Source organism: Sodiomyces alcalophilus (genome assembly GCF_042370955.1).
Source record: "Sodiomyces alcalophilus JCM 7366 unplaced genomic scaffold ACRALscaffold_9, whole genome shotgun sequence".
NCBI classification, from domain to species: domain Eukaryota; kingdom Fungi; phylum Ascomycota; class Sordariomycetes; order Glomerellales; family Plectosphaerellaceae; genus Sodiomyces; species Sodiomyces alcalophilus.
This window is the reverse complement of record NW_027263540.1, coordinates 1,833,092-1,893,483: the sequence shown is the minus strand read 5'-3', so window position 1 is coordinate 1,893,483 and position 60,392 is coordinate 1,833,092. Positions and strand designations below refer to the sequence as shown.

Genomic DNA, 60,392 nt, shown 5'->3' with positions numbered 1-60,392 from the left:
TAAACGTTTCTATTACTTAACGAGTAGCGATTAGGTGCTTTACCCGTTATTTAGCGGATACCGCCCTAATATCTAATAACTTAGGTAACTAGACGTTATTAGGACTATAAGGGTTATAGCCTATTAACGCTATAGAGGGCGTCTGCTTAATTACCGAGTGCTATACGGTGTTATAGGTAAACTATATAAGGGATAGCTTATCCACCTAGTCGGTCTGCTCCCGCGAGTAATAGCTACGAAGGTAATGCTTAATACTCTGATTCTAACGTTTAGTCTAGCCGTCGGTTTAAGGATAGAATATAGTGGATATCCGGTGGTGGACACCTAAGAGACTATATAGGGTCCTTTAAAACTTACTTATAAATAAAGAACCCCGATCCGAAATAATACTATCCGGTAACCTATAAACACTAAAAACTCTTAACTATAGGATATCGGCTAAACCTTTAGCGGTTAGTGCACTACTATAAGGGATATAAAAGGAATACTTTATATAACGGCAAACCACTATAAGGATCGTATCCTTCTTCTTTCCGCCCTAATTAATAGGAGGGAGACCCGTAATAAAATTAATTAAGATCTCCTAGAACGGATAAGACGGAACTAAAAGGCTAGCTAATAGGCTATAAGGCTTATACTGCCTCCCCTTAGTCCTCTAATAAACCCTATATATAAGCACGAACTTCTTTATATCCCGGGATATATACTCCTAATAGAATAAGTCCGAAATCCTTTTAATCGTTTTACCGGAACTATAATATCTAGCGGTGGGTTTATTATAGAAGGCCTATAGGATCTTCTTCCTTAACCCCTATATATCTAGGATAAAGAGGCGACCTCTAAAAAGGATTAGGCCCTCTTTATCCCTTAACCACGGGTCGGATAACCGGTCCTTCCTAGACAAAGAGATATAAAAGGGATTATCCCTCTAGGTATCGGCCACCTCTTCCTTTAAACTTAGTAATAAGTCCTCGGAGATACTAGGTACTCTGCCCGCCTTTTTTACTACTCTTAATATAAACTTACGGGTAAACCTCTTAATAGGCTTCTAACGCTCCGCGTCTAGGTCCGCCTAATCGGAAATATACTACGGCTTCCACGATAAACTATTAGCCGGGTTCTAAGCTCCCGGTTAATACTTAATCTTGAAGTTAAATACCGATAGCTCCTCTAGCTATCGCGTATACTACGGCTTAATCTTTAGCTTATCTATTAGGTACCGATAATTAAGGTGGTCCGTTAGAACTTCTACTAGGGTCTAGCTATAGGCTAGGTAGTCCCTTTAATACCGGAATACCTTAACGATAGCTATTAACTCTATATCCGGAGTTGAATAGTTTAATTCCGTACCCTTAAGCTTCCTCGAAAAGAACGTGATAGGATACTATACCCGATCTATATACTAACTAATTACTGCCCCTAAAATAAACCCCGATACGTCCGGCTTTAGTCGAATAAGTAACTTAGGATCGAAATACCGTAGAACCGGAGCCTCCTAAAACCTCTAGCGTAACTTATTAAAAGCCTCCTTCTCCTTTATAAATAATATAAATACCCCCTTTACTCTACTCTTCTTTATTAAGTCCGAGAGCGGCGCCGTAATCTTTAAATAATTCTTAATAAAACGCCGGTAGGACCTAGTAAAACCCAGAAAGATTTAGATAGTCTTTACCGAGTTCGGCTCTTACTAATCGCGGATAGCCTTGACCCTAGACTAATCTATACGCACCCTATCCACTCTAATAATAAACCCTAGGAACTCCACCTTTTAAGTCTTAAACACATACTTCTCTGGATTCGCGTATAACGACTACTCCCTTAACCTCCCTAAAACCTTTTTAATATATACTCGATAAACCTTAAGGTCCTTACTATAAATTAAGATATCGTCTAGATAGACTATATAAATCGTGTTAACTAACCCACTTAATACCTAGTTAATATACCGTTAAAAGCTAGCTAGGGTATTAGTAAGTCTAAAAGGTATAACTAAGTACTCGAAATAACTATAGCGAGTCCTAAAAGCTATCTTCTACTTATCGCTAGGTTATATATAAAGTCGATAATAGGCGTCCTTAAGGTTTAGCTTAGTAAAGACCTTCGATAATAAAAGCCGGTCTATAATCTTATATATTAACAGGAGCGGCGTACGGTCTTTATGAGTAACCTTATTTAACCCCCGGTAATCTATATATAGTCTTAACTTCCTACCCTTTTTTAGTATAAAAAGAATAGGAGCACTTATAGGGCTAGTAGAGTAACGGATCTAACCTTTAGCGAGGGCGCCCTAAAGGTACTCCCGTAACGCTACTAACTCCTCCTCCGCTAATAAATAAATCGGCCTAAATAAGGGCGTCTTCCTTTCCTCTAACTCGATCCCGTGGTCCTACTAATAATAACCAGGTAGCTTACCGGCCTCCTCTACGTTAAATATATCTAAGAACTTATAATACTGCTCCGGCACGGCTACTAATAACTCTTCTCGGCCCGCGGGTAAAGGGTCCTCCGGGGGTTCGGGTAGTGGTTTAGGTAAGGGAGTAGGCGTAATCGTGTCTTCTAAGATATAAGCTTAAACACGGCTAATCCGCGCTACCTAAGACCTAATAAGCCTAATAGTCACCTTCGCCCTATTTATAGCCCTCTTTAACTCCTTCCGTGAACCTATAAACTTTAACTCCTCCTTTTAAATCTAAAAAGTCTAACTCTTCTCTACCTAGTTAACTATTAGATTATACTTAGTTAACTAGGGGATCCCGAGGATAACCTCTAATCTATCTTCGCCTAAATCCATAATATATAACTCTATATACTATATCCGTATACGATTCTAACTATCTATAATCCGAATTATAAATAAGATCGATCTAAGTATCTAGGTTATATATTCCTTACTTAACCACCTAACTTCTTTAAGAGGTCCGGTAATTATTTTACTAGGGGGCACTATGCGTTTATTAATAATATTAAAGTCGGTAACGCTATCCAGAATCATAACTCGACGGTCCTATCTATCGTTTAGTCGTATATTAAGCTTTACCCTTACTAGACTAAGGGGAGGGTCTAACTCTAACAGCGCGTTATCCTAGGCCTAACCCTATAAGGCTTAGGGTAGGGCTTATACCTAACCTAAAGTAGGTCGACTAAAGGCTATAGCCTCCTAATTAGGGTTAGTAGCCGAGGTAGAACTTTAGCCGGCCCGCCTATTCCGTAGGCGAGGGTAAAAAGGTCGAATATAGCCCTTATCTCCGTATTCATAATATTTCTAAGGGCCCGAGAGTTCCGAGGTTCCGCTAGGGTTATCCCGCGGTTAGGCAGGAGTAGTAGTAATAGCGGCGGCTATAATAGTAGGGGGTATAGGCGAGCTTTCGTAAGAACCGCTAGCTTAGGGTAATAAGGATTCACTACTAGTTCCGCGCTTCCTTTTATAGCCCTAATCGCGGGGTGTATAATAGCCGCGATCCCGATTAGACGGTTCACCCTTATAAGATAACGTAACCTTAGCCTAATAAGCCGCGACGTTTAACTCCTAAAAGGTCTTAGGTAAAATCCTAGTAATAATTTAATCGCGTAAAGGTCTATTTAGTTTAGATATAATAAACTATATACGCCACTTATCGGGAAGGGGGATAAATACCTTATTAAATAAGGAATCTAATTTATTAAGAAATTAATTATAGGTCTAACCGGGTTACTAAGAGGTCCGTTCCGAAAAGATCTATTCCGTAACTAATAACTCGCGGGTCTCGCTATAAACTAATTACTCGGTTAAGAAGGTCTTTAGCTTAGCCTATATCGCCTTTATCGAAGAACTATAAGTCCTCCTCTAATAGGCTTATTAATAGGACTTTATATTCCTCTTAAAATAACTAATAGCAAAGTAAACCTTCTTCGCCTCCGTTATAAAACTAGCTAGATTAAGGTAAAAGCGTTCCTTAATCTCCTTTATAAAGGTTCTAAACTAATTATATAACTTACTATCCTATTTCGGGGTAGGAAGGTTTACCTTAAATAGATCGCCGTGACTACCTTAAGGATAGTAGTGGTTCGATAAGTAAGGCGGTAGGGTAGTATCTAGGTCCTCGCTATAATAAATAGCTTCTAGACACTCTAACTTATGCTCTCGCTGCTTACGTTTCTTATAATAGTTTAGGAGGAAGTCTAGTTCCTCGGGAAGTAGTTAATCCGGAGGATAGTTCTTTAGTTCCTTAATATTAAAACGTATATCCGATTAAGGGTAAGACGGTGGCTTTATAATATTAGACGATTAAACCACGGGTATCTCGCGCTAAGGGACTATAGGAGGCTTACGCTAAGGTGCTAGAGACGGTTCTGGCTACGGCTCTAAAGGGCCCTACGGGATAATAGTCTCCTATTCGCTAAGTAAAGGCGCGGTAGTGTTACTTTTAGGACTAGGAGATAGCGTATGCTTATAAACCGATTTATAATCTCCGTCCTCGGGAGGAGCAGTACTAAAGCGCGTATAAGGAGGTATAGTTATTTATTAGCTAACTAGCAGAGGTGAATTATACTTATAACTCTTAACGGTCGTTATACCCGTTAGAACGGTTAAGCGAATAATATATTAGGGTCTTTTGTGTAAAGAGTAAAGAGACGTTATAAGATAATTAAAAAGATAATATAAACTAATAGGTCGAATTAAGAGTTAAATTATTCGCTAAACCTCTAAGTCAGGAGTTTAGCTTTACCTACCCCTTTTATAGATAACCAGAAACTCTCCCCCAGAACCTTATAGAATCCCCTTAAAGCTATTCCCCGAACCACGATCTATCCGCCGGTAGTCCTCCCTATCACACTATACCAGACCGGCCCGGATAATACTAGTCCCGGAGCCGACTCGACCGCCTATCCCGAACACCACACCCTATCTAAACCCTATTAAGATATATTATTTCCTCCTATTCGGGCTATCCCTGGCTTCGATGAATTATGTCCGTGATAGTAGTCGCTAGATTGCTTTTATAGGGTTTATTTAATAGAATAAACTAAGGTTTTTCCGATATAATAAAAGGATTCCTAGACCCTTCTAATATTAATAAGTCTAATAGTAATCTTATTTTATAGGGTAGTCGAGATTTCGAGATTATAAATAATAGGCCCGGTAAGGCCAGGTAAGGTCCGGGCGCCGCCTTCCTGAATTCTAAGAGAAAAGCAGGAGGTCAGCTTAGCTTTATTATTCTAATTACGGTTATAGGGCTTAAGATTAGATCCGGGGAGGAGATAGTAACTCTTTTCCTAGGGGTTTTTAAAGGGAAGCCTTTGCTTATAAAAGGGCTATAGACAGCTAGTATTACTGTTACGGGAGGCCGGAGGGCTTAGGGGGTCCTAGAGGAATCGGGGGCCGGCGTGGCGGCCCCCTAGGCGGTAGCCGGGGCTACACTATAGAGCGGAAATTATATTTATTAGTGTTTTTACTATAAAATAGTAGAATACACTAATAGTCCTGGAAATAGGAAAATAAATAAGGAAAAGAGTTATAATAAAAGTGGATATAGGATACAATAAATAAAGAAGAGATAAAGAAATTATAACTTAGAATAGTATTTACGAGTAATAGAACTTACTAGTATATTACTATTACCCGGCCTTATAACGATAATATAAAGCTATAATTAACCGAACTAAGGTATAAGGATATATAAATTACCTTAATTCCTAGCTATAGGCTTACTAACGGCTAAGCTATATATATGCTATGCCTTAGCTACATATAACTAATCGGAATCCCTTTTCTAATAGCCTATTTTAAATATAAGCTATACCTGCTTTAGTGGCTAATAGTCTAGGATCTTATAGTCCTAAGACCACGCTATATAGCTATACTAATATAGCCGTATTTATTTATATAACCCATTTAGTTATATAATATATATACGCTGGTTATATATAAGTTTAGCCCTCTTATATAGCATAATATCGTAGCTACTATTTACACTACTTTTCTTACTCCCTCTTATTACTCACTCAGCAGGTTCAGGAATGACCCTCGTCCAACGTCATTTGTTAAATCCTTTTGATTTAGCCAAACCTACCAGATAGCTAGGTGGGACCATGCGAATCCCGACAACGCCTGCCCTGACCGACCCAAAACTGGTAAACAAAACAAAATAAATCTAACACAAAGGACTGGGCAACGAGAAAAGCTTGAACCTCGTGGGAATGTCGTGACATGCGCACATACATATCAACACAGTCCACCACTTCATCTCGCGCTCCACGCCGCGATTGCTCTGGTCATTTTCCATAGCGGGTGTACTCGGCGGCAACAAGACAGTGGTCTCGTTCAAAAGGCTCTGCAGGGGAAGTGATGTCAATTACCATATTGCCGTCGACAAGACTGGGGTCATAATAGTGGGAATGAAGTGGAAGGGAGTACCTAGAGTAAGCTGTTCTTTGGGAGAGATACGTTCTGCGCGCATCTTCTCGACTTCACTCGCAAAAACCTTGGCAGCAGGGGCCGTGCTGTCGATACAGTTGGCCTTGATCGAGATAAGGATGCCGCCACCAACTTTAAGGAAATAATGCGCATTCATGGCAACAATGCGAGCTTGATCAGGCTGAGCAACGTCGGCGAAGATGGCGTCTACCATAGGCATAATCATCCGGTACTTGAGCGGCTGCCTGGCATCTTCGACAATGGGTACGACGTTGGTGCGCTTGGAAGCCATAGCGATCAAGTCGCGGCCGGACCGCGGGGAGAACTCGACGGCGTACACAAAGCCGGTCGGGCCGACAATATCAGCTACATGGGAGACAGAAGTGCCCGATGCGCTGCCTAGATAGAGCACCTTGGAGCCCGGTCCAAAGTAGAGCTTGTCTAGGCCACCAATCACGGCAGCTGCGAGCTTCGAACGGAAAGGGTTCCATACTCGATACTCAATCTTGGTGTTGGTTGTGGTTCCGTCGTCATTCTGTGTGACATTGTCAACGGATACGCGCTTCTCTCCGTAGACAGACTCGCCAGGCGTAAGGTTGCGCGTTGCGATGGCGTCCTCCTTGCCCCGAACGACGAAGATGCCCTCGTGACGGTGGGGTTCCTAGAAGTTAATTAGCGATGTATTACGACAGTGGGCTGAGTGCGGCCTGTATAGGGTCCCGGACTTACCACGACAACCCTCTGGCCACCCTTTTGTCCAGCGCTACCTCCGCGTCCTCCTCTAGGTTTGCTCACGCCGCCGCGGCCCCGACCACCACGGTCACCAAAGCCTCCACGGCCACCTTGGGTGTTGAACCCGTGTCAGCCCAACGGCGAAAGCAGATGAAGGAGTCCAAAGTCCAGGATGTCTCACCTCGAGCGCCACCTCTACCTCCCCCACGGCCACCTCGATCGCCGAAGCCTCCACGGCTGCCGCCGCGACCACCACGATCGCCGAAGCCACCTCTGCCTCCGCGGGCAGCACCGCGACCAACACCGCCTCTAAAAGGAGTCATGTCGCCGCGAAATGGATGGAAAGGGGGATAGACTGCTGTAGATGTGTCTGACACCACGTATCGCTTTGGCTTAATTGGTGGTTGAGGGAGGATAAGTTTGATGCTCTGATACCACAATCAGGTACCAACGAAAGCGAGTGGTTAAGTGAAATTTTTCGGCTAACTTTTACGCCAGAGCTGATTGAGATGGTGGAAAAGCTTGGACCAAGCTCCATATACCGGGTGGAGCATCATAACCCCGTGTACACAACCGTAAGAACTCACTTAACTAAGAAAAAGCTAGTAGACCTGGCGCCCCACCCATCAAAACTTAGCTAATAAATAGGGGACCTGTTGCAAGGTAGCTTCAGACTTAATATTATACTCTTTCGTACGCGTTGTAATTTATACTAAATGCTGGGTATATATTGCTTATATAACTAGGTGGAAACTACTGAACTAATAGCTGTGTATAGAATATTGGCTGATATTGAGTTTAGGCTAATATAGATACGCTATAACTAAACTATTTTAAGGAGAGCTTTTTCTTAGTTAACGCCCCGTTCGATAATTCCGCCTAGAGAATATTATTTTAACTAGATATTTATAAAAGATATATCGCTAAGAAGCGACTAGCTTAATACTAGTTTTTAGTTATAATATATTCTCTTTCTCACTAATCATCTATAATGCCAGCGTATACCTTCGAGATACAAAATCATAACTCCTATACTGCTTCTTTACGAGTATAGAGTATAGTAATAGCGACTACGTATATTACTATACTAACTACGAAGGGTATAATATATAGGATCTATATAGATACTATAAGTATAGGAACTGTATATAATTATAATTATTATAAATACCATAAGTAGGTAGTTATAATATAAAGTCTATCTATCATACTTTATATAAAGTATATACGTTATTATATATTAATTAAAATCCCACTAAGTTAGTAATAAAACTTTAAGTAACTAAGAAATCGTATATAAAAGCAGCTTTTCTATATAAAATACGGCTAATATAGTGCCTTATCCAGTATAGTACCTCTATAACAGAAGTATAATAGGGGTGTATAAGGCGAATATATAATTATATAATTTATACTAAAAAGAAAATATAGCTAAGTATATTTATACATTTTTCCTTTCCCGTAGTGTTAGCGCATGCTTCTATATCCTCGGGCTTATCGCGCCCGAGGCGCTTAGTGCATCTAAGAGTTCTATTTAGAGTCAGAAACGGCCGCCTATCGGTATTACTTCGTCACCCTAAGGGCGCCCCTAGGAATACCTATAGCAGGACTCGCACGGCACCGGCCTTATAGTAACGCGCATTACTCTTCTTCTTAGGTTATTCTTTCTTAGGAGGCATTTTAGAAGCAGTTAGCACCGAACCCGAAACCGACACGCGCCCCCTATAGCACCCCTTCACTTATAGTAACGGTCTTAGACTAAGTAATCTAGCTATTACTATATAAGTAAGTATAGTCTATCTTATTAGCCCGCCCTAAGACCACCGGCTTCCTGCCGGCGCTACCACTTATAAATAGACGATATTAAATAGAATAGAAGACCCTATCTATTTATAAGGCGCCGTACGCGTATTATTAGTAACTACGGTATAGGGCCGGGGACGGAGACCGGAATAGAGGGGCGGGAAGCTTAGAGGAAAACCTATAATATTATAAAGAGAGTGTTAAAGGAGGAAAAACAAAAAGAAGGGCAGAGGCCCTTAAATTTTTTTAATTAACCTAATTATAGTTATAAAAGGCTGCCGACTATAGTAGGTATATATAATAAGGGTAGGAGCCCCTACTAAACCCCTCGCCTAAAAGGAGGTATAAATAAAGCCGGCTACGCCGATATAGGGAGGATTCCCGGAAAGCAGAACCGCTACGGACCTCTTTCGGCCCCCTATATAGTATACCGCACACTAGGCTAACCCGAAATCCCTAGCCTGCTACTTTCCCGTTAGCTACTAGACTAGAGGTGTGATCTAGATAGGTATTAAGTTATTACCGGGACCGTTAAGGGCCCGACACGGCACTAATCCTAATAAGGAGAGTATATGGGTTTTTCTACCCGCATAGATTTTTCCCCCTATAACTAGCTAAGAAGGACCGTATAGCCTAAGCCGGGCTCCTAGATTAGCTAGGACAGCGGAGTAAGAGAATAATAATAATAATAATGTATTTTTCTCCTATCTTAGCAGGATTTACTGCCTAGGCGGAATTATCGAACTGGGTCTCGGGGAGTCCTTATATGTTACTGGCTAACCCGACCCCTTTGGATATACAGTTTTGGTATAAGGCGGGAACCGCTAATTAGCGCGCGGGTCCTATACTTAGACGAGTACTAGTATTTATACGCCTCCTCTTCGGTATATGCTGTCTACTTAACCCTAAATAAGAAGATTCTTAATAAATTAGGCCACAAGTAGTAGGCTATTCGAGCATAAGAGAGGAAAATAAAGCAAAAAGCTATTAAATTCGTAGATCCGTAGGATTACTGCTTGTTACGCGAGTGTGTGTGTAAAGAGCTGACTTGTAGGATTTCTTGCTAGACCCGGGGCTAGTAAAAGACCCTAGAAGATAAGTACCAGCATTTACAGCCGCCCTGTCTAGTCTTTACGAGTACCGGTATCCCGGCGTGTTAGTACTGCACCCAGAAAATAAATGTATCTATATACAGTATATTACGATATACGAAAACCTCCTATAAGCCAGGGACTTCCTAAGTCCTCCAGGGTTCTCCCGAGTCCCCCGGGACCCTAGGTAGACCCACGGACCTTTAGGACCTCTAGGGGAACCCACGGACCTCTTAAGCTCTCTAGGAGCCCACGGACCCTCGCCTATACTTCTGGAGTCCGGATACTAAAGTAGCAGCTTAAATAAATCGTAGAATATCCGAAGGAAAGGGTTGTATATACTAGGCTGCCCGCCTCCCTCTCTGTTTCCTTTCTCTCTCTCTGTATCTTACTTCTACAGTCTTCACAGTCTTCTATAATTCAAACTGCCTCTTTTCCTCTAGATCTTCCTCTTCCATTCCATCTCTTCATGACCGTTATAAAGGTTATAAGCCCGGAAAAGTAAAGGAATATCTAGATCCCCCCTTTTCTTCCACCCTCGAAGTCCTTTTTAGGCAAACTCTATACCTCTAAAGCCCTCTCCAGGCCGCCTCTAACCAGTTCCACCTCTAAAGCCCTCTTTAGGCCACCTCCTTTTCCCCTTTTCAAACTCCCCTCCCTAGTTACTTTCCTACTTTTAGGACTATTAGTGCCTACCGCCTTCTATACTATAGTCATTAACAGGCCGTAATTTCCCGTCTATGGCCCAGGGTAACGCGACGGGGGCTATTACGCCGGCCCCTCTCGCGTCCCCCGAGGCTCCCCCCGACACCCTAACCCGAGTTGGCTCTCGGCTTCCCGCTCCCGGGATAATAGCCGCCTTAAGCCCGATCACTGTAATAGCCGTAATAGAAGGCTTATCCTCCAAATCTCCTAGAATGAGGCTATTTATATTATCGTCGCCCCTAAACGTAGAGGGCACTCCTATAGTCACGACTGCAATTAAAAAGCGACTACCGCGTCCTAGCTACGCATACCCCAAGGAAAACTCTAACGGACTAATTAACACGACTACTAGCTATGCTAAGCCCTCCCTAATATTAGGCTAACTCACCGTTATTTCCGCCCTAGTTAACCCTTTATATAATATTATAAATCGACTTATACCGATATTCGCTAAATAAGAGCGCCGAATCTATATAGGAAAGGCTATAATAGACACTCTTTAAGGCCTTACTAAAGAGTACCTGGAAAAGACTAAATACCGCCCTTTTCGTAGACTACCTCTTTAACTCCCTGCAAGGACACTAAGATACCCGATAAGGGCCACGATTCTAGCAAGGACCGTAGTCCTATACTAGTGCCGTAGTAAGCGCCGGAGCGGAGAAAAGACCTATACTACCGTTATAGTAACTATAAACGTACCTCTAAAACCGGCGCTAACTCCTACGCTAGTTACGGCGAAACTATAGGATATACGAATAAAGCCTAAGAAACCTTAATAGGGCGCTCTCTAGGACCAGCGGATCTTTATCTGGATACCATGGGATAGCGAACACGCCCTTGGCTTAACCGATTTATATAAGTGGTTAAGACTATCGTGGGGGTTATAGCTATGAAGGTAAAGGACGTTGAGTTCTTTAAGGGAAAGAAAACGGATAGGTAGACCAAGGTTATGCCGTTTACGTTATCTCCTATTATTACTAAAAGCGTTAACGGTCACGAGGATATTCGTAATAACGTTAATCTTAACGTCTAAACCCGGTAGCTAGGGGCAGGGCTTATCTATCCTGACTTAATTAATATAAACGGTTTTACCATTATTCTAACCTTTGTTTAATTCTTACCGCCTTTTTTATAACTCTTCTTCCTTTTATAACGTTTACGGGGTTTATTATTAGTTTTAATCGGGCTGTACTTCTTTTCGTAGCGATCTAAGGCACTTAGTTCCTATAAGGACTCCATTAGTTTCTAAGATATTTAGGCGTATCCTTCCCACTTTACCAATACTTCTTTTACCGTATCTCTATCCACCTTTCTATTCCTAGCGTATAGGATTTCTTTTACTGTCTATTCGTCTTCTTGTAGACTATCACGAATCGGGCTAGGTTAAGGGTTATATAAAACTTAACTAGGGCGCGGGTCCTTACTCGCGTATCGTAGAAGCTTTATATAGAACCTCAGGTATATATTCGACGGTGCGTTTAGTTTTATGATATACCGGTTAATAACCTTAGTCACCCTATACTTTTAATGTAGCTAGCTTAATTTACGTGATAGTCGCGGGGTAGAGTAGTTTGTAAATAAGAGCTATATAAGGTCACCTTCTCGGAACTATTTAGGAGGGATATAACGCTTATTCGCTAACTCTTTTCATTATAGTTATATAGTTGCTATTAAGGCTTAGGCGAACTCTATAGCCTCTTAGAGGCGGCGGAGCAGGTTATAGGCTACGAACTCCTAAATATCGCTACTTAGTTCTCTATAAATCTAGATCGGGTCGATATAGTATCCGTGTTCTAGTAAGAACGGGCTTATCTTTATAATAAAGCTCTCCCGGTTACTTAATTCTAGTTAGGCTATAGGCAGTAACTTATCCTAATCGTCTTAAGCATAGTAAATAAAGGCTCGGAGGTACGCCTATAGCTTTTAATTCGCTTACTTAATAGCGCTATCGGTATATAGGTAGTGAGCTATACTTAATTATTATTCGATTCTAGCTAATTTATAAAAGTATCGCTAAAAACGACCTATTTAGTTGGAACCTTTATCGCTCACGATTGAACCAGGTATACTATAAAACCAAAAGTAATAGTATAAGAACCGTTTAGCGTAACCTTCCGCTTGTATAGAGTTGTCGCTTTAAGGGTAATAGCCTTTATAAGTCGATCGGTTATAACCTATAGGTACCTATACTTTTTCTCTTTAGTAGGAGGCAGATCCGTTATAAAGTCTATTAACAGGTCGCTCCTTATTCGTTTAGGAATCGGCAGCGGTTTTAGAAGCCCTTATCGAGTATTTCTCTATATATAGCTCTAGTTATAGATATCGTAGTTATATATAAACCTGTGTATATTCTTTATTTATCCCCGGCTAGAAGAAGCGTCTTACTATAAGAGTCATTATATTATCTCGCCCTAGATAGCCTTTAATTGTAGAGTCGTATATAGATTAGATTACTCGTGTTCGTAACATACTCCTTTCTTAAGCTCCCGGCACCTATAGGCAATCTCGGAACGTTAATAGCCCTTATAAGGTAGTCCCGTATTCGGTAATCTAGGCTCGGAGACCTAATATAAGAGGAAACTATTAATCGCCCTTAGATACGGCTTATATAGCTTAGCGATACTAGTTATCTTCTTTTACCGTGGCGTCCTATAGCCGTTATAATTCGTTATCGGCTTTAAATACCTATAGGTTCTCGCGAAGGAGGCGGATCTTTAAGGGGATTAAGGTCTTTAGGATTAACTATATATATTATACCTAATCCTGTTTATTAAAGAAATCCTTTAGTTCGTTTTATTCTTTTCGCGAGAGAGTATCAGTATAGTTATCGGCACTCTTACGGTATTCTAGTATAAAGTCGAACTAAGCTAGCTTATAATATGCACTAACCGTACATATCTCTAGCCAGCCAGTATTATAGGACCTATAAGAGGATTTGAGTTAGGTAACCTTAGGGTGCAGTAAATAATATATAAATAGGATGTATTACTTAAAGGAGAGGGTGAGGTTCCCGCTCTATATAGCCACGGGGAAACCTCGGTCTATCTAGGACTTAGCTAGTGCTAGCACCGGTTAAGCGCTATACGAGCTTTAGTGCCAGTATAGTGCTAGTAGTAACCCAGCGCTATATAGGCTTTAGTGCCGGTATAAGGCTAGCACTAATCTAGCGCTATACGGGCTTTAGTGCCGGTATAGTGCTAGCACTAATCTAGCGCTATACAGGCTTTAGTACCGGTATAGTACTAGCAATAATCCAGCGCTATACGGGCTTTAGTGCCGGTATAGTGCTAGCACTAATCCAGCGCTATACGGGCTTTCGTGCTAGTATAGTATAGGATAGTAGTGCGTAGCATATACCTTAGGAAGAATAAAGCACTGTGTCCCGCGGACTTCTGACTATATTTAAGTCTACGCAGTCCAGCTTAGACTCGGCTAGGCCGATCATTATACTAGTAATGTGTTATAGACGTGGGCACTCTCTCTTTTTACTGGTAAAAAGAACTTACCGTATAACATAGCGCCTCCTAGCGTAATTTCCTAACTCTATAGGTTCCGTGTATAACACTAGTAAGTGTGTCTGGCCACCCGTCCTGCCACCTTAGAATTACTAACCTGGGACTCGTAAAAAGGAAAATAAAGAAAGCTAACGATAAGAATAGTTAAGAATAATAAAGGGTATAGTAGAGTGTATATCGGATTATCCCGTTATATAATGCGCGACGTCCTTTTCGTTTACTAGTATAGCCGGATAATTATAGCATAGTGATAGTGGGTTCCTCGGGCTTATCTATTAGGATCCCCTATACCTCTGGTTCGAGGCCTATAATAGCCGTCACGTCTTCTATAGTGATCTCGTTACGTCTAGCCTTAAACTCCGCCGGTGTTATATCGTATAACGCTAGGATAGCTCTATAGGCCCGGTTATTATATTATTCCTAAATTATTACAGCGTAGGAGACTAATATAATACCTAAGTCGGGATCGTCGACGAAGCGCTACGCTATTATATCCCTTTTACCCTCCTCTAGTAAGCCGTTATTCTCTAGACGGGTAATATAAACCTAGGATTCTATACGCCAAAGCGTTACTAGTAGTAGGAAGTCGGCGGTATTCTAGACGGTGTTATTTATTATATACTAGGAGATAAATTACTCTACGAACTTCCCGGCTAGTAAGGGAAATACTATACTATAGGCGCGCTAGTGGATAATATAAAGGGTCTAGCCGCCTATTATAAATTCCTCTATATAAGGCTATACCTAGGCGTGATATAAGCGGGATATAGAACTTTTAGCTACTTAAACCTAGTATCACGGGTATAATTTATCGAAGTCAGGAATAGCCTAAATAGGAGGAAATAATATGCCTTAATAGTCACGAAGAGGATTAGATAGGGCGCGGTATTCGGAGATAGACGGTCGAGTCGGCTCCGGGACTAGTACTATCCGGGCCGACCTGGTATAGTATAATAGGGAGGACCACTAGCGGATAGATCGTGGTCCTAAGGATACTTTTAAGGGAATTCTATAAGGTTTCCGGGGAAGGGGCTCTAGTTATCTATAAAAGAGGTAGCTAAAGCTAAACTCCTAACTTAGAGGTTTAGCGAATAATTTAACTCTTAATTTAACCTATTAGTTTATATTACCTTTTTAATTATCTTATAACGTCTTTTTACTTTTTATATAAAAACCCCCTAATATATTAGTCGCTTAACCATCCTAATAGGTATAATAACCGTTAAGAGTTATAAGTATAATTCACCTCTACTAGTTAGCTAATAAATAACTATACCTCGTCGTATATACTTTAGTACTATCCCCCCTAAGAACGGAGATTATAAATCGGTTCGTAAGCACACGCTATCTCCTAGTCCTAAAAGCGACACTACCGCGTCTCTGCCTAATAAACAGGAGACTATTATCCTGTAGGGCCCTTTAGAGCTATAGCCTGAACCGTCTCTAGCACCTTAGCGTAAGCCTCCTATGGTCCCTTAGCGCAAGACACCCATAGTTTAATCGTCTAATACTATAAAGCTATAATCTAATCTTTAGCCGAGTATACGTTATAATATTAAGGAACTAAAGAATTATCCCACGGATTAGCTGCTTCCCGAGCACTTCCTTCTAAGCTACTATAAGGAACGCAGGGAGTAAGAGCGTAAATTAAAACGCCTAGAAGCTATTTATCGTGACGAAGACCTAGACGCTACCCTACCCCCTTCTAAACACTTAGCGAACCACTATTATCCCCGAGGTAGCCGCGGCGATTTATTTAAGGTAAACCTTCCTACCCTGTAATAGGATAGTAAGTCGTACGGCTAGTTTAGAACCTTTATAGAAGAGATTAAGGAACGCTTTTACCTCGATCTAGGTAGCTTTACGATAAAGGCGAAGAAGGTCTACTTTACCACTAGGTACCTTAAAAGAAATATAAAGTCCTATTAACGAGCTTATTTAAGGAGGACCTATAATTCTTTAATAAAAGCGATATCGGCTAAGCTAAAGGCTTTGTTAATTAAGTAATTAGTTAATAGTAAGACCTATAAGTTATTAGTTATAGAATAGATTTTTTCTTAATGGACCTTTTAGTAACCCGGTAGACCTATAATTAATTTCTTAATAAGTTAGATTCCTTATTTAATAAGGTGTCTATCCCCCTTCCCGATAAGTAGCGTATATAGTTTATTATATCTAAATTAAATAGACCTCTACGCGATTAAATTATTCCTAGAATTTTACCGAAGACCTTCTAGGAGCTAAACGTTACGGCTTATTAAGCTAAGGTCACGCTATTATATAAGGGTAAACCGTCTAATTAGGACCGCGGCTATTATATACCCTATAATCAGGGTTATATAAGAAAGCGCGGAACTAGTAGTAAACCCTTATTATTCTAAGCTAGTAGTTCTTATAAAGACTCGCCTACGCCCCCTGCTACTATAACCGCGGCTATAGCTACTACCCCTACCTAATAGCGGGATAACCCTAATAGAACCTTAGAATTCTCGGGCCCTCGGAAATATTATAAATACGGAGAGAAGGGCTATATTCGGCCTTTTTGCCCTTATCTACGGAATAGGCGGGCCGGCTAAAGTTTTACCTCGGCTACTAACCCTAATCGGGAGGCCATAGCCCGTAGTGGACCCACTTTAGGTTAGGTATAGGCCTTACCCTAAGCCCTATAGGGTTAGGCCTAGGATAACGCGCTATTAGAGTTATCCCCTCCCCTTAGTCTAGTAAGGGTAAAACTTAATATACGAATAAACGGCGGCTAGGACTATTAAGTTATAATTCTATATAGCGCTACCGACTTCGATATTATTAATAAACGTATAATACCCCCTAGTAAAATAATTACCGGACCTCCTAAAGAAGTTAGGTAGTTAAATAAGGAATATATAACCTATATATTCGGATCGATCTTATCTATAGTTCGGATTATAGATAGTTAGAATCGTATACGGATATAGTAAATAGAGTTATATATTATAGATCTAAGTAAAGATAGGTTAAAGGTTATCCTCGGGATCCCCTAGTTAGCTAAGTATAATATAATAGTTAACTAGGCAGAGAAGAGTTAGACGTTTCGGATTTAGAAGGAGGAGTTAAAGTTTATAGGTTTACGGAAGGAGTTAAAGAGGGCTACGAATAGGGCGAAGGTGACTGTTAGGCTTATTAGGAACTAGGTAGCGTGGGTTAGCCGTATTTAAGCTTACGTCTTAGAGGATACGATTACGCCTACTCCCCTACCTAAACTACTACCTAAACCCCCGGAGGACCATTTACCCGCGGGTTAAAATGAGTTATTAATAGCTATACCGGAGCAGTATTATAAGTTCTTAGATATATTTAATATAAAGGAGGCCGGTAAGCTGCCTAGCTATTATTAGTAGGACCACGGAATTAAATTAAAGGAAAGGAAAACGCCCCTATTTAGGCCAATTTATCTATTAGCGGAAGAGGAGTTAGCGGCGTTACGGGAGTACCTCTAGGGCGCCCTTACTAAAGGTTAGATCCGTTACTCTACTAGCCCTACGGGTACTCCTATTCTTTTTATACCGAAGAAGGGTAGGAAGTTAAGACTATATAGAGACTATTAGGGGTTAAATAAGGTTACTCGTAAAGATTATATACCACTCCTATTAATATATAAGATTATAAACCGGCTTTTATCGTTAAGAGTCTTTATTAAGCTAGATCTTAAGGATACCTATTATCGACTTTATATACGACCCGGCGATAAATAAAAGATAGCTTTTAGTACTCGTTATAATTATTTCGAGTATTTAGTTATACCTTTTAGGCTTATTAATACCCTAGCTAGTTTTTAACGGTATATTAACTAGGTCTTAAATAGGTTAGTCGATATGATTTATATAGTTTATCTAGACGATATCTTAATTTATAGTAAGAACCTCGAGGTTTATCGAGTACACGTTAAGGATGTTTTAAAGAGGTTAAGGGAGTGGTTATTATACGCGAATCCTAAAAAGTGTATATTTAAGACTTAAAAGGTAGAGTTTCTAGGGTTTATTAATAGAGTAGATAAAGTTTATATAGATTAGTCTAGGGTTAAGGCTATCCGTGACTAAGAAGAGCCGAACTCGGTAAAGACTTTCTAAATCTTCCTAGGATTTACTAGGTTTTATCGGCGTTTTATTAAGAACTATTTAAAGATTATAGCGCCGCTTATGGACTTAACGAAGAAGAGTAGGGTAAAGGGGGTGTTTATATTATCTATAAGGGAGAAAGAGGCTTTCGATAAGTTACGCTAGAGGTTTTAAAAGGCTTGGGTTTTATAGTATTTCGATCCTAAGTTACCTATTCGACTAAAGCCGGATATATCGGGGTTTACCTTAGGGGCGGTAATTAGTTAGTATATAGATCGGGTATAATACCCTATCGCGTTCTTTTTAAGGAAGCTTAGGGGTATAAAGTTAAATTACTTAACTCTAGACACGGAGTTAATAGCTATTATTAAGGCGTATCGGTATTAAAGGTATTACCTAGCCTATAGCTAGACCCTAATAGAAGTTTTAACGGACTACCTTAATTCTTAGTACCTAATAGATAAGCTAAAGGATTAAGCCGTAGTATACGCGATAGCTAAAGGAGCTATTAGTATTCGAGTTTAAGATTAAGTACCGGCTAGGAGCTTAGAATCCGCCTAATAGTCTATCGCGGAAGCCATAATATACTTCTAGTTAGGCGGACCTAGACGCGGAGCGTTAGAAGCCTATTAAGAGGTTAACCCGTAAGTTTATTTTAAGGGTCGTAGAGAAAGCGGGCGAAGTACCAAGGGTTTCCGAGGTCTTATTACTAAGTTTAAAAGAAAAGGTGGCCGATACCTAAAGGGATAACCCCTTTTATATTCCTTTATCTAGGAAGCACTAGTTATCCGACCCGTGGTTAAGGGATAAGGACAGCCTAATCCTTTTTAAAGGTCGCCTCTTTATCCCAGATATATAGGGGTTAAGGAAGAAGATCCTATAGGCCTTTTATAATAAACCCACCGCTAGATATTATAGTTCTAGTAGGATAATTAAAAAGATTTTAGACTTATTTTATTAGGAGTATATATCCCGGGATATAAAGAAGTTCGTGTCTATATATAGGGTTTATTAAAGGACTAAGGGGAGATAGTATAAGCCTTATAGCCTATTCGCTAGTCTTTTAGTTCTATCTTATTTATTCTAGGAGATTTTAATCGACTTTATTATAGGTCTCCCTCTTATTAATTAGGGCGGAAAGAAGAAGGGTATAATTCTTATAGTGGTTTACCGTTACATAAAGTATTCCCTTTATATCCCTTATAATAGTGCACTAACCGCTAAAGGTTTAGCCGATATCCTATAGTTAAGGGTCTTTAGTGTTTATAGGTTACCGGATAGTATTATTTTAGATCGGGGTTCTTTATTTACGAGTAAGTTTTAAAGAACCCTATATAGTCTTTTAGGTATTTACTATAGGATATCTATTATAGTCTATCCCTAAACTAATAGCCAGACTAAGCGTTAGAATTAAAGTATTAAGCACTACCTTTATAGTTATTACTCGTATAAGCAGACCGACTAGGTGGATAAGCTATGCTTTATATAGTTTATTTATAATACCGCGTAGTACTCGGTAATTAAATAGACGCCATTTATAGTATTAATAGGCTATAACCCTTATAGTCCTAATAATATCCGGTTACCTAAGTCGTTAGATATTAGGGCGGTATCCGCTAAATAACGGGTAAAGCACCTAATCGCTAATTATTAAATAATAGAAAACTTTATTCGGAAGGCTTAAGAGTCTTATAAGAGGTTCTATAATACCGGGCGGACTTAATAGCGGTTTAAGGTAAGGGACTATATCTTAGTCTCCTTAAAAAGTATTAAGTAAAAGCGGCCTAGTAAGAAGCTCTTAGATAAATACCTCGGGCCGTACCGTATTACCTTAGTTATCGGTTACTATAGTCTCGCCTATAAGCTAGACCTCCCGTAATTAATAAAGATTTATAATATTTTCCTGACTTCTTTATTAGAGCCCTGGCGGTCTCGTGATAGTTAGGCCCCCGAGCCTATAAAGGTGGATATAGAGCTTTAGGAGTCGGAGGGGTATAAGGTGGAAGAGATTTTAGTTTATCGGTTTAATAGGAAGAGGAGGTAGTATTTAGTTAAGTAGGCGGATTATAGGTATAAGGATAATACCTAGGAACTAAGGCGTTATATCCCGGAGAAACCTTTTTAAGAGTATTATAATCGGTAAAAGGAGAGGGCGCGGAAAGTATAGAAACTATTATAACCCTATAGGGTCCTTTATTAGCATTATTAATTTATCTTAGCACGACCCCGGAGGGTCTTATCGTTATATTTATTAAATTATTATATTATATCCTAAACACTAAAAATCAAAAAATAAAATAGTGGTAGTCGTATTATATATATATAGTGACCCTTTAGGTTAGATTAACGGATCTATTTCTTATTATATGCCTATAGACTCTCGGAATATTTATCGTTATTATTATTATCGCTATTATCCTACGCACTTTCGCCGACCTTTAATAGGTCCCGGATTTAATAAAGAGCTTTTATCTATTTACGAGTCTCTTATACTTAGATATTATACTAGCGGATCTAAGCCTTTATAACTATATTAGCCCCATAATACTCGTACCGAGCCGTATTAAGTTCTTAGTTATTATAGTGCTGATTATTAGCGAGAGTATGGCATAGCTCCCCCTAAAGCTTATAGGCGAGACGCTATGATAAAGGCATTAGTATAAGGATACGGGGCAAATAAGAGGGAGATAACTTATAAGTTTCTTATTAGTAAAGCCACCGTATCTTATAGAATCTATAAGCGTATCTTATATATTAATAGCAGTATAGGTAGCGTGGAGGTTTATCTATAAATAAGTTAGTATACCGGGGCGGTCTATATTAGATAGGGAGTATAACTATACCTTCTTATATTTCTTATTATTCTATTTATACTAGTAATAATAGCACTTAGAAGACTGCCGGCTAGAGTCGCGACACGAATAAAAGATAATAGAACCTTAGCTATCTAAGATAATATTAAGAAATCCTAAGTAGCACCGTTAATAGGGGGGATCACGGAGGTCGCCCCTTATAATCACCCCCTAAACTGGGTAAAGGCCTAATAGAGTGTTATTATTAGAAGGCGTAGCGTCGCCATCGGCCCCGTTAGCCCCCGGACCCTTATCGGTAATATTATTATTACCGAAGATATTATTACCTAGGAAGCTCTTACCTTTACTAAGGACGAAGTTATTATCTTTACTTTTATTACTACTAATAAAGAGGATACTATCGGCGCTACCCGATATAGTTATATCCCCTTTATAGTCCACGATACTATTATCGATATCGTCGTTATCGCTATTATAGTCTATTAAAGCTAGAGTCGGAGTCCTTTAGTTACCGGCGGACTAGCTACCGGGCGAACTATCGTCCGACCTAATTACTAGAAAGAAATAGGTAAGGACCTTACTAACCTAGGGGTTAGGAACCGTAAATGTCTCCTTATTAAGGAGGGCTAGGCCCCTCGCTTTAATAGGAGTTATAAGCGACCTTAGACTAGGTACAGCTAACCTCTTTATTATAACGGGTATCTTAGACACCACGCTAGGCACGGCGGACCCTTTATTATTTAGGCGCGCTTTAGTAGGAGTTATAAGTGACTCCGTACTAGGCGCGGCCGGCCCCTTTACTTTAGTAGGCGCCTTAGACGCCGTACCGGGTATAGTTAACCCGTTATTAGTACCACCTTTCTTAGTAGTCTTTTTAACGACGCTATCCTTAGCGACGGGGGACTTATTAATAGCGGTATTAAGGCCACCGCCGGCCTTCTTACCGTTTTTTATAGAAGTAACGGACTTTTTAGTAGGGGAGTTATCGGCAGACTTCAGCTAATAAGCTAACTTATTAGCCGCACGTAACCAACGCTTCTAAGGGGCTATGCTAGAACGCAGGGGTTAGTTAAGCTTAGGAAGTATAGACGATAATCACTTATATTATTATTTTATAAGGAATTAAGGTATATTATTATAGATAATCGTTATTAGTTAAGTGATAGATACTTATGATAAGCTACTCCTAGATATTAGAACCACTAGGGCCAAGGGACCGCCGGGAACCTCGCGTAACACGGTAAGAAGACCCTTAAAGAACTCGAGATAAACCACTAAGATAAGACCTTATAAGTTACTATAATATAACGATAATAAAAGACTAATAGATAAAGCTTTAGGGAGAAGCTATTATTATAATTACTTAAATAGGTAAGGAGGAGAAGAGAAGAAAATAATAATAAGCTAGGAGGACTAGCTAGGATATATTCTACGATAGTCACCGGACCCCGAGTAGAGCCTATATAATTACTTCTGCCTACTCTACGATCTAGGTGTGCCTGCCGTATTAGGAGCGTACCTATAGTTTATTATTTAGATAATAATCAAGCGTTGCGTATACTCCTTTAAGTCTATAGGCTTTATATTTAGCTAGGCGATACGATTATTTGTAGATTATTCCCGAGGCCTTTAACGATAGCTTAAAGGCGAAGCGTTAAAGGACCTATAAAGCTTTATTTAGGCTTAATTATAATGGTTTAGAGGTTTAGGGGAGATTAATCTTTATATTTATATTTAGCTCTGGCTTTAGTAAGTTATTTATAAAAGGCCGTATAATAGGATAGCTATAACCTGGATATAAATAATGAGACTGGATATTCCGACTATACCACTTGGATATTCCGACTATAGTTCTGACATAGACCCACCTTTTTCCTCTTTCGGAATACCACACATACCTACGAATACCAAGTACGATCATTAATCGTTCAATCGCCCGAACAGTCTTTTGAGTTAGATTAATTTGATCCCTCGGGTCAATTAAAGGCAGTGGCTATAATAATTCGGATAATATTAATTAAGACCGATGGTTCTATTTTATAGCTGTTTGCCACCAATTAAGGCCTCTTTATAGAATCCAGTTCCTTATACTTTCCGATTTATGTATCTAACCTAATGCTGCTGCTGCTGCTGCTGCTGCTATTGTTGTTGTTGTTGTTGTTATTGTTGTTACGAGCCTTATGCCACCTCCTCCTGCCGAGCCACCACCCGTTAGAAGCTCTTTAAGCTCCTAATCGGTGGGCTTATAGGCGCGAGTCCTTCCTTTATGTGATCGTGAAGCGCTATCGCGTTATTAATTAACGTTGTTAATTGACGTTATTGATTGACGTTGTTGATTGACGTTGTTGATTGACGTTGTTGATTGATGTTATTGATTGACGATATCTTGATGGGTTGAATTAATAGGTTAAATTAATGTGGTAGATTACTTTGTGCGTGGTCCAGAAACTAAATTTGATTGGTTCGAAAGGTGGGTCCACAGGAACTATAGTCGGAATATCCAAGTGGTATAGTCGGAATATCCAGTCTCTAAATAATAGCTTATAAGCCAGAAGCCTAGTATAGGCTAATTTAGGGCTATTCGTGGTCGGGTACTATCCCGGGCCGAGTCGTCTTTTCCGGAGCTATATCCAGAGGATATAGGTTAGATAGGAAAGGGTCCTTATAAGGGTACCCGGTTAACTATATTACTCCTAGGGATATAAGCACCGGAGGAGGGGGCGTGATATCACGGGTATAATTTATTAAAGTTAGGGATAGCCTAAATAGGAGGAAATAATATATCTTAATAGTCACGAAGGGGATTAGATAGGGCGCGGTATTCGGGGATAGATAGTCGAGTCGGCCCCGGGACTAGTATTATCCGGGCCGACCTAGTATAGTATAATAAGGAAGACCACCGGCGGATAGATCGTGGTCCTAAGAATGCTTTTAAGGGGATTCTATAAGATTCCCGGGGAAGGGGCTCTGGTTATCTATAAAAGGGGTGGATAAAGGTAAACTCCTAACTTAGAGGTTTAGCGAATAATTTAAGTCTTAATTTAACCTATTAGTTTATATTACCCTTTTAATTATCTTATTATCTTATAACGTCTCTTTACTCTTTACACGGAAACCCCCTGATACCTAGACCTTATTTTCGCCTATACGTTACGAGAATAAACGCTTAGTAATAGGCAGGTTAGAGTTATCCGCTATAGGCCGTTTAATCCCGGTTATATATAATAGTGTAAGCTAGTTAGCGCTTATAGTGGCGGCCGCCGGCGAGTTTTAACTCATCGACGTGTTAGTAAGTGCGTCTATTACCGACCGGATTAGTGGTATATTTTATATAGCTATGCTTTTTAGCTAAGCTTTAATTACTTTAGCTTAGGTCTAGAGCGCATCGTAGAATATCATTATAGCCAACAGGAAGCTCGCCTAATCTATCGTGCTATCCTTAAAATACCGGATAATAGCAATTATTTCTAAACCAAGCTTATTTACCTAAGTAATTATCTTAACTAAATTCTCATTTTTGATGAAATAGGCTACGAGTAGTAGGCTGTACGCGCGGAAGAGAGGAAAATCAAGCAAATAGCTGTTGAATTCGTAGATCCGTAGGATTACTGCTTGTTGCGCGAGCTTGAAGCTGCGTATAATAATATTGATATTATGTGTAAAGAACTGATTTCTGGGATTTCTTCCTGGATCCGGGGCTGGCAAAAGACCCTGAAAGATTGCGTGGCGACTGTTACGTTAACAGCCTACGCGACGGTTATCACAGCACGTTATTACCTTAAGGAATAACTAAGATATCGTATTTACGATACCCAGTGTATTTATATAATATATATCATAAGCCAAGTATATATACACGTATAATACATATAGTATTATAGTATAGGTTAAGCTGGTTATAAAGTAGACGTCTAGTCATATAGCTATAACCATATACTGTTTATTTTGACTTAGATATTATACTTATTATTATTATGATTATTACTTATTATAAGTATAATACTAATACTTATCGAAACTAGTAACGCGCGGGTTAGTGGTTTACTAGCAGGGGTTTATAATAGCAGAGGGCCTTAGCATAGGCGAACCTGTGGCGGTCGCGGTGCTAGGCGTTGCCCTGGAGGCGTTGCCCTAGAGAAACTACCTGTTAAGGCCTTATAGGGCATTATACCTGGCTATTATAAGATATTACTCGAAGCTCTATTCGGCTTAGGTCTATTACGAGATAATACGGCTATAATCTAATAGGAATTAGGGCTACGGATAATTAAGCACTATATCTTTAGCTTCTTCCTCGTCCACTATACGGTTAGCGATATTATTTAGAGTAAAGATCGTTTAGTTAGTCCCTCTATCTTTAGAGTAATCGTAACCCTTTTACGTGGCTTCTCGCCTATATTGGGTAATAGTACCGCTATTATTATTCTTCTAGTCGGCGAAGGCTAGACCGATAGCTTATAGTTAGGTCTTAATCCTATTCTTATCCCTAAAAAGGGAGATAGCTCTAAGGTAGCCGGCGAAGGGGAATCCTTAGCCGTCCTTGCCGTTCCTAAAATAAGAGTTAAATAAGTCTTATAGGACCTAGTCCTTCGACTAGTAAATATTAGATAGGTAAGCTGCTACGCACTATTATCCGGCACTATACTAGGACCTAAAACCATATAGCTCCAGATTAGTGCCAGTACTATACGGGCACTAAACCCGTATAGCGCTGGATTAGTGCTAGCCCTATACTAGCACTAAACCAGTATGGCGCTAGACCGGTGCCAGCACCGTCCTAGCACTATACCTAGTATAGCGCCTAGCGTTAGATAGCCCGACGTTCCCCCGTAGATATATATAGCCGGAACCTCGCCCTCTCCTTAGATAAGGCATCCTATTTATATATTATTTACTATACCCTAAGGTTACCTAACTTACATCCTCTTATAGGTCCTATAATACTGGCTAGCTAGAGATATATACGGTTAGTGCATATTAAATAGTAGTAACTAGAATAAGATTATTCGATCTTAGCGAGGTTCGCGTACCGCTCCTATTAAACGACCGTATAGACTATTCTAGTTACACGATCCTAGCTTACGTAACTATCCGTCGTTAATAAAGTGCCTCCCCTTAAATAGGACTAAGCGACGAGTAGCGACTATTAAGTTATAGCCTAATAGCGCCGATAAGGAACTATTTACCTATACACCCCTTACTACGCTTACTAGCCCTCTAGCATAATATATAAAGGTCTATATACTAAAACCCTATTTAGTTAAATAGCTATATATGGCGCCCTAAGCGGATATATAGCTAAAACGGTACCGGTTACCCGTAGTCCACTAAGTAAATCGCCTCCCCTTTATTAGGACTAGGCGAGTAAGCGATAAGTCTAAGAGTCTACGAGTACTACTTATTCGACGGGCCCGTATTAAAAACGTCCTATTAAACACCTAATAGTATTATCGTGGAACCCGCTTAATAATAACCGACCCTCCTTACCCCGTTCTCTTAGACTCTCCCCCTACGCTAAGGGATCTAAAAGGCGTATATCCCCTCGCCGTAATCGCAAACGCCTATCTAGATATAGCTAAAAAGGTTCTTTTACCCGAATATCGGCTACTCCTCTTTATAGCTAAGCGAGCAGGGAACCTCCCTAGCACTAGCAGAGCTAGCTATACCACGACCTCTAGAGGAAGAGTCTCGAAAGCTGCCCTGCCTCTTTAGCTAACCTATCCTACTAAGTGGGTTACCTATTATAACTCTTTTATAAAGGTATTCTATAATTAGCTAAAGAAGGAGCCTGAGTATATCGACCTTTATAAGTCTATAGTTATACCCCGTAGCAGCGTAATAAAGGGAAAGGAGCTAGCCCCCTTTACCGCTAGCTATGATTCTCCGCTAATAGAACTAAAGATTAAGGCTAAAGGATCGGAATCGCTTTTAATCCGCCCCGCTATAAGTATAGTTAAATAGCCGGTTAGAAGTTTCCCCGAAGATATAGCGGAAAGCCGTTTACTAAAGTATACTAAACCTTTTAAAGGAACGCCCGACTATACCCTAACGCCTAATAACTATACACTATTCTCTAACCCGGAAAGTCTTTAAGCCGATACTATAAGCCACCGCGATAAGCGTATAAGCCCCACGCCCTTTAATATTATATATTACCCTTGTTACGGGTTAACCCTGTAGAGATAATCCGGTAGACCACCGGATCTTCTACCTAATTATAGTATATTCCTAGTAGGTCGCCACGATATTATATTAAGGTCGTAAGCACTTATAGAGTTTTCCCCTTTTCCTTCTTATCTCCTTAGCTTTAGATAGTTTAATTATTCGGCCTTACTCTATAAATAACTTATAACTAGCCGCTTATATATCTAAAGCTTAGCGAAACCCATACGCTACGCTAATAAAGATAGACTATCACTTTAATCCATCTCCCGGCGCTCCGTCACGCCTAGTAGGCGAGTCGCCTAAAGCTACGGAGTAGAGGAGAGAGATTATTAACCCTTTATAGACTTAGGTCGTAACCTTAACCACCTAGATCTAAGAATAACAGAATACTATTAATTAGCTACTATAAGCGATATAAAACTAATAACGTATAGCTACGTCTTATCTCGCTATACCGTCGGAAAAGATTATATAGGGCTCCTAGCCGCCCGTCCCGACGCCTATACCTAATATAACGCCCGTTTCAAACCTTAGGACTAAAGCATTTCTATTATTATAGAAGTTTAACGGTAAACGCTTAGAGTACGCGAGCTGGTTATCTAAGATTCGCGAAAAGCTCCTACTCGATTAATATCTCTTCTAGAGCCCTCGCAAGAAGTGGTATTTTATTAACGCCTATTTATATAAAGCTCCCCGCCGCGTTATCGCCTCCTTCTAGGCTATAGGCGGAACCGACGGTTAATACGACCCCGAAGACTTCCTTAATTACCTTAACCGTATATATAAAGACGTTAATAAATAACCTCGCGCGGCTAACGCCCTAAGAACGTTATGCTAGTGCGAAGACTAAACGTTCGGAAGCTTTATACCCGGTTTCGAATAATAGCTTATTATCGCTAATAGAGGTTAATAGGATAATACTACGAAGATTATATTCCTAGAGGGAGCTCTTAGTAGTCGCCTCTATACCGCCCTTATTATCACGAAACTACCGAATAACTACTACGCCTAGGTAACCGAAATATAAAGTATCGCTTAGAGACTCGAAGCCCTCGCTATAAGGCATAGTTCGGCTAAGCGCCGCGTAATTATAATAATAATAATAGTTACGCTTATAATTATAATAGTAATATAAAGATAGGAGGAGTTAACCAAGTATAGACCGAGAAGAAAGAGATAAGAGAGTGCTATAACTATAGAAAGAAGGGATACCTTAATAAGACATATCGCTTAAAGAAAAAGGACGCTAGGGATTATAAGGAGAACCGTATAGCAAAGGTCTTAGCGGCCTCGGATAATAAGACGATCTATATAGGAGTCACGGATAATAATAAAGACTCGGAAAAAGAATAGCTTTAGTACGAAAACGGGTACTAGAGCCTACTATAAAGGAATAAAGGGATTAAAAGGAGTTTATATTATAGTCGCGTAGTAGTTATTTAGCTCTTATATAAGCGTGGATTAATAAGAGGTTAATTATTACTCTTATAGATACTAGATACGACTATTACGTAGCTATAAGTAAACATCTTATAAAGTCCCTCCGCCTCCTATTAGTCGATAAGACTAGAAGACCCTTCTCGGGGTTCTCCGACACTATAGGGTGTACTAGGAGTTCCGGTATCGCCGTATATAATCTTAAGATCGGTGGATATATATAACGATTATTCTTTTATATAATACCAGGATTAGATCACGATGTGTTCCTAGGGAAACTATAGATAGAATATAACGATATTACCTATTACGCGAAGAGACGTTACCTTTACCACGGAGTGGCTCGGATAGATATCCGACTCTAGGGTAAAAAAGAACCCGATAATATTAGAGCTATCTATGGAGCTTAAGTAATAACTAGGTCGGTATTCGCTGGTATTATACGCCGATTATAAAGGAAATAACGGTTTAATAAAGAGGAACTTACGCTTTACGTAGTTAGTATTAAAGATATCGATAAGGCCCTTCGAGGTAAGTCTTTAGTTAACCCCCGGAAGTATATCACTAAGGAGATATTACGATAATTCCCGGACCTATTCTCCGACTTATAAGCGAGCCGCTTTCCCCCTTACTAACCTAGAGTTAACTATAAAGTAAACCTTATATAAGGGCCTAACGGTAAGGAACTAGAATTACCCTAGGGCCCTTTTTATAATATATCCAGAGAAGAACTATTAGTCTTACGGAAAACCCTTACTAACCTAATCGATAAGGGGTTTATATAAGCTAGTAGCTCCGCCGCTAAAGCTCCGGTTTTATTTATAAAGAAGCTAGGAGGAGGGCTACGATTTTATTATAACTACCGTGCCCTAAATACAATTACCTAGAAAGACCGCTATCCTCTCCTATTAAGTATAAAGATACTCCGAAACCTAAAGCGGGCTAAGTAGTTTACGAAACTCGATATAGTTATTATATTCTATAAGATCCGAATAGCCGCTAGCTATAAAGCGAAGATAGCGTTTTAAACCCGATTTAGCTTATTTAAATAGTTAGTATACCCCTTCCGACTTAGCGGCGCCCCTATATCCTTTTAATAATATATTAATAAGACGCTATAGCGTAAGCTTAACGACTTTGTTACTATATATATCGACGATATCCTGATTTACTTAAGCGGATCCCTGCGCGATTATAAGAAGAAGGTTAACCTGGTATTATAATCGCTAAGCGATATAGGATTAACGCTTAACCTAGCGAAGTACGAGTTTAGCGTGAAGACTATAAAGTACCTAGGGTTTATAGTCACCGCCGGTTAGGGTGTTTTATATAACCCCGATAAACTAAAGGCGATCCGAGAGTAGGAAGCCCCGACCTTAGTAAAAGGAGTCTAAAGCTTCCTAGGCTTTATAAACTATTACCGTATATTTATAAAGAACTTCGCTTATATCACGGCTATATTAACGAGACTAATAAAGAAGGACTAAGCGTTCTCCTAGGGTCCTAACGAATAAGCGGCCTTCGAGGAGGTTAAGAAGAGGTTCTAAGAAGAACCGATCCTATAGTAATAGGTCTTAAGTAATAAGACCTTCGTAGAAACCGATTACTCGGGATTCGCGTTAGGCGGCGTATTAGTTTAAGAAAACGAATAGGGACGTTATTATATAATCGCCTATTATTCGCGGCGACTTACCGGAGCTAAGTATAACTACCCTATTTAGAATAAAGAGATATTAGCGATTATAAGTTACGTAACGTACTAAAGAGCTAAGCTCCTAAGTTATAGTCGCTTTACGATCCTATCCGACTATAAGGCCTTAGAGTATTTTATAATAAAGAAGATGCCGATAGGCCGGTAAGCTCGCCTAGTTTAACTTTATACTAGAATACCGTAAGGGCGCCGATAACTATACCGCCGATATTCTCTCGCGAAAAGAATAAGACGAACTAAAGGACTTCTCTGATAAACAGGAATAAGCACGATATATATAGCTAATCCCGGAGACCTTAATCCCCCTAAGAATCCGCCTCCTTCGCGAACACCTATAAGTCTTCGAAGCCGATAACGAATTATAATAGCTATAGGACGCTATAGTAGAAGAAGATAATTAGTATCGCTAAGCTATATAAGCCGTATCTAAAGGCGATCGATAGTTCCCCCCTTTATTAGGTTTTCGAGCCTAGATTACCGAATACGGAACCACCTTATAAGGATTATTTATATTCCGAGATCGCTTATAGGTGCCAGGAGCTTAAAAAGGGAGTATATTAGGAACACGAGTATCTAATCTATACACAACTCTACGATTAAGGGCTATCCGGGGCGGATAATATAATTACTCTTATAACGAGACGCTTCTTTTAGCCGGGAATAAACCGAGATATACGTAGGTTTATACGTAACTATACCGTTTATAACTAGAGCTATAGGTGGAGGAATACTTAATAAGAACTCTTAAAACCACTCCCGATTCCTAAACGAATAAGGAGCGACTTATTAATAGACTTTATAACGGATCTGCCTCCCGCTAAGGAGAAGAAGTATAGATACCTATAGGTTATAACCGATCGACTTATAAAGGCTATTACCCTTAAAGCGATAGACTTTATAAAGGCGGAAGCTTATACTAAACGGTTCCTATACTATTATTTTCGGTTCTACGGTATACCTTATTTAATCGTAAATAATAACGGTTCTAACTAGATAAATCGCTTTTAGCGATACTTCTATAAATTAGCTAGGATCGAATAGCGATTAAGTATAGCTTACTACCCCTAGACCGATAAAGCCACTAAGTAAGCGAACTAAGAAGTATAGGCGTACCTCTAAGCCTTCGTTTACTACGCCCAGGACGATTAGGATAAGTTACTACCCGCTACCTAACTAGCGTTAAATAACCAGGAGAGCTTTACTACTAAGCTAAGTCTATTCTTCCTTAAACACGGATACTATATCGACCCGATCTAGATCTATAAGGAACTAAGCAGCGATACTCGGGAGTTCGTAGCCTATAACCTTCTCCGCCGCCTCTAAGAAGCTATAGAGTTCGCCTAAGCCTTAATAACGGCTATATAGCTATAATAGGAAGAGTGAGCGAATAAACGTTATATCTCCGCTAAACGCCTTCGTAAAGGCGACCTTATATAGCTCTTACTTACAGACTACTCTACCCTATAACCGTCGCGTAAGTTAAGCTAGCTATACTAGAAGTATAGGGTTACTAAGGTTATTAACCCGCACGTTATAGAGCTAGACGTGCCTTTAAACGTATACCCGAGGTTTTATATAGACCTCCTACGATATACGAGCAAAGACCCGCTTCCTAGTTAAATCCTATACGACCTCTAACCCGGACTAATTCGGTATAGTCTCGAAGAAGACGAATAAATAGTAGAGGAAATCTTATATGCTAGGAATAGGAAGGTAGGTAGAGGCGTAAGGAGGGAGGCGTTAATAAAGTAGGAAGGATACGCCTAGATATCTTAGGAACCGATAGAGTCCCTATAAGAATTAAGCGCCCTAGACCGCTACGAAGAGAAGTATAGCCCGCTTAAAGTTAATACCGGACTACGCGAACGTTATAAAAAGAAAAAGAGTTATAAGAAAGGCAGTAAGGATTAAATAAAGGTTAGAATGACGGTAAAGCCTGTTGATATTATACTCGTAATAAGTAATAATCATAATAATCATAAGTATAATATCTAAGTCAAAGTAAACAGTATATAGTTATAGCTATATAACTAGACGTCTACTTTATAACCAGCTTAACCTATACTATAATACTATACGTATTATACGTGTATATATACTTGGCTTATAATATATAGTATATATATATATTAGGTATCGTAAATACGATATCTCGGTTATTACTTAAGCTAATAACGTGGCGTGATAACCGTCGCGTAGGCTATTAACGTAACAGTCGCCACCTAATCTTCCAGGGTCTTTTGCTAGCCCCGTATCCAGGAAGAAATCCCAGAAGTCAGCTCTTTATATATAACCTACGCGTTCACGTAATAAGCAGTAATCCTACGGATCTACGAATTTAATAGCTATTTGCTTAATTCCTCTCTTCCGCGTATACAGCCTACTACTCGTAGCCTAATTCATTAAAAGATTATAAGCCCGGGTTAGTAAAAAAGGAAATCCACTCTTTTCTACCCTTTTATTCTACTCGAAATACTAAAAAGACTCCCGCCTTTTTAGGCCACGTAAAAATACTAAAAAGACTCCTACCTGCCTTTTTAGGCTATCCCTTTATCCTCCCCTGGTCGTAGATCCTTGTCTCCGACTATACGAAATCCCTTTATCTCCCGAAGACAGCTAATCGGTTCGAACCGTTTATTCCGATACCACGGTTTATAGCTTTTTGTTCTTTCTAATACGGTTACTAAGAGCTGCGCCAAGCTCTTTGTTCCTGTTCCGGAAGAACTATACGATCGGAATAAGACTCTTTGTTATGATCGGATATACTGTTCCTTTGTTTTATAAAAGGCTTTTTGAAAAAGAAGAAAAATAACGAATATATGAATTGAACGTAGCTGCTTTTATGGTTATTATAGCTCCACGAATAATAGCTATATTAATTAAGCCACTTAACCTACCGCGCTGCCTGTAATAATAGAATACCGTAACGTGGTATATAAGCTTTTAGTAAAAAGTCCGCCCATAGAAATCCTGTTATTCGCTTTATACGAGTATCACTTTTCTTTATACCGCGAGATCTATAAATAGCTTTACCGTTTAGACCCACTTTTAGACCTACTTTTCGAAGCTAGGCTAATCAGAATCAGACTTTTAGCTTAGTATTCTTTGTTTCTATTCTTTATCGATAACGTAATAAAGAAAAAGGAAAAAGTAATAAAGAAAATAATAAAAATAAATTATTAAATAACTTAGTTAATTCTAACTTAAATAAATAATAAAAAATATCGTTCTGTTACTTAAAAATGGCTGAACAAAAGACTGTTTAAGACGTCTCTGTCCGGAAGTAATAGGGCAGTTCTGGAATTAATAATAAAGATAATAATAATAATACTAACCTTAATATTAACTAGTTAGTAGAAAAGATCTATAAAATATAAGCAGAAAATAGTATTAAGCTTAATCTGAATTTCTGTGTTAATAGCGGGGCTACGGCGCATATAATAATAAATAAAAGACTCTTTTCTACTTATAATATAAAAGAAAGAACCGTTTATTAGGGTTAGGTAAAAGAAATAAAAATAGAAGGTGAAGGAGACTGCGTAATAAAATTCCGGGACACTAGGAAGCTTCTGCTTTTAAAAGAGTGTCTTTATATACCGGAAATAGGCACGAATATTATTAGTCTCTCTTATTTTAATAGTGAAGCTCGCGGTCTTACTAGAAATAAAAAGCTCTTATTATTTAATAATAAAAAGCCTCTCTTTCTTTATATAACGGCTCTGCTTTATAACGGGCCATACTAGGGTATAGCATAGGCACTATTATACGGGGGGGCTGAGTCTCTGAAAATAAATATAATAAATATAAGGAAAATACTAAAAAAATAGCCAGGAGACTTAACTAGAATAAAGAGGTTTTAGAGGTTTAAAGAATAAGTTTTGAAGAAACGAAATAAAGAAAGAAATACAAGAAAGGGGTTAGTTAAACCTTAATAAAGAAATAATATAATAAAGAAACCTTAACCTCTTTAACCTCTTTAACCTTAAGAAGAGCTTTATAAATAAAGAGACCGTACTAACCGTCGAAGGACTACCTTTATAACTGAAAACATAACGCTATGGCATAACAGGATAGGTTATATTAACCCTATTACCTTAAAAAGTCTTTATATTAATACTCTTAAAAAAGATTATAATATAACTAATAAAGAGTTAACTGAAATATAGAGCTATAATGCCTGTAAGAAGAGTAAGTCTATTATACTTACGAATAAAGATTTAGTTAATAAATACAAAGACTTTTTATATTTAGAAAAGGTTTATATGGATCTTTGTGGACTGATCGAACCTCTTTCTTATAATAAAAAGCGTTGGATTTTATTTATACTAGACCGTTCTACCCGGTTTCTGTGGGTATAATTGCTCTTAGATAAGTCTAAAACGACGGTAGTAATAGCTATAAAAGAGTAGAAAGCTTAGGTAGAAAATAAGAATAATAATAATAATAATAATAAATATCACTTCTTTATTAAAGAAGTAGATATTAACGGTGGAAAAGAATTTAATAACGCCTCTTTTTAACGCCTTTTTGCAGGTGTAAAGTATAATATAAAGCCACCGTACACTCATGAAGCTTAAGGCTCTGTTGAACGAGTTATAAGAACTATAATAGAAAAGGTTTGAGCTTTTCTTTTCTACTTAGGGCTACCTCGATATCTTTAGGGTGAAGCTATGCTCTTAGCTATTTATATATATAACAGATCACCTAATTCAGCTCTTGAATATAAGAGTCCCTTTAAGCTTTTATAAGGTCAGAAACCTAATATTAATAATATACGGGTTTAGGGTTCTATTATTTGTTATTTTTAAGGGCACTTCGAGGTGCTTTAATAGGTTTTAATGACTATAACTATAAGGTTTATAACCTAGTAACTAGAAAGACTAGTTGGTTTCGAGACGTTTATGTCTTAGAGAATCAGTTTCTTTACTCTTCTGTAGATAACTATAATAATAACTATACGCCTGAAAATAATAATAACCTCCCTCCTTATATTAATACTCAGGCATATAATCAGGTTTCTAACCGCGGGCCTTATTAACCCGTTAAGTATAATAAAGGAATCACTTTTAGTGAAAATACCGGTTAATTTTTATAAAATATTCCTTCGCGCGTTTCGAAACGTTTTGTTAAGTCTATTTAACCTGAAGAAGGGAATAATAATAATAGACGTAAGAGTCTTTGTCTGCAGGTAGCGGGCTGTGAAGTTCTAGCTGTTAATAATAATAATAGTAGCTAAAGTACTAGGCTAGAAGTCTCAATACCTTTAAAACCTTTAAAACCGGACTATAAGGATTTAATATCTACTGATAATAGTGTATTATACCTTATAAAAGATACTATACTTAGAAACCTATAGTTTTAAGAAAATTTCCTATTTCTTTTAACTGTAAATTCGATTAACGAACCAGCTACCTATAAATAGACTATGAACTGCCTAGATAAAGATAAATAGATAGACGCGATGGTAGCAGAAATATTAGAACTCGAAAAGAGAAAGACCTGGGACTTAATAAATATAAGAAATACGCCTAATAATTATAATAAAATAAAAGAAGATTACTATGTACTGGGGGGTCGTTGGGTCTTTAGAATTAAATATAATAGCTCTGGCGAAGCTATTTAATGTAAGGCTCGGTGGGTTATTTAGGGGTTTAATCAGGTTCTTGGTCTTGATTATCTAGAAACCTTTTCAACTACCTGCCGGCTAGAAAGCTATAAACTAGCTTTAATACTAGGCTTATTACGCGGCTAGAAATTCAGACAGTTCGACGTTAAAAACGCGTTCGTTCATGCTGATATAGATACCCTGATATACGCTATATAACCTATAGGCTTCGAGAAAGAAGACAGCTCAGAAAATACTAATGTAACACTTTGTAAGCTTAATAAAGCCGTATACGGGTTGAAATAAAGTCCTAGACTCTGGTATAATTACCTGGTTAAGATATTATCTAAACTAGGTTGCCGGGTCTCTGAATATGATAACGGACTTTTTACCTTTTATAAAGATAATAAAATTAAAAGAATAGAAGAATAAGCTATTCTTTTATGCCATGTTGACGATATAGTGGCTTTATGCCCTTTTAAGGATACTTTAGACTAGTTCTTTAAGGAGAAGTCTAAAGATATTACACTCAAAGACTTGGGTGAAATAAATACCTTTCTAGGCTATATAATAAATATAAATAAAGATAATAAGACTCTTTCTATAAGTTAGTTGCCTTATACTAATAAGATACTTAAAAGGTATAATAAACGAAGTCTGAAAAGGGTTGATACCCCTTGTATATATAAGAAGGTCCTAGTACTAAATCCTGAATAAGTATTAACTAATAATATAAATAAATACTAACAGAAAATCGGGGCTTTATTATATCTAGCCTTGTATTTAAGACCAGATATAACTTAAGTAGTTAACTAGTATTCTCGCTATATGAGTAATCCCTTGTAAGACCACTTCACTACGTTAAATCGAATCTGGGCTTATATAAATATATATCCTAATATCGGTCTTTTATATAACTGTGATAAAGAAGACCTTGGTATTTACGGTTATTCTGATGCCAGCTTTTTAGATATAATCGAGGATAGAACCTCGACTTTAGGATATATTTACTGCGTGGCAGTAAATAACCCCGTTAGTTGGACCTTAACTAAATAAAAAGTCGTTGCTTTATTAATAACAGAGGCCGAATATATGGCTCTTATAGAAGCTTCTAAAGAAGGAATCTATCTTTATAATCTATATAAAGATATACTATAGAATCTAGGTCTAGATTCTAATATAAGAGGTAATAATAATAATAATAATAATAATAATAATAATAATAATAATAATAATAATAATAATAATAATAATAATAATAATAATAATAATAATAATAATAATAATAATAATAATAATAATAATAATAATAATAATAATAATAATAATAATAATAATAATAATACTAATAATACTCTCGAGATTCCTACTATCTTAATAGATAGTAAGAGTATAAAGAAGCTCGCCGAAAACCCTGAATTTTATAAACGGGTAAAGCATATCGATAGGCAGTATCACTACTATAGGTAATAGCTATAAAATAATAAACTAAAAATCGTATATATAAATACGAAATTTAATATAGCTGATATAATAACTAAAGGTTTAGTAAAAGAGACTTATAATACTCTTTGCGGTTATATAGACCTAGGTTATAAGGACGATACGTTGCCTGAGTATGATTTGTCGCCTTATAATAAGGGCTTATCTGGAACGACCGTAAGTCCTACTATTCCGACCGTAATTAGTGGGTCTTAGTGGGTCTGCGTAATAACGCAAAGTACCGCATATACTTCGTCCAACTACTTCGTACAACTACTTCGTACGAAGCTAAACACTTCGTACAACTACTTCATACCTCTACTACAACATAGGTATACCTACCTAGGTACCTAGGTACAACGTCTATTCAATTCGCGTCTTCCACCTCACCTCCCTACCTAGGTATTAACACATCCATTTCGCCCCTGAAGAACTCAGCTAATATAGCAAGGAATTTATCTGCCTATGTGCCTGGTTCCTACCTAGGTACCTATCCAGTACGTTATACCTACCTTACCGGGAAGATACGGGGGGAAGATACAGTTGTTTGCCGTTGTGCAACTGTTGCTAAAAAATTTACAGTAACTATCAGAACAACAGTTGCTGGCCGTTGTGGAGTTTTCTGCCGTTGTAACTAGAAAAAAAAAAAAAAAAAAACAAGGCTCCTTATTCGGAGGCTTTCAATATACAATATACAATGTACAATATACATCTATAATCTACAATCTACAATCTACAGAATTCGCTCAAAAAATTACAACAGTCACAAGGATCGAACAGACGACTTAAGGATAGGTACAAGCTACGGGTACACATGCTACACCACTACGAATCCAATAATTAATAAGCAGTCGTCGAATCCCCATACTTAAAGGGTAAGCCATATTACCCACTACGGAGTGACATCTAAAAAGGTATTTTTTGCTGCAACGCCGTGCAACGGCAGACAATTGTACTAGTGGTTGCTAAGTTGCACAACAACGCAACCGTTTACCAGTGTTCAGCAGCTATTGACAGCTGTTCTACAACTGTACCTTCAAACCCCATTTTCCCGGTAAGGTATATACCTATGTCCCTATGTACCTATGTACCTATGTACCTATGTACCTATGTACCTATGTACCTATATACCTATGTCCCTATGTACCTATGTACCTATGTACCTATGTACCTATGTACCTATATACCTATGTACCTATGTACCTATGTACCTATGTACCTATGTACCTATGTACCTATGTACCTATGTACCTATGTACCTATGTACCTATGTGCCTATGTACCTATGTACCTATGTACCTAGGAAAATTGTGATGGTTGATAAGATAAGGGCAGTGACACAGGCGGTACCTATGTACCTATGGTGATTATATATACCTACTTAACTTCTATATATAAATTAGGTGTGATACTTAGGGAGATCGGACGTTACGTTATTGGCCCACTAGTTACGGTCGGAATAGTAGGACTTACGGTCGTTCCAGATAAGCCCTATAATAATATTAAAGAATTAAAATACTAGGTTTTAATACTTGGTATTATTAGTTCTTTACAAGGGGAATAACTAGGTTTTTTACCTTCGGGTTTTCCTGGATATCAAAGGTTTTTCTGAACTTTCCTTTGAATAATGTACTATCATAATAACAAGGGTTTTTGAATTTTCCCTTAAATTAAAAAGAAGAGGTTTTTTTAAATTTTTCCTTTATATATTCTAGTCTTAGATAGACTAGGATTACTGCACTATAATATAACTACATATATAACCTGACTAAGCTGCACTTATTATATAAGAGTCAGCTTACGGGGGGGGTTGATATTATACTCGTAATAAGTAATAATCATAATAATCATAAGTATAATATCTAAGTCAAAATAAGCAGTATATAGTTATAGCTATATAACTAGACGTCTACTTTATAATCAGCTTAACCTATACTATAATACTATACGTATTATACGTGTATATATACTTGGCTTATAATATATAGTATATACATACATTAGGTATCGTAAATACGATATCTCGGTTATTACTTAAGCTAATAACGTGGCGTGATAACCGTCGCGTAGGCTGTTGACGTAACAGTCGCCACCCAATCTTTCAGGGTCTTTTGCCAGCCCCGGATCCAGGAAGAAATCCCAGAAGTCAGCTCTTTACACATAACCTACGCGTTTGCGTAACAAGCAGTAATTCTACGGATCTACGAATTCAACAGCTATTTGCTTGATTCCGCTCTTCCGCGCGTACAGCCTACTACTCGTAGCCCGATTTATTAAAAAAGCCGTTTATATTAATTAAGTCGGGGCGGATAAGCCCCGCCCCTAGCTACCGGGTTTAGGCATTAAGATTAATATCGTTACGAACGTCCTTATAACCGTTAACGCTTTCCGTGATAATAGGAGATAATATAGACACCGCGACCTCGGCCTACCTATCCGTCTTCTTTCCCTTAAAGGACTTAACGTCCTCTACCTTAATGCGTATAACCCCTATAACGTTCTTAACTACCTATAGGAACCGGTTAAGCCGGCGTAGGCCTTCTACTCCCGTAAAGGTAATCGTTACGCTAGGAATAGACGTAACGATAGTAGGAGGCGCCGTGATAGGTATAGGTCTACCTACCGCGACGTAGGAGTCCCTATAAAGGGGGGAGGCGGTAATATATACCGATAAGCGAGGCTTACCGGCTCCTAAGTTAATAGGCGTTAAGATAGGCTTATCCTCCTATAAAGTGCCAGAAGCCTCTTTTAAGACCCTGGATGCCTTCTAAAAGGCCGAATAAGCTGCTATAATCGCCTTTACCGCCTTAGGGCTATAGAAAGGGTTATTATTACCTACTTTTACCGCGTTTAGGAGTGCTACTAATAAACTAGTTATCCTAGGCGGAGGAGTAATATACTTATAACCGCCCTTTAAGCAGTTATAGTATTTAGGGTCGGGTATCCTCGCTCCGGGTCCTAACTAATCGCGGTAGCGCCGCCTATCCTGGCTAGTAGTAATTACTTTTATATAAGCGAAGTAAGAGACTAAACGGATCCCTTTAGGAGGATATTTTGTTCTATGAGCGCGCTTTATAGGGCTCTTAACCTCTATAAAAGCTTCGCCCACGCAACGCTTACCCTTAGCCTTAGCGGCTCGGGCTGGCTAGGCGCGGCGGTCTATGGCCGAGGCAGGAGTGGTAATCTCCTTACTAGCCGGGGCGGGAGCAGCTGCCTCCTCGCCGGTATTATTATTATTATTATTATTAGCCCCTTATATTATATATATAAGTTAGTAAACGTTACGCGAGGTTTATACGAAGAAAGGGAAGATATACCTTAGAGGCTAAAGATAATCCTAAAAACTTAAATATCTTCTAAGAGACGGAGATAAGAGGTTAGCGCGATAGCACGGAGTATAAAGGAGTTATAGTCGATAAAAACGTACTACGGATAGTAGTGGATATTATTAAAGAGGAGAAGAAAAACAGATTAATAAAGGCGACGGCGAAGTTAGTATTATTAGCTTAGGTAAGTTAATCGGATAGGGAATTACGGTATAAGGATCCTTATATAGAAGGAACGACCTAGCGAACTATAATAACACCCTTATACGGAACGATAATTAATCGTATAACTATAAAAGGCTTACCTTAAGTACTCTTTAACGAATAGAGAGGTTATTTAAGGCTAAAGAGCTATTAGAGGTCGTTATTTAATTAATCAAGAGGCGTTATTTACTTAAATAATAACGCTTTACGAACCTATACCGAATAGTACCTGCTTACCGAGGGGGGGGGGGGGGGGGGCTCATATTACGGGTTAACCCCGTGGAGATAATCCGGTGGACCACCGGATCTTCCAACCAATTATAGTATATTCCTAGTGGGTCGCCACGATATTATATTTAGGTCGTAACCACCTATAGAGTTTTCCCCTTTTCCTTCTTTTATCCTTAGCTTTAGATAATTTAATTATTCGGCCTTACTCTATGAGTAACTTATGACTAGCCGCTTACACCCTTATAATAAGATAGAGGATATCGGAGCCAGAAACGGTAGGAACCCGGAACGTTAATAGTAAGTAGCCCCTCCGGGTAATAGTCCCCCTAGACGTAATCCCCCCAGCGTAGGCCCTCCCCTAAGGAACGCACCGGGCGCTAGCTACCCGGAACTATACCTATATATACGATAGTCGGATTTACTCGCTATCCTCGGCTAGCGCGATAATCGGACGCACCGATTTAAGGCTAACGACCTAGGCTACTTTAAGCCTCCCTTATACTTTACTACTAACTAGGATCTCGAAACCGAAGGAACTAAACTAATCTATATAAACGTCTTCCGCTTTACTAATATAATAGACTAGTATACCGGCCTAAGTACCTAACACCGCGAGTCCCTTCCCCGTAGACTAGCCCGCTATCTATTAGGTAAGGCTTCTATATAGTTTATAAGCCTTAATAAGGGACGATATACGTACCTTACTATAATAGCCACCGTTACGGAATAAGAGACCGCCTTATAGGAAAGGTTCCGATTACCTTAAAAGGAAGCCGAGTATAAGCTAAGAAATAAGCGATATACCCTAAACGATATAGTTACCCGCTATAATATCCGTGTCTTTATAGATAAGGTAATCCGATTAGTAAAAGCGGCTAATAAACCTGGAGGTAAGTATTTAGCTCTTATATAGGATCGCTTAGACGCTAACCTAGCGAGTACTATTCCTTATCCCGGACCGGAAACTATAGCGACCGACTTTATAAATAGCCTAGCTAGTATAATACTAGGATAATACCGGAATTATACTAATAAAGCCTAAAAAGTACTTATTACCCGATAAACCCTGCCACGGATTAAACGGATATCGATATTAAACTAATCTTCCTAGGTATACTCGCCCTTTCCCCGGTACCCGGATTAACGCGGTAGCCCGGCTTTACGCCGCTTACCGTAGCCTAAATAACGTTCCTTAGCGCCGGATTATTATTTATTATTACTAGAACGTCGCTTGCTAGGGCTAGGATAATTTCGCCGGAATAACCACGCCCTGCTAGCCCTAAAAACACTAAACCGCGATATAAACAAACACGGCTAACGGCTCTTAGCTAATAATATATCTAATTAACTAGCGCGCGGTAACCGGAAGCTTTACTAGGAACGATCTAAGGATCTAGTAAACACTACCGTAAACGAAGAGGTCTCCGATAAAGGATATAAGAACGATAAGGAACTAAAGAACCTATACTATTTCGAGGAGGAGTCTAATAGTTCTAAGGACCTTATAAATAATAAAGCCGAGACTAATAAAGGTAGTGATTAACTATACTAGGTCGCTAATAGACCCGGTTTTATACCTAAGTACTGTGATCTTTATTAGGTACGACGGTAATATACTAGGTATAGATAGCTAATAAGATCTAATAATAAGGCCCTCCGCTATAAGAAGTCCTATTCCTACCTATTCCTAATAAAGGAATAAGGCGGTTAGGACTCCCCGCTAATTAAAGGCGCTTTATAGGAAGTAATAGACCCTATAGCCGGCCTATACGGTTATATATACGTAAGGGTCTAAGTCCGAGTAACCCTAGATAACGCTCCCTTTAAAGCTTATATTAATTTAGGTGCCTTATAATATATTATAAGCCAGCACCTTCTTCTTTACGTCCCTAATATATAAGTCGACACGTCTAAGAGATCTACGCTTTGTAGCGTAGGTACCTTAGATACTATTAGATAGGCTTTATTTACCCTACTAATACGAGGCATAGTAGACGGCTAGCCCCGAGTCTAATAGCTATATATAAAGGCTTAGGTGGTTCCTAGGCTAAAAGCCGGTCTACTCCTCGGGCAAGAATTTAACTATCCGAATAAGGTTAATATCCTTAATTCACGGGACGCTATCCAGATTAGGTTCTATAAAGGTCTTATCGTCCTAGCGCGTATCTTCGCTAAACGTTCACTAGTTAGGCGTAGATTAAAACCCGCTAAGAAGGTTACTATTCTACTATACTAGTATAGATTCGTCCTATTTAAGGAACGGAACGTAACCTTAGACTCTATAGAATTCTAACCGGATATTAAGGGTTTACTAAACTATATCCTTAGTAAAGGGATATCTATTCTAATCTATAATACTAGCGACTAGCAGCTACTTATATCCCGGGGGAGTAAGCTAGGGTATATAGATCCCTTTTATATAGACGGATACTTTAATATAGAGCAGGATAACGCCCGCGATATTCTAATAAAACGCCTAGAGGCCGCCGAGAAGTCCCTAAGTCCGGAAGGATAAGGCGATATCTTTAAAGGATATTTACCTATTAGCGGGAAGCTTAGAATCGCTAAGAGCCTAGATACCCTAACTAAAGCGACTCTAGAAGGCGTCACTATCTATAACCACGGAGCCCGCTTTATACGGCGCTTTATTAGGATAATTAGTAACTACCCCGAGGTTTAAACGGACTAAGGAGTTATCGATATAAATAAGAAGGACTATATACGCGTTCCCCTAATTAACGGGTAGTATACCTAAAGGATTAGCCAGAAGCTATATCCCCTTAGCCGTAAAGACCGAGCCTTCCTAGACTAAACCCTAGACGGACTCTATAACCAGGACCGTATAGAATAGACGTTACCACTAACGCCTTTTAGTACTCCGGTTTTTATTATATAGCGAGAGATAAAAGGTAAATATAAAGGCCGTATAGTGGTCGACCTTTATACCCTAAATAAGGTTACTATCCTAGATATATACCCGATACCGCTCTAGGATAAGGTTATTAAGCGACTCCGAGGGAAGAAGTTTATCTTTATTATTAACGCCTAGGCTTTCTTCTACTAGTTCCCTATATATAAACCGCACCACGAGCGGTTTTCTATTATTTCCTAATAAGGATAGGAACCACTAAAGGTCGCCCTAATAGGCTTCCGTAACTCGCCTATATATATCTAACGCTATATAAACTAGCTCCTCCGCCTATACTAAGACTTTATCTCCGCTTTTATTAATAATATCGTTATCGCGTCGGATACCGAGGACGACTATACGAAGCACCTAAACACGATACTCTCCTTATTTAGTAAAAAAAAGATTAATATCTCTCTAGATAAGTCCTTTATTAGATATCCGTTAATCTAACTACTAGGATTCGAGGTTAACGCCCTTAGGCTATTAAACACTAAAGAATATACTAAGGCTTTATAAAAGATTCGCCCCCTAACTTCTCTTTAGTCCTTAGAATATTAGATCGGGATAATAGGGTGGTTTCGCTATCTTATTCCCCGATTCTCCTATTAAATCGCTCCCCTCTAATAATAGAAAACGACCCTTCTCGCTAAGGCTTATTAAATCAGGAAAGATAAGGGATAGGCCCGTAAGGCGTATACTAAACGTATAATATTTAAAGCTATTATTAAAGAGTTAGCTACGTTTTATAATATTACCGGCGCTTTTATCTCGGACGCTTACTTATTCTATTATATCCCTACTAAGATCCTCTTTATCTAGCTAAACGCCTTTAAAAAGCACGGGTTCTCCGCTATACTCTTTTAGTTAGTTAATAAGACTAAATAGCTTATTAAAGGAACCTTTAAAAAAAACCGATATCCGACTAGTACTTTATATTAGTAAGGGGCTTAACGCCGCCGAAGGAAAGTACTGGCCTATAGAACTTAAGGTCGCCTACTTAGTATAGGCTATTTATAAGACTTATACTATTATTTAGTCCGCTTATCGTAACCCGATTATAGTCCTTATAGATCACGCCGCTATTATCGGTATTATAAAGTCGATAATCCTATCTAGTATTACTAAGACTAGGCTGAATATAAAGCTTACCCTCTCCTTTAAGTTTCTTAGCTAATTCTAGTTAGATTATCGATATATCCCCGGTAAGACGAATATAGTAGCCGATACTTTATCTTAGCTACCCACTACCGATAGCCCCCTAGCCGAAGGTCTAGGCGAATTAGACCGGATTTAGGAAGACTAGGCTATATACTATATTAGCGAAATCTAAATAGAGGATAATATACGATAAAGGATTATTAAAGGATACGCTAACGATTCGAAGTAGGCACTTATCTTTACCTAAACCACTAACTATAACTTATTAGTTAAGATCCCTTTCGAAGTGGATAATAGTCTCCTATACTAAGTGGATTTAAATAGGAGAAAACGCCTTTATATCCCCTTCTCCCTATATAAGGAATTCCTTTAAGCCGCCCACGATAACTAGTACTATTTCGGAGCTAAACGGATATAGCACGATTTAGTTAGTAGCTTTATAATCCTATAACTCTATAAAGAGGTCGACTTATATATCGCTTAATATAAGATATATCGTACCTACTAAACGGATCGGTAGGCTCCCCTTAATAAGATATAGCCTATCCTAACGCCCTTAATCCCTTTTTATACTATCGCTATAGACTTTATTACCGGACTGCCCGAAGTGCCCTCCGTAGGGATACCTTAGTAGCGCTAAGGCTTCCCTTTATTCGATACCCTCCTAACCGTTATAGATAAGTTCTTAAAGGCCTCCCTGCTTATCCCTGGCTATAGCACCTATACTATAAAGGACTAGGTGTCCGTGCTCTTTTAAGCCCTCTAGATAGGTAACTAAGGTATCCCCCGCGCTATTATCTCGGACTATAACCCTAAGTTCTTATTAGACTTCTGGATAACTCTATAGAAGGCAGCTAGAACTAAGCTAAAGTTCTTAACGGCCTGGTATCTATAAACCGACGGTATTTCTAAGAGGAAGAACTAAACCGTTAAGATCGGGATACGTATATACTTAGTGGATAACCTAAACGCCCTATAGCTAAAGGTAATTATACCTTTATAGTTTAACCTGAATAATGCCTTTAATAAGACGCTGGCCTATATACCTAATAAGATACTATACGGAACTAAAACGAATAGTCTACTCGACCTAATTAGTAACGTTAACCCTAAATTTATATATAAGATATTCTAGGAGGACACGAAACTTATTATTATAATAGCTTAGATATATATAAAGCGCCTATACGATAAGAAACGGCGTAATATTCGGTTTTAGCCCGGTAACCGCGTATACGTCCGCCTTAGCCACGGATATTCGCTCCTAGGTAAGGCCAGCCCTAAGCTCGGTACTTAACGGATAGGCCCCTTTAAGGTCCTTGAATAGGTATAGCCGCTAGCGTACTAATTAGATCTACCTAAGACTCTTAATATATACTCTATTATTAATATCGCTTAACTCTAAACGGTTAGGTTCGCGGATACACCCAAGACTAAAGGACCCGTCGATATATAAGATAGGGACTAAAAGTAATAGCGGGACCTATATAAGTACTATAAGATCGAAGCTATCCTAGATAAACGGATTACTTATAAGGGAAGGGGTAAGCTATATACCGAGTACCTTATTTAATAGAAGGACTAGCCGGACTAGTGGAACGTCTAGATACTAGTAAACGTAATAGAAGCTCCGGATTTAATAGAGGAATTCAAAGAACGGTAAAGAGCCTTAGAGGTGCTTTATTTAGTATTAAAGGGAGTAAAAGAAGTTAAAAGACTAAAGCCCGGCGAGCTCTAAAGAACTAAAGGGACCTATTTAGCCTCGCGGCGGAGCCAGGCTAAAGCTAAAGAACCATCCCCCGTGATAATAAACACTCCTTTAAAAGGTATGACCGATATAGGAAGAATAATACTATCTGATCTTGAGCTAGTAAGAATAGAAGCCCTACCGGCTATATAGCCCCGGCGTACACGTAAATTAGTATACCTAGCACGAAAATAAAAAGATTTCCTTAGCCGCCTATAGCTTTACTATTTCCCTTTATTCCTTACCTATAGTTAAGCCACTATAACAGTTATATTAACTATAAGCTCGTTTGATAATTTTCTTATAATAATCCCTATTATCTTCTAAATAGTATTATTCCCTTACTATTATCTATCTATCGAGTCCTATCGCCCTTATCACGTCCGCCGCCACACTAAGCACCACTCCCTAATCCGAGTTCACTATTACCCCTAGTAATCCTCTCCTAGTTAATACCATAAACCCTTATAGACTTATACCCCTTAACACAACCTTCTATATCGTTATATACCAACCAACGTCTACCGGTTAAAAGACTAAGAACTACGTAAAGAATTCACTTATTAGTTTGAAAACGGCTAAGACAGGTCCGGCCTAACGTTTAAAGGGTACTTCCGGGCTATTAGCTTATTTAGCGATAAGAACGGCATCGCCCACTATCTTACTACCGCAGGCTTAGCCTTTAAGCAGTAGGTAATCAAGCATAAGAATATCGCTAAGCGCTATTATCGTTAAGTAACCGAGTAAGGATACGACGATCCTTACAATAGGCGGCTAGAGCGCACTATCTTTATACTAGAACTAATTACTAATAAGTGTGTCACCACTACCAGGGCTAAGTAAATTATACTAGAATACCTATAGCCATAATTCCTATTAGATAATAACCTAGCCATCGCCTAGGGGCTATAGTATAACTAGTCGTTTAAGTAATACCTTATAATAGCGAGATATAACGCCCCCCGCGGCCTAGATAACTAATTCCTGCACGGGTCGGCCCGTAAAGCTAGCAGGATTATAGTAACTAAAACCGGTTCTCCTATATAAGTAACTAATACGCCGCTAAACCGCCTATACCCCGCGCTCCGTAGCGTTAATTTATCTACTATAATAATTAATAAAATTAATAAAACTAATAGTATTAGCCTTATATTAGGAGAGGTAATTAATAAGCTAGCAGATAGTATAATCGACCTAGACTCGTTTATCGTAGCTATAAGTAAACACCATAAATATATCTAACTATACGCCGCGGATATTAAGAGCTATATATAATCACTTAAGGAGCGACCTATACTAGTTATCTGCTCCGTGACGGATATTCTAAGCCAGATAAGTCTTAACCTATCTCCTAGTACCCGGCTATCCACGCTAACCACCGTAGGCACTAAGCGACCCGCGAAGACTTAGAATCATCCTTCCTATATCTACCACCCACCACTCCTACTTTTATTAGTGCGGGAGGGGATTCCTTAGCTAAATCCTTAATAGCCACCCTACTCCCCGGCACCACCCTGGACTTCGGGTTTAGGGGAGTCGCTAGAAACAGGGGAAAAAGGGTATCTGCTAAGAGCCCTTAATTCACGCTTCTTAGTAATACCACGCGCGCCACTCTACGACACCTACGCCGCACTATAAACGCCTTAGAAGGACGCTACGGTGCTACCCCCCCTAGGAAAAGACCGAAAAATCTTCCCACGGACCTATAATAAATAGACGGAAGAAGGCCTAAGCGCCTAAGACGCTAGCTAATAGCGGGACGTAACTAACCACTACTATAACTATTAGGCCCCCATATAAAACACGATAGTATAAGATAAGACTTTCGCGAATAAAGCCCGAAAATAATACTAATAAACTATAAATAAAGCCCTAAAGATACTATAGCGTCGAGGATATACTATCGATATCCTTATTTAGGCGGTTAAGGGAGGAATTAAAAAAGTAAAGGTATTTAAGGAAGCCGATATAACGCTAATAGCCCGACTTAGTAACGAATTTATTAATCTAATTAGGGCTAAAGGCCCGACTCTGCTTATAGGAACCCTAACCGATATAAGGATAAAGGAGGGTGCCCTAGCTCCCCCCGCTAAACCACCGACTAGTATAAAGCCGGCCGGCTAAACTAACCCTAGCTTAATATCCGCTAGTATACCCCCTAGTATGCTAACGGAACTAAGCTAGTAAGATAACCCCTAGATATAAACTATAATCGCTAAGAAAGGTAAAAAGAATGTAACCCCGAAGGGCACTATAAAGCCCCCGGAGAAATAGCTATAAGGGGGAAAACCGAAGTTAGACCTTAGGGTCTTTCTTTAATTCCTATCCTAGATTATCCCGGAACTAGAATACCGTAAAGTATTTATAATTATTAGGCGGACTATTATAAAGACCCGGAAGGTAGACGACTAGGATATTATCCGGATCGACTATACCCGTACCGGAGTCGCCCTATACCCGAGGAACTCCTAAGCTAAATAAAAGATTCTAAAGGTAGGGGACGATATTATTATTATAACTAACGCCCTAGGTATATAAAGGGCGGAAGTCTAGTATACCTATATAATCTATAAGGTAGTTAACTAGATCGGTAACCTTAAGGTCACGGAGGATATAGTAGAAGATAAAGCCCTATAAAGGACCGGGCTTAAGCCAGTACGGGTCTAAAAACGAAACCGACTAAACTATAATAGACTTATAAGCTAGTTTATCTCCTTTTAGATATAACCGAAGTATCGGTTCCGCCTATTTAAGATATTTATAACTATAAGGCCCTAGGAAAATAAGCGCCTTAGCGTATAATATAATAAGTGCTAGGGCTTTTACCCCTAGCACGCCTATAATAGGAAGGCCTAATATAGGGGGTATAGCTTTATTACTAAAGACTATACCTATAAGATAGGATATATTAACTATTTCGGACCCTACCCGGTAAATAATCTAAATTACCCGGCCTAGCTAAGGAGAGTAAATAAGGAAGTTACCTCCCCCTTTAAGGCGGAGCTTAATAAGATTCGCGCAAAGGGTAACGCCCTCTAAGTAAAGCTTAACGCACCGCCCTAGACCTCCACGGATAAGGCCGATACCCTTAAAGATAGCGATACTACCTAGGGTAAAGCCGTCTCCGATACTAGCAAAGCTAACATTAATAATAGCGAAGGGGATAATAACGCTAACGCTAGCGATAGCGGGGACACCTAGAACGGCGTTAAGATAGACGTTAATAACCCTAAAACCTCTAAAGGAGACCCGGTCTAATACCCCTTATAGACTCCTAAAAGGAAGTCCGTAGAGAGGGACGATAAAGCCCCGACTCCGGCATAAAATGAGAAACTAACGCTAATATAGGCGTGGGTATAAAAGGCCCCGGCTAAAGAGGCCGGAGACCCTATTACCGGAGCCATAATAACCGAAACCCCGGTAAATAAATCATTAGCCTAGACGCTAGTATAGCTACCGGGGGGCCGGAATAACCCGGTCGGCTTTAATATACGTTTAATAAAACGTAAATAAAAACCAAGCGCTGCTTAGGGTAGTATTAGCGATAGCGTAAAAGGCCCGCCTTAATATACTAATATACTAGGAACCCCTAAAAGGGGATACTAAGAATAGGACGCTAGCTAACCTTCCTGGCTATAAGAAATACTTACCGATACGTATATAGCCCGACCCCGGGGAGGAACCTAGGGTTATTATATATATAAAGGCGAGCCTATACTTATAGTAACTAGAGTTACTATTATCCGGATCTAGGGACCTGCTCCTAGTTAAGGTGAATAGTATAAGTTTCTTAAAAATCTACTAAGGTATAATAGGTAGTGCCGATATATAAGAAGACTTTAAAGCCTCCGGATAGACGCCCCCTATTAGCGTGATAATCAGGGAGGACTTTAATATAAGACACCACGACTAGGAACCAGGAGTCTTCTAGGTTACTAGTAAAGGTAATAAGATAGCTAAATAGATAGAATAGCACGGGCTAAGCCTATATAATACCCTCCTAAAGGTAAGTGATAGCCGGGGGGGCGTATATACCGTTATAAACCTAGTATTTTTAATAGCACTATTTATAGATATTAAAGTAAAGGTAAAGGCCGGCCCCCCGGTATACTACTACCCACTATTAGGATATATCGGCACTATATATATTACCCCGGAGAATACTATTATTAGACCGGACTATTATAAACTACCCGAAAAAGCAGATAAGCGAGCCGCGATCCGGAGGGAAGTCATAGATAGCCTATAGCTAGTTAACCGCCCTTAAGTAAGGACCCTAGAATCGATTAATAGGTGGGCTAAACACCTAGTTAACGTTATTATAAGCCCGCTTTAACGGCTTTGTAAAAAATACCGTGGACTAACTAGTAATAGGAAACCGTAGTAAAACGATAAATATAGAGTCGCCTATAGGGCAGCGATTAACCATAGATATTATAACCCCGATAATACCGAAGCACGGGATACCTTCCGGCAAACCGTGAAACGGGTTAGCAGGGATTACTAGAATAAGAGGATTAGGGGCGTTAAGAACGCCGATAAACTATATAAGATCGTCGGCTAGTATAAAATAGGGGACGGTATAGCCGCCCCCCTAATCTTTCACGACGGTCTAGGCTACTTCGAAGACGCTAAAAAGGGGGAACTCCTCCGTAAAACGAAACTAGCTAGGCGGCTAGATATCCCGGACCTAGAAGACCTATAGGACCGCCCTTTAGAGGGACCGCTTAGGGCTATTCCGGAGGACGGCCCTATCCTTAGGGACGAGGTAAGACGATATACGGTGGAGGTTAATACCACTACCCTAGGTAGTAATAGCGCTAATATCCCCCTACTTTAACTAATCTAGCCCGAAATTAAGGAGGAGGTCACGGAACTCTTCGAAGCGTGCAGGTTAACCGGCCACTACCCCCGACCCTTCTAAAGAGGAGACATAGTGATAATCGATAAACTAGGGAAGGATACTAGCTTTATCGCCGGCTATAGACCGATCCAGCTACTTAGCGTATTAGGTAAAGGCCTAGAACGTATTATAGCAAAAAGGACGGCCTATAGGGCGATAGACGCTAGAATCCTAAACCCTTAGTATATCAGGGCACTACTAGATCGCAGTAACTAACGATATAAAAGGGGCATTTAACACTATGCTATATAGTTAGTTTATCTATAGGCTGCGTAAATAAGGCTAGGATATACCGACTATACGATAGTAGGAGAGCTTCGCCTTAGCACGAAGTGCTAGAGTGATCTTTAGAGCCTCCTGCCCCGAAGAATACACCCTATTAGACCTAGTAGGCCTCCTATAAGGCTCCCCGGCCTTACCGATCAGATACGCACTTAGTATCGTAGAAATAGACTATCTACCTAATAAGGAGAACCGATTCGGATACGCTAACGATATATACGTCGTCGTAGCGTATACTGATACTAAGATAGCGGTAATGATAATTAAGGAGATACTATAATAGTAACTCTAATAGTATAGAGATAATAGAGTCGAGCTAGACTATAATAAAGCCGAAGCCCAACTCTTCTCCTGCTAAAGGATCCCTTAGTTCCCTATAATAGAACTGCCCCTATTCGACTATAAGGTTATAGTCGCTTATACCGTTAACCTATAAGAATAGAAGCTACTAGCCCCGATTAGGTGGCTCGGTATATATATAGATAGACGCCTTGATTTCTAAGACTACGTGGAGACGTGGGCGAGGAAGGGACTTAAGGTCGCTATCCGGATACCTACCTAAAACCAAGGTAATAACCCGAGTATAGATAACTATAATTAGAACCGTGCTCCTAGCCTAGAAGACGGTCCTGGTGCTAGCCCTATACCGGGAATTAGGAATCCCTATAGCAGAAGACTACGCGGAGTACCTATAATAGAGGTACGTAACCCGGATCGCGGGACTTAAGAAGGACTAGCCGGTAGTATAAGCTATCTCCCTAATTACTTAAGGGGAAGCGAGATACACTAAGGCCCCGACGCGGCGCTTAAGAGTACTACGGATAAAGGAACTAGTATATATAAGACCGCTATAACACTAACTAATAAGCCCTTATTTTATAGGACGGAGCTACTAGGATAAGATCCTGTTTAATAATAGGACTAAGGAGGAAGCCATAGAGACCTTTAGTAGATAGGTCGATAAGCTAGACCCGGAGTATACCCTAGTATTCTTAGATAGGTCGTAAAGAGGCTAAAATATAACCTAGGCCTTTTAAATATAGCGCGGCGGAAGAGAAATCACCTTTAGTCGCGGATATATTCGTAATATAGTGGTTTTTAATAGGGAGGTAACCGGGGTAGCTAGAGGACTAGCTATAGCGGTCCGCCTCCCCGGAATAAAAGAGATTATATACTATATCGATAACTAAGTAGTAATTTAAGGGCTCGCCGGTATTATACCTAGGTTATTACGGTAAGAATTCCTATACTAGTAACGCCTAGTAACTATTTACCTAACCTACCTATAATAGATACCGGGATATATAAGGATCCCGGGTAATAAATAAACCGATAAACTCTGCTTAAGCGAAGACGCCTAGGGGATTCTACTAGAAAATAAGAGGCCGACCTGGGTAGGGGTAAAAGCTATTATAATAGCCCGCTATAAGACCAGGCTTTAGAAATAGTATACTAAGTCCTGGCCACGCCGATATAAAGCGGCCGTATAGAAGAAGCTAGGGTTTAGTTAAAGAGAACCGAAAGAACTAACCCTCCCCTATAAGACCCTGATACGCCTAATCTAAGTAAGGATAGGGCACGGGGACTTTAAAGAATACCATTAAAGGTTTTATCATAATAGCTACATGGCCTACTACGGCTACGGCTATATAAAGACTTCGGAGCACTTCGCCTACTACTATAAGGTTAGAAACTCCCGTAGATAGCTAGACGAGCTCTGGCACCACGAAGACGGGAGGAAAACTAGCCGCTTTAACCCTTAGGAGACCCTTATAGAGATCCTAATAAATAGCGCGGCCTTCGCCGCGCTAGCGGATATAACGGGCTTCCTTAACAGGATCTGCCCGATCCCTTTAAATAGAAGGAGCACTAGCTAGAAGGACGGACTGGTGGATAGTAAGATAGCTATAGGCACGCAGACCCCCGAGGGTATACGGCGAGATATAGGAACTATCTTTTATCTTATATACTTTCTTTAATAATATAGTATAGATATCGTTAGTTATTATGGTTTAGGAGGCATAGAGTTAAGCGATTAGCACTATACGGCCTAGGCATAGATATATAGATATCTTACCGCCCGATATCCCGATAGCGGGACGCGGCGCCAGTCTTCACTGGCCGCCGCCAAGGCGTTAAATAGATACACATATATACATATACACCCCGCGAAGACTCGGGTTCGGCCCTAGGGGCTAAACGCCTACCATTTACTATCTATAGTAAAGATAAGATGTAGATACAGGCAATGAAGGCCTTTATAGGTTATCTAAAGGACGCTAATAATTAAGTCACGAGAAAGGATTTCGAGTATAAAGGCTATAAACTAGCTATCGCAGCCTAGCGCTAACACGCTATTATTACACTATTACCCGTAGCTAAGTTCGCGATAGACTTTATTAAGGAACACGTCGCTAATAATAACGTATAGCAAGCCGTAGATATATCCTTCTTAGTAGTAATATAGCGTATAAAGGCACTTATCTAAGTCGCTAGACTCGAAAGCGATAGTAGCCTAGACGGCACTAAACGTAGCACTATAGCGAATAAACTAATAAGTAACGCAGGCCTATTTATAGACGCCATTTACTATGCTATAGTTATCTATAACCACTATAAGAATAATCAGCGTAAGGGCCTGCTAACGTTATACGACCTGGTCGGCGATAACCTTAAGCGCCGTAAAGAGACTACCTAGCCAGGGGACGCCGAGGTTATCCTCGGAATACCTATAAAAGAATAGGGATTACCTAATATAAAGCCTAACGCTCCGGATATAGAGGTTCTATAATAAGATAGCACTAAGGACTTAGCCTATTTAGCTTTAGAGTTTATCTTTCTCTGTTAGTTATTTTTCTTTTCCTTCATTTATATTAGGCCCTAGGTTAGTAAATATATAACGGAGGGGCGGGTGGCCGGGCGTAATTACTAGCGCCACGAACAGAGCCTAACGGAGTTAGGAATATACGCTATAGGGCGCTATTCTATACTATAGTTTTTTATTTATTTATTTATTTAGCCTCGGCTAAAAATAAAGAATTATAACCGCGTCTACCACTTATCAACAGTATAATAATCGGCCACGCTGAGTCTAAGCTAGACGTCGTAGACCTTAAGGGACGGCGAAGCCCTCGGGACGCAGGGCTTTATCTTTCCTGGGGTATATACTACGTACTATTATCCGGCACTATACCAGGACCCAAAACCATATAGCTCCAGATTAATACTAGCACTATACGGGCACTAAACCCGTATAGCGCTAGATTAGTGCTAGCCCTATACTAGCACTAAACCAGTATAGCGCTAGACCGGTGCTAGCACCGTCCTAGCACTATACTTAATATAGCGCCTAGCCTTAGATAGCCCGAGGTTCCCCCGTAGATATATATAGCCGGAACCTCGCCCTCTCCTTAGATAAGGCATCCTATTTATATATTATTTACTATACCCTAAGGTTGCCTAACTTAAATCCTCTCGTAGGTCCTATAGTACTGGCTGGCCAGAGATATATGCGGTTAGTGTATGTTATAAGCTGCCACGAAGTACGTGATGTTAGCGGTTATTAGCCGTGGATCGGGTGCTGGTAGTAATAGGGGGCGGATAGGAATAGGGAAAACGAGTTATAATAGGCAGATAGAGCTGGGTGCTAGATTAAATAGGAGGGAGGTGCTAATCGTGATAGGGAATAGTTATAAAAGGATAGCTAAGCGGATTATAGCTAAGATAGTTATTATAATCGCTTAATTATAGTAACGGATAAAGGGAAATAATAAAGCTATAGGCGGCGGGGAGAAATCTTTTTATTTTCGGATTAGCTATACTAATTTACGTATATACCGGGGCTATATAGCCGGTAGGGCTTCTATTCTTACCTATTCGATATTAGATAGTGTTATTCTTTCTATACCGGTTATACCTTTTAAAGGGGCTTCTATTATCACGGGAGGCGGCCCTTTAGCTCTAGTCTAGCTCCGCCACGAGGCTAAATAGGTCCCTTTAGCTCTTTAGAGCTCGCCGGGTTCGGGTCTTTTAACCTCTTTTATTCCCTTTAATACTAAATAAAGCACTTCTAAAGCTCTTTAACGTTCTTTGAATTCCTTTACTAAATCCGGAGCATTTATTATATCTACTAGTATCCAGATATTCTACTAGTCGGGCTAGTCCTTTTATCGAATAAGGTACTTAGTATATAGCTTACCTCTTCCTTTACGAGTAATCCGTTTATCTAGGATAGCTTTGATCTTATAATGCTTATATAGATCCTGCTATTACTCTTAGTCTCTATCTTACACCTCGACGGGTCCTTTAGTCTCGGGGGTCTCCGCGAATCTAATTATTGAGAGCTAAGTAATACTAATAACAGGATACACGTTAAGAGTCTTACGCAGATTTAATTAGTATACTAGCGGCGATACTTACTTAAGGACCTTAAAAGGGCCTATCCGTTAAGCACTAAGCTTATAGCTGGCCTTACTTAGGAGCGAGTATCCGCGGCTAAAGCGGATATATACACGGTCGCCGGGCTTAAACCGAATATTACGCTATTTCTTATTATATAGACACTTTATATATATCTAGGCTATTAGAATAATAATATTTATATCCTCCTAGAATATCTTATATATAAACTTAGTTTTAACGTTACCGATTAAGTTAAGCGGACTATTCGTTTTAATATAGTATAGTATCTTATTTAATATATAGCCGAGCGTCTTATTAAAGGCGTTATTTAAGTTAAACTATAAAGGTATAATTACCCTTAGCTATAAAGCGTTTAGGTTATCCGCTAGGTATATATATATCCTAATCTTAACGGTTTAGTTCTCCCTCTCGGAAATACTATCGGTTTAGGGATATAAGGCCGTTAAGAACTTTAGCTTAGTTCCGGCTACCTTTTATAGGGTTATCCAGAAGTCTAATAAGAACTTAGGGTCACTGCATAAGATAATAGCGCTGGGGATACCCTAGTTACCTATCTAAAGGGCTTAAAAGAGCACGGACGCCTAGTCCTTTACGGTATAGGTACTATAGCCAGGGATAAGCAGGGAGGCCTTTAAGAACTTATCCGTGATAGTTAGGAGGGTATCGAATAAAGGGAAGCCTTTACGCTACTAAGATATCCCTATAAAAGGCACTTCGGGTAGTCCGATAATAAAGTCTATAGCGATAGTATAGAAAGGGATTAGGGGTGTTAGGATAGGCTATATCTCGTTAAGGGGAGTCTGCTAATCTGTTTAGTAGGTATAATATATCTTATATTAAGCGATATATAAGTTAACCTCTTTACGGAGTCGTGGGATTATAAAGCGGCTAACTAAATCGTATTATATCCGTTTAGCTCTAAAATAATACCGGTTATTATAGGCGGCCTAAAGGAATTCCTTATATAAGGAGAAGGGGATAGGATATAAAGGCGTTTTCTTTTATTTAGGTCTACCTAGTATAATAAACTATTATCTACCTTAAAAGAGGTCTTAACTAATAAGTTATAGTTAGTGGTTTAGGTAAGAATAGGTGCTTACTTCGAATTATTAATATATCCTTTAATAATCCCTTATCGTATATTATCCTTTATTTAGATTTCGCTAATATAGTATATAGCCTAGTCTTCCTAAATCCGGTCTAATTCGCCTAGGCCTTTAGCCGGGGGGCTATTAATAGTAGGTAGCCGAGATAAAGCGTCGCCTACTATATTCGTTTTACCGGGGATATATTAATACTCTAACTAGAATTAAATAAGAAACTCGGAGGAGAGAGTAAGCTTTATATTTAGCCTAATTTTATTGGTGCTAAATAGGATTATCGACTTTATAATACTAATAGTAGCAGTATAGTCTATAAGGAGTATAGTCGGGCTACGATAAGCGGACTAAATAATGGTATATGTTTTACGAATAGCCTATACTAAGTAAGCGACCTTAAGTTCCGTGGGCTAGTACTTTCCTTTAGCGGAGTTAAGCCCCTTACTAATATAAAGCATTAGTCGAATATCGGTTTTCTTAAAGCTTCCTTTAGTAAGCTATTTAGTCTTATCGACTAGTTAAAAGAGTATAATAGAGAACCCGTGCTTTTTAAAGCCGTTTAGCTAAATAAAGAGGATCTTAGTAAGGATATAGTGGAATAGGTAAGCGTCTAAGGTAAGAGCGCTGGTAATATTATAAAACGCAGCGAACTCTTTAGTAATAGCCTTAAACGTTATACGTTTAGTATACGCCTTATAGGCCTATCCCTTATCTTTCCTGATTTAATAAGCCTTAGCTAGAAGGGTCGTCTTCTATTCTTAAAGGGGAGTAATTCGATAGGAGAATCGGGGAATAAGATAGTAAAGCCACTCTATTATCCTAATCTAATATTCTAAGGACTAAAGAGAAGTAGGAGGGCGAATCTTTTATAGCACCTTAGTACGTTCTTTAGTATTCGATAGCCTAAGGGTACCGACCTCGAATCCTAGTAATTAGACTAACGGATATCTAATAAAGGACTTATTAGGAGAGATACTAATCTTTTTTTTTACTAAACAGGGAGAGCACCGTGTTTAGGTGCTTAGTATAATCGTCCTTAGAATTTAACGTAATAATAATATTATTAATAAAGTCGGAGATAAAGCCCTAGTACAGGTAAAGGGGCTAGTTTATATAGCGTTACACGTGTATAGGCTAGTTACGAAAGCCTATTAGGGCGAACTTTAGTTATTCCTATCCTTATTAGGAAATAATAATAAACCGCTTATAGTATAGTTTATATATAAGGAACTAGTAGAAGAAGGCCCGAGTATTACTAATAGAGATAAACCTTTTTCCTCGGAGTTACTTAAGAAGCTTATCCTAGAGCGGTATCGGGTACGTATCTAGGATAGTAACCTTATTTAGAGTATAAAGATTAACTACTAGATAGCCTTTATATTTGCCTTTTACCTCTTACTATATAATAAAAGCGGGAGTACTAAAGGGCGTTAGTGCTAACGTCTATTCTATACGGTCCTAGTTATAAAGTCCGTCTAGGGTCTAGTCTAAAAAGGCTTAGTCCTTATAGCTAGGCGGATATAGCTTCTAGCTAATCCTTTAGGTATACTATTTATTAATTAAGGGAACGCGTATATAATCCTTTTTATCTATATCGATAACGCCTTAGTCTATCTAAACCTTAGGATAATTACCGATAATCCTAGTAAAGCGTTTTATAAAGCGGGCTCCGTGGTTATAGATAGTCACGCCTTTTAGAGTCGCTTTAGTCGGGGCGTCCGGGCTTTTAGCGATTCTAAGCTTCCCGCTAATAGGTAAATACCCTCTAAAGATATCGCCTTATCCTTCGGACTTAGGGACTTCTTAGCGGCCTCTAGCCGTTTTATTAGAAAATTATAGGCGTTATCCTGCTTTATATTAAAATATCCGTCCGCGTAAAAAGGATCTATATACCCTAGGTTACTGCCCCGGGAAATAGGTAGCGGCCGGTTACTAGCGTTATAGATTAGGACGGATATCCCTTCGCTAAGGATATAGTTTAATAAACCCTTAATATCCGGTTAGAATTCTATAGAGTCTAAGGTTATATTCCGTTTCTTAAATAGGACGAATTTATACTAATAAGGCGGAATAATAACTTTCTTAGCGGCTTTTAATCGGCGTCTAACTAATAAACGTTTAGCGAAGATACGCGCCGGGATAATAAGACTTTTATAGGACCTAATCTGGATAGCGTCCCGCGAGTTAAGGATATCGACCTTATTTAGATAGTTAGATTCCTGCCCGAGGAGTAGACCGGCTTTTAGTTTAGGAACCACCTAAGTCTTTACGTGTAGCTATCCGACTTAGGGCTAGTTATCCACTATACCTTATACTAGCAGGGTAAACAAAGCCTATCCGATAATATCTAAGGTACCCACGCTATAAAGCGTAGATCTCTTAGATATATCGATTTTTATATCGGGGAGATAAGGGAGGAGATACTAGCTTATAATATATTATAAGGCACCTAAATTAATATAAGCTTTAAAGGGAGCGCTATCTAGGGTTACTTAGACTTAGACCCTTATATATATATAACTGTATAGGCCGGCTATAGGGTCTATTACTTCCTATAAAGC

The 60,392-nt window shown here is 39.2% G+C and overlaps 3 protein-coding genes across 3 annotated transcripts; 1 reads left to right on the top strand and 2 right to left on the bottom strand.

Annotated features, from left to right (window-relative positions):
* Nucleotides 1–5,840: 5,840 nt before the first annotated feature.
* ACRALDRAFT_1063555 (uncharacterized protein) lies at nt 5,841–7,651 on the bottom strand. The gene is made up of 4 exons (XM_071016816.1): nt 7,308–7,651; nt 7,124–7,236; nt 6,395–7,055; nt 5,841–6,311 (listed from the first exon to the last, which is right to left on the bottom strand). Exons 1-4 carry the CDS (start codon nt 7,447–7,449, stop codon nt 6,253–6,255), a joined length of 975 nt encoding a protein of 324 aa, XP_070871327.1. The 5' UTR covers nt 7,450–7,651; the 3' UTR covers nt 5,841–6,252.
* Nucleotides 7,652–23,259: 15,608 nt separating this feature from the next.
* Nucleotides 23,260–38,594, bottom strand: ACRALDRAFT_210309 (uncharacterized protein; the record flags this gene model as incomplete). The annotated part of the gene is made up of 6 exons (XM_071023125.1): nt 23,260–23,286; nt 33,145–33,160; nt 38,146–38,181; nt 38,278–38,364; nt 38,479–38,512; nt 38,582–38,594. 6 exons carry the CDS (start codon nt 38,592–38,594, stop codon nt 23,260–23,262), a joined length of 213 nt encoding a protein of 70 aa, XP_070871326.1.
* Nucleotides 38,595–38,598: 4 nt separating this feature from the next.
* On the top strand, nt 38,599–38,817 carry ACRALDRAFT_2083423 (uncharacterized protein; the record flags this gene model as incomplete). The annotated part of the gene is made up of 1 exon (XM_071022443.1): nt 38,599–38,817. A coding segment is annotated over one exon (219 nt), but the record flags the coding sequence as incomplete, so codon positions are not given.
* Nucleotides 38,818–60,392: the final 21,575 nt, after the last annotated feature.

Bases quoted from the DNA above. Each gene is read 5' to 3' on its own strand.
- ACRALDRAFT_1063555 (XM_071016816.1), bottom strand. From the start codon at position 7,449: ATGACTCCTTTTAGAGGCGGTGTTGGTCGCGGTGCTGCCCGCGGAGGC. The intron at 7,237-7,307 runs GTGAGACATCCT...TCAACACCCAAG, and splicing joins AGGTAGAGGTGGCGCTCGAG to GTGGCCGTGGAGGCTTTGGT. The intron at 7,056-7,123 runs GTAAGTCCGGGA...ATTAACTTCTAG, and splicing joins GTGGCCAGAGGGTTGTCGTG to GAACCCCACCGTCACGAGGG.